Genomic DNA, 72,089 nt, shown 5'->3' on the forward strand with positions numbered 1-72,089 from the left:
TAGGAACTAAATAGACCTAAATAATTCTAGTTATTGCAAATCAAATTAGGAACTAAATAGACCTAAACAATCATAGTTATTGCAAATAAACTTAGGAACTAAATAGACCTAAACAATCCCCAAGATGATAATTTAGGGTTGAAGATATGTTGGACACAATGAAAATTAAGAGTTCAAATCATACCTTTTGTCTTTTTATACCATTATTATATGATTTATCTTTTTTTATACCATTATTATATGATTTATCTTTTTTTACGTTTGATATCAAACCGATCAATAAATGACCTATAATGGTTGAGTTATTTAATTTGTTTATATTAAAAATATGATGAATAACGATATTTTACGCAGTTATATGATGATGAAGTATGTAAAGTTTCATTTATTTACATTTTCTATTAAAATTATCACCACTTGTTGAATATTACATGATTTGGGACATGTAAAATGTTTACGTTATCCATTTTAACCCACATATCATAATTTTTGCTAGCAAATCGTTCCACAATTTTTGGCAAATTTCAATCCATTAATTCACCACCAACTTACTTCCATATTTTTAACAAATTTCAACCCCTTTATTCACTACCAACTTACTTCTAAATATACATACTAGATTGGTGTTTACGCGATACAACAACAAGTTCTAAAATAATTACGGTTAGATGTAATTATAAAGAAGTTAGCGTGATAATTAGTTGAACATTAAATCTAGGCCATATTGTCATTCGTTGAGAACCATATATATCACATATAAAATATGCCACTAATCAATTTATAGAATCTTTGCTGTGAGACCACACTCTAGAAATAGATGATCAATGATAGTATAGTTTTTGCTGTCTAGGTAGGAAATGCTCTCAACATGATGATGCACAACACTAAAAATCCTAAAAGACAGACTTGTTGTCACTTCAGCCTGAATCACTGAGAGCCCGTTCTCTCTAGAAATCCTAATCACGTCAGATAATAGACCAAGCCTGTCTTCACCACATAGTTCAAGGCTTAGGCTTTGTATATCAAAAAAGTAACTTATGAGACACCATTTTAAAGTCAAACATGTTAATAAACTTTAAAGTTATATCACATCTAAAGATGGCATATAGGCAAGTTGAGATAACAAACCAACAAACTAAGTACTGGCTAAAATGGGCCAGTTCACGTTGGCCTGGAACACTTTTTCTCAAAACAATACACTTGGGCACTTTAAAGGTATTGGCCGTTAGCCATTTGACACGTCTAACCCATTATACATGAAATATATATAACCTAAATCGATCCATTAGAATTGCCACCTTGAATCAATTATTTATCGGTTTAATACCTTAGAAACTCGTCTGTCGATAGCTACATCCAAGCAATTATTTATCCGGCTTAGGTTTTCTCTCTCTCTCCCTTTTTTCTTCTTCTAGATCCAAATCTAGACCTGAGATTGAGGTTGAGATAGAGATTGAAAGGTTGAGATTAAGAGTTTGAGATCGAAATTTTTCCCTATTCGGTTTTGGCTTCGCCTGCCGTCGGGTATTTTGCAAAAGTTATAGCCCTGGACAGGAGGTCCCTTCCACTTCGGTGGATCTGGAAGCAGCCTCTCTATCTTTGAGTAGGGATAAGGTCTGCTAACATTTTACCTCCCCATACCTCGGTTTATGCCGGGATTAGATACTGTTGCTGTTGTTGCTTCTGCTGTTGCTGTCTGTATGACGGATGTAAAATTCCTAAACAGATAGAGTAAATAACTCAAGTAAGATATAATATATGCATGTCACATATTTATATTCTTAATATATGCGATAAAACACTAAAAATGTATTAAAACAACCTACCTGAAAAACCTCCATACCTTCAGCGATGATAGTAGCATGAAAAACCCACATTCTGCACATTAGATGACAGGGCAACTCTGTCTTTGGTGCATAGTTCTAGGCTAGCATTACTCCCAAAAGCAAAACAAATATTAATCAATATATATACTCGTATTTATTTGTTTATATGTTAATCTTAAATGAACAACAAATTGACATATAATAATATAAGTATACAGACTTAAAAAATGTTACAAACTTCGGTAAATATTAAAAAAAAAACTGCTTTAGCTACATCAACTTTGACTGCGCATGAAAGAATCAAGTTTCTAAGTCATAGCCTACCAAAAAGTTCAATAAATCATTTTCTTATCAAACATAAATTAGCACCATTCATATTTCCATAAACACCCGTTCGAAAAACTTTATCTCTTGCATACCTTATGAATGTACAAGAAAGAAGAAAACTGTAAAGTACAAGAAAAAAGAAAACTAGTAATATTACTTTGAAAATACACATGGGCTACTACTAATGGCTATAAAAAAAATAGATTAAAACTTAAATTTTACCATTTATAAACCACCCTCCATCAGAACTAATGTAATGTAAGCTTTTGTGACCATTAAATTAAGATGAGTAAGAATTTGTACAACTTCCGAAAGTACTCCACACCATAAACCTATGTACATCAACATAATTTTTTTAGTAAATTAACGATTAACAAAAGCTAATTATCATAAGAATTCTCTATTCAAAAGGGAAAACCCCTAAAGTTTATATTAAGAGTTACTTACAAAAATTGTCCCTGCCGTGGACAGCCACTTGCAGCTTCCGTCCCTAACTTTCAAAAATTACAGTTTTGGTCCAAAAATCTTTGTTCCGTCAACAATTTTGGTCCAAATGACTAACGGACGTTAAAAACCACATCACGTGACTTGCATGTGACGGGTATAATGGTCTTTTCTTTACCACAGGACCAAATGTGTAATTAACTCAAATCTTTAAGAACCAAATGTGTAATCAACTCTAAACTTTACAACCTTTCCACTCTATTCTTGAGTTTAAAATGGATGGGAAAGAAAGGATAGGATTAGATAGGGGAAGAAAGGAAAAAAATATATATACCTGAATAGCATTCTTGAGTTAATAAGAAAGTGAAAGAAAGTAAAAAATAATATATAGATATGTAAAGAAAAAAATTATCATTTTACAAATATATCCTTCTACCTATTCAACAACATATTAATAAGTTACAAGATAAAAACAAATACACATAAAAAGCATATATGATAAGATAAGGCAAAAGGCAGCCAACCATAAAGTCTGATAATATTCTCCGGTACATCACACAATTTTCCTTTATCAATAACAAAGTATATCATTAGATCGACCGACCGATGGATCAATAACAAAACAATATACAAAATAATAAAACTCTTCCAAATTTTTCAATAACAAAGATCATCCGATAGATGAAATTGTTGTTTGTGGGTGAAGAAGGATTAAAAAAACATACACTACATCGTCCTTTCACTATGAACCCTACCTTTAAAATATCCCAACAACAACATAATCCTTCTCCAAACCCTAAAAACCACCCAGCAGCCAAAATGGGTTGAAAAGCAAAAGAAAAACACAGGTTATTGCAAGAGAAAATTGTATTTCTAACAGGTTTCTTGAAAGAAGATTATAGAGGACAGATTGGTCATTTTGCAAGAATGATGAAGTTTTCCTTTGGAATCAGGCCATTTTGGCCAAAAAATTTAACATAAAAAATAAGGTGGGTTTTCTTATCAAATCTTTTTCTTTCTCTTGATAAAAAAAACTCAAGAATAGATTTTTTTGGTTTTTCTTTTCCTTTCTTCCACTTTCTATTAGAAAAAAAACTCAAGAATGCAGTGTTCATCTATCACCATCATCGTAAATATATATTTATACTTACACAACTTCTTTTATATATATATATATATCATATTCTATATCTATATACACATATCTTTAAACAAAATAACACAAACAAATAAGTGTATTAAACTTTACATATGTATTTTTCATCTCTCTAAGTACATACTCCGATCAATATCTATAGATGTATATATAGATCTTACATCCATATTTTTGTTTACTACAGTCTAGTAATGGACTCCATATTTTCGTTTACATCCATATCTATAGATGTATATATAGATCTTACATCATAGTAATGGATTTTTAGACAAGTATTATGAGTTATATCATATAGTTCTATCAAAGTATTATGAGAAAGAATGGAATGAAGATTTGGAAAAACTATTGTTGATTTGATGTTTATAAAGATTTTGGATTAGATTTGTGGTTGGTTTCAAAATATGGAAAAAAAAAGATTGAGATGATGATGATGATGATGATGTTATTACTGCTTTATAAAAATTTTGGACCAAAAGTGTAATTTTTGAAACTAGGGACAAAAGTTGCAAGTGACGGTCCACAATAAGGACGATTTCTGTAATCAACTCTAAGCCAAATTACGAGTTTGCCCATCACGTGCCAGACATGTGACCTCTTTTTTAACGAACATTTATGGGCAGGAACAAAAGTGTTGATAGAGCAAAAAAATTTGGACCAAAATTGTAATTTTTAAAAGTTAAGGACGAAAACTGCAATTGGGGAACCATGACAGGGACGATTTCTGTAATTAACTCTATTAAAAACATTATATACACGAAAAACAAATGAAAACATGAAAAATGAAATATTACCTCAATTCGATCCGAACAAAAGTGTTCAAATAACTCCATATTCATCTGCAAATAACATCAACCGTAAACAATCAGATTTAAAAATAGATATTATTAAACACAAAATTAGATCTTCGCTTTATAGATAAAAAAAAACTAATGGATGAAGAATGGTTATGACATTGCATTGGTGGTGGCATTATCAACCGATCGGAAGCTGATAACCAAAATGGTGGCATTAGATTTTTAGGACGGATAAGATGGCGTGCGGTGGTGGGTTTGGTAGTGATGATGTGCGCCATGGCTGACGGTGGTGATGGCGGTAAGAGATTAAGAATGAGAAGGTTTTGGGTGGAAATTCTGAGCGTAATGGAGATGTACAGATTTTAAGTCAAGGGTATTTTAGACATTTTAAGACCTAAATGTCTTAAAAAGAAAAGAACCCAATTTGAATTGGATTATAAACTAGATGGGTACCCGCGCGATGCAGCGGTACCTTTGAAAAGGTGATGGTTAAATGTAACTGTATTTTTTGCAGTTAAACAGAGAGAGCGAGGGAGAGATGAAAGCAATCTTTTTGTAGGTTGATGTTGATTGCCGTCGAGATTAAACTAATTTTTATATTATGGTTCAGGCGAGAGCAAGAGAGAAGAGAATTAGGGATAGACATTGGGAAATAGATGGAAGGGTAGTACGGAAAAATCACTTAAAAGAGTAGAAGAATATTTGTTTGTAAGAGGGTATAATAGGTATTTCAAAGGTAGAATGGTTGAAAAGAAAATAGGTAGTTTGCTTTAATATGGAGTATAGATATTTGTTATACTATTTTCGATAATTACGACATCAAACATTCTGTCAATGGTATCCGTTACAATATATACGTACCATGCTAGTTTTAAAGATTAAAAAAAACTCACCAGGACAAAACAAGAATTTCGATTAAAAAACATATGGAACAACAATAAAACCCAGGTCTCCCCCATCAAATCGACAAGTCTAGGATATGAGGCAAACAAAAAACAAAAAAAAAAGGAAAACTCAGACAACTAAAGAAAGAAAGAAAAGAGGGAGCAAAGGGAAGTGGATATTTTCCAAGGGTTGTTGACCCCCCTTTCTGTTTCCAATATTGGAGATTGATCCAAACTTCTTTATCATTTGAATTTGAATTTGAATTATTCTAGTTAGTTACTTTATCAAATAAGAGTCCAGACTTAGTCTGGTATATATTTCATAGTTTATTGCTTTGATAGTTATCTTTATTCACCTATATAAGGATGGGGATGTCATCCGATTAGTCTGCAGTTTTTTCAATCAATTCTAGTACAATTCACGTGCAAAACCTTTGTTCTTTATTTACTCTTTTTGGTCCATTAGTGGTATCAGAGCCAGTCTCAACTCTCATCTCTCACCACATCACCCTCTATACTTCTTGAAAAGCACGAACCCCTTTCATGCAGAAGCAACTTTAGGACTGCAGACTCAGCCTACTCCCATCCCAATTTTTAAGGGTGAAGGCTATGAGTATTGGTGTATCCGCATGAAATCGATTATCCGTTCTAGAGACCTATGGGAGACTGTTGAAACCGGGATTAGTGAAAGTGACTCGGACCAGAATCAAGTGAAGGCTATGAAAAAGAAAGATGCGTTAGCTATGGCTATAATACAACAAGCTGTTCATGATCAGCTTTTTTCTCGGATTGCTGCAGCAACCACCACTAAAGAAACCTGGGATATTCTCAGGCTTGAATACCAAGGCCAACAAGTGAAGGCTGTCAAGTTGCAGGGGTTGCGCCGAGACTTTGAAAATCTTATAATGAGAGAAGAAGAAAAAGTGGGAGACTATTTCTCACGCGTGATGGCCATTGTAAGTCAGAAAAGATCATATGGAGAAGAAGTGACTGATCAGTCTATTGTTGAGAAAATACTTAGAAGCCTTTCACCCCGGTATGATTACATTGCGTCTTCCATGGAGGTCACTCTTTATCTGACCAAACTGTCGCCAGTGAAGCTTATGGGATCCTTACAATCGCAAGAAGCAAGATTGGATGGTCAATTAAGTGAAAAAGTCGACAAAACTGAAAAAGGTGAAGAACAGGCGTTTCAAGCATTTAGTGAGCCAAGGAGAGGTTCGTTCGGATCACTGGCAAGAGGAAGGGGTCGTGGTGCTGTGCGAGGTAGAGGGCGAGGACGTGGTTGAGGGCTGCAATGTCATGAATGTGGCAAGTTTGGTCACCTCAAACGTGACTGTTGGTACAATGAAGAAGCACATGCTAATGTTGCTGCAGACCCAATAACAAGTGAAGAAAAGAAGGATGATCAACATTTGCTGCTCACTGCTAATCAGGAAGCACTAACAAATGATGCGTTTCTTCTCATGGCTCACCAAGAAGATTACTCAAACTCGTTGTGGTTCATCGACTCAGGGTGTTCTAACCACATGACGGGTGTAAAGGAGAGCTTTGTCATCCTTGATGACTCATTTAAACTTAATGTTCGATTGGGGAATAGTAAGAAACTTTCTGTAGAAGGTAAGGGTACAGTTAAGATCAACACCCACAATGGCTCACACAAGCTGCTTGATGATGTCTATTATACTCCCAATCTGGAGTATAATTTACTAAGTGTTGGACAACTCATGAAGAAAGGTTATTCACTATTGTTTGATGATGGGAAATGTGAGATTAAAAGTAAAAGTACAGGTGCTACTCTTCTAACAGTTGTGGCTTCTAATAATAATATGTTTTTGTTGGATGCATCCAAAGTTACTAAACCTACAGGAGGACCTGGTCCTAGTGAAGTTGGTGGGTCATCATCATCACAAAATAGGTACCCAAACACTCAAATATGGCATTTTCGTTATGGCCATTTCCATTTAAAAGGACTTAAAAAGTTGTATGAGCAAAATATGGTTGTGGGCCTCCCACCTATTAAGTCAATGGAAACATGTGAAAGTTGTGTTATTGGGAAGCAACATAAGTTACCTTTTCAGTCTGCATCATGGAGAGCTTCAGTGAAATTGGAATTAGTTCATGCAGATATCTGTGGGCCCATGCAGGTTCCTAGCATTGGAGGTAATCTATATTATTTGCTTTTTATTGATGATCTTACACGCATGAGTTGGATTTACTTTCTTACAAATAAATCTCATGCCTTCAATAAGTTTAAGTTGTTTAAACTATTGGTTGAAAATGAAAGTGGTCATCATATTAAAGTCTTAAGGACGGACAGAGGAGGTGAATTTTGTTCACATGAGTTTAATGATTTTTGTTCAGCTCATGGGATTAAAAGGGAACTCACTATTCCTTATACCCCAGAACATAATGCAGTTGTAGAAAGAAAAAATCGTACCATCATGGGTATGGTTCGTAGCATGCTTAAAATGAAAAATTTGCCTAACATTTTTTGGGCAGAGGCTGCTGCTACTGCGATTTATTTACTTAATTATGGCTACACAAAAGCAGTTGAAGGTCAGACACCTTATCAAGCATGGTATGATCGCAAGCCCAATGTGTCTCACCTAAGAGTATTTGGGTGTCCAGCATATGGGTTGATTCCTGCTCAGCAAAGAAAAAAACTTGATAACAGATCAGTTCGTTGCATTTTCAGTGGGTACTCTACTCAAGTAAGGGATATCGATTATATGATCCAGTGACAAAGAAAATTCAAGTCAAAAGAGATGTAACCTTTCTTGAAAATGCTACTTGGGTATGGTCCACTAATAATAGCAATCACGAATTTACCTTTATAAATCCTTTTCCTATTACCCCTTCACATGATCAAAGTATACAAAACATAGCAACCAATGATCCATTTCCATCTAATCTACCCTCTACACCCATCTCACCTGTCACCCATGTGAACTCAAATAATGAACCAAATTTATCAACTCATACTAGCCCATCTACTACAAACTCAAGTAGCTTGACAGTACCTTCACGACGCACTACACGACCGCCAGCATGGATGAATGATTATTCTAGCGGTGAAGGTCTCTCTGATGATGAACATGAGCTTGGATACTGCTCATTTGCTCTTAATGTATCTGATCCAGTCACATATGTTGAAGCCTCAAAGAAAGCTGAATGGCAAACTGCTATGGATGAAGAAATTCGATCCATCGAAAAAAATAATACTTGGGAGCTCGTTGACTTGCCACCTTCTAAAAATGTGGTTGGTCTAAAATGGCTATTCAAAACCAAGCTGGGTCCGAAAGGGGAGATAGTAAAGCATAAAGCTAGACTAGTGGCCAAGGGGTATTCTCAACAACAAGGTGTTGATTTTCAGGAGACATTTGCACCCGTTGGTCGCTTTGAAACTATACGGGTCATTCTTTCAGTGGCAGCACAGTTGGGTTGGGAGGTGCATCAATTAGATGTGAAGTCTGCATTCTTGAATGGCGACTTGACTGAAGAAATATATGTGGAACAACCAGAGGGGTTTGAAGTTAAAGGCATGTCACACAAAGTTTTCAAACTCAAAAAAGCTTTGTACGGGCTTAAACAGGCACCAAGGGCCTGGTATTCCAAGATAGATGGTTATTTTGTAAGTCATGGATACAAAAGGAGTCATAGTGAGCCTACTCTATATGTGAAGCAATGCAACGCAGGTGATATCATCTATGTTTGCTTATATGTAGATGATATTATTTGTACTTCTTCCTCCTTGCAGCTTATTACAAATTTTAAACACGGCATGAAGCAAGTCTTTGAAATGACTGACATGGGTCTTCTAAAGTATTTCTTGGGTCTCGAAGTTAAGCAGACAAGACATGGCATCTTTCTTAACCAAGAAAAGTATGTTGCACAGCTTGTAAGTCGATTTGGAATGAAAGGTTGCAAATTTGAGTTCACGCCTATGAACGTTAATGACAAGTTTAGTCTCGAAGATGGAGCGGATAAGGTAAATGAACAAGTTTACAGAAGCTTGGTTGGTGGGTTAATCTACTTAACTCACACAAGGCCCGACTTGGCCTATGTTGTAAGTTTAATGTCAAGGTTCATGCAACAGCCATCAAAAGTTCATTTTGGAGCAGTTAGAAGGATACTCAAATACATTGCAGGCACTATTTCATTTGGTCTCTGGTATGCAAGGTCTGCTAAATTACAACTGATTGGCTATAGTGATAGTGATTGGGCAAGTTGTGTGGATGATCGGAAGAGTTTATCAGCTTATGTTTTTTCACTTGGTAGTGAAGTTGTGGCATGGAGTTCTAAGAAACAAAATTCTGTAGCTCTCTCAAGCACTGAAGCAGAATATATAGCTGCAACTGGAGCTACATGTTAGGCTATTTGGCTTCGCAGGATTCTTGAAGATTTGAACTTGAAACAAGACATGGCTACTTTAATCTATTGTGACAATCAATCCACCATCAATTTGTCAAAGAACCCGGTAATGCATAGTCGTTCCAAACATATTGAGCTGAAGCATCATTTTGTGCAGGAAATGGTTGAACAAAGGCAAGTATCTCTAGAATTTGCACTACCAAAAATCAGTTAGCTGATGTGCTCACAAAAGCTTTAAGCGGGGAGAAGTTCGTCTATTTTCGTCACCTTTTGGGAGTACAGGAGTTTGAATCACGGGAGGATATTGGAGATTGATCCAAACTTCTTTATGGATATGCACATGATCTCATTTGAATTTGAATTATTCTAGTTAGTTACTTTATCAAATAAGAGTCCAGACTTAGTCTGGTATATATTTCATAGTTTATTGCTTTGATAGTTATCTTTATTCACCTATATAAGGATGGGGATGTCATCCGATTAGTCTGCAGTTTTTTCAATCAATTCTAGTACAATTCACGTGCAAAACCTTTGTTCTTTATTTACTCTTTTTGGTCCATTATCCAATGATTTTCATTTTTGCCCTCTTTCTTCATCTCAACAACCCTTTTTTCGATTGTATGTTGGAACTTCTGTTTTATGATTTTCTTTACATTACATAAAAGAGTTAATTGCACTTTTGGTCCCTTTTATATCAATCAATCAATCGATCGATCGATGGATCTTGGCGTTTATGTATTATCTGAACTACATTCCCCTTTTCCAAACACCCCCTATATAGAGGCAGTGTTGATATATTAAATAAAAAATATTTCTTTGTTGTCTGAGTAAGTTGGGGGAAAGTTTGAGAATTACCGTATCTTGGCGGGGTAATTTTCTGGAGGTTAATTTCTAAAAATGTTACTGTCCATGATGATAATTGCAGCCATGGCGGTTTGTTCCTCTTTGTTCCCGATTATTATTTGACACGTCCCACGGTGTAGCAATATACAAAGTATATTATACATAGAACAGTTGTAGAGGAGGGGGTGAATAGAACTTTACTCGATCTTTTCATCCTTTTATAGATAGTTTAAAGATTTAGTTAATGTAAATATTTAAACTAAATAACATAATCAATGAAACAGTAAAACAGAAAATAAAACATTCTTTGACACATATTGATTTTCAAATGTAATTCTTTATTCAAGATATAATTGTAACACCCCAATATTTTAAGGTAAAAGAAAATTAACCCATTTCATAGTTTTGGCATTAAATTAATTTCCTAGTATTTTGTTTTGAGATAAGGGGTTAATTTAGTTGGAACTTTAGTGGCTAGCGGGTATTTTACCCACAAAAATTAGAATGGGACGTGGCTATCAGGAAATAAGCCAGCCAATTCATCCTTATGACTCATAGTTTCCCACTTCAAAATTCTACTCTTCACCTAACTATCTTATTTTCTCAATTCTTCCAAAGTACATGCAATTGAATCTTCAATCTATAAATTAAAGAACTTTAATCTTTGAACAATAACAACAATCACCAGCAATTGAATAAGAAATTGAAATTTGAGGGTTGTGTGGAGGTGGTAATGGCCGAAATTCTTAAGAAGAAAAGGGGGAAGAATTGTGATTGAAAGCCCTAATCTTTTGTCTCTCACATTGAGGTATTGATTTTCATAACCCTAGTTTTATTTGTTATTAAAAATTTAGGGTTCTTAGCCTTAGAATTGGGGGTTTTTGCTATTGGAGATTTTCAAGTAAAACCCTAACTAAATTTGATTGATAAATGGATAATTGATTGAAAGAATTGTTATTAATGAAAATTCCCCTTGGTAAGAATCTCATGGTGTTTGGCTAGTGATTATGAAATAAAGCTTTATTTTGAGAATTTGGAATTTGTTGGAAAAGTGTTAGTAGCCAAACACCATAATCTTAGAGTTGTTGAATGCAAGTAGATGTTTGTAAGAAGTTGAGTCATGGAACTCATAGATGATATGTGATTATTCTTGTATAGGTGTTGAAGAATAAATTGTTGAACTTGTAGCCTTATAGTGTCAAGTAGCCAAATTGAGGTGAATGTATATGCATATAATCATATTCTTGTTATTTGAGGTCATAGGTGGGTAAATTCCTATGACCCTTAGTTGATTGTTTGTAAGAACTAGTAAGTGGGTAAATTCCTACTAATCATGTTATATGTAAGAGCTAGTAGGTGGGTAAATTCCTACTAGCCAAAATATCCATGGCCATGTTGAAAATGTATGTGTGATGTTTGTTATGAATGATATGGCTAGCTTGCTAGGCTTATTATGGTGATTGATGCACAAAGTTAAATGGCATGATTATGATTATGTGTGTATGCATTCACTAACCGTAGCTTACCTTTTAGTTGTTTAACTCTTTTATAGGAGTTGGTAGTAGCAAGAGCAAAGAAGTGATAGGGTGAAGACCAAGTTGGAAGTTCTTGCCATCTCAAAGGTTGGCATTTGGGTAATTTGGGTAGATAAATCTCTTTTGACCTAATATGGCTCTTGGTACAATCTTGGTATTTTGAATTATGTGTGTAGTATGTCAACTCCTAGTTCGAATTCAGATTTGATGTGTTTTGGAAGTTGTATTGGAATTTGAAAAAGGTTGTAAGTTGATTTTTGGTGTCAAAATGCTCTTACTAGTCCACTTTGATGACTTATATTTTGAAATGGGTCAAACTTTGTTGAAAGCTAATATTTTTATTTGAAAGTAGACATCTTTAGCTTCAAATCGGTATAAGATATGTCTGGTTTTGAAAGAGAGAAAGTCGTTAAAATGGGTGGTCAAAAACTGAGTTTATGCGCAGGAAAAGCGGAAATTTTTGTACTGCATAAACATCATCCGCCGATTCTGCACATCGTCCGCAGTTTCTAAACATTGTTCGCAAATTACTGTACTTGGAGGACCATTCTTATTTGTTTTTCGGGGCTTCGTTAGAGCTTTCCGTGACCTGAAACTTCTATCATAGCTTTATATTATCATATTATGAAGATTGCATTTGCTACTTTTCAAAAATAACAACTTTGGTTTTTGGGTGAAAATTTAACCGAAATTTTTCTAAGTATAATAAAAAAAAAGTTGTTCTATTCTTCTTCTGTTGAGTTTGGGTCCTTACAATAATCTATACAAAGAATTACTGGGTTGTTGCGGAAACAAGATAGCCTACAGATATCTAAACAACCCTTGAAATGACAAACAACAATCAATAAGTTTCTACTCATGAAGACTCAGCCAAAGCTGATCTTCTACAAACTAAGTTGTGTGTAAGAGCAGAGAACTTGTGTGAAGAATGATTCTCAAGAATGTCACACTTATGCTTGTCAAGGAGTGGAGCATTTATAGGCGAAGGCTCTACATCACTTGGTGTCCAACTTAACCACGTAAATCACTCTGGTTGGGTGACAGAGGAATATTTGATCATGCTCTTTCATTGTACTTGTGGTCCCCATGTACCACTGCACATTCTCTCTTCAACCAATCGCTGTATGGACACGCATACGTAAATGCAACCACCAACCTGAATACAAGGAATAATCCTAGTCACATCATTTGTCTTTATCTTCAATTCAAGTTTTTATCTTCACTTGATTGTCACGCACAGATTGGGCCGTTTGTCAAAGCACCAATCTGCACAAGTATCTCCAAGCTGACTGCTAGTCCTAAGCTGTCTTCCACTCTCAGCCTAGTCCTCTATCTTCAATCCTCCTCTTCGACTTGGATTGAATGCTATTACATTTTGATGCAACTTGAATAATACTAGCTTCCATAATATATAACAATTACAACATATGAAGTATGATCTGGGTCAGAGACAGATCGTAAGCTGTGTGAGCTTAGACTGACCCAGATCAGATTACAAGAACTCAAAGATTACTAAGTGTTTATACATCAGATTTGTCATCATTAAATTTACAATTACATTGGGACTCAACAATCTCCCCCTATTTGATGATGACAAAACCTAATACACTTTTTCTAACTATCAGCTTGCAAAGAGTCAAACAAACATAAACAAATAAACTGTGACCCTTTGAATCTTTTGGGTTCTTTTCAATCTGATATGAAACAGAAACTGCTTTTAATTGATAAACATGAAATACATTTGAGAAATTACATTACTTATTGAACTATACATTTAATTTCGCAACATCTCTACAGCTTCATGTTTTACTTCAAAGGATGGGGCAATGGTTACATCTAGTTTTCTATCAAGTCCTTCATCAATCACAAATTGTTCATACCCATTCCCTTTCTCACTAAAAGCTTGACAAAATCTATAAAGAGTAAAAAGATGCATATGAGGTATCTTCTTCAGTTCAGCAGTTCTTTGGAAGACCAGCTTACCTCTTGCATTCACAAAGTACATTCCATGCTCAGGACTTTCAATGAACAAACCACTTCTTGGATTTTCCACACCAACAGGTAGAGACAGATTGAGATGTTCAAGCAGCTTGTCAAGTGTAATCGGTGATAACTGACCAAGAAACTCTGAAGGATTTAGATTCTTGATAAAATCTGCATGATCACCTTCAGGAGCTTTAGGTATAGCAACTCTTCTTCTCTTGTTTCTCAAGGGCTCAACTGTCTCATCTTCTCCAATTACATCATAAGTGTCAGGTCTTGGCAGCCCAGATACATCAATATTGAACTTTCTGATGATGTCAAACTTCTTCTCCAGGGCTTCAAGAGCAGTCTGTTGATGGATTCCTGGTGACCTTATTATGATGTTGTGCAGTTCAACCCATTCAGTGTAACCAAGTTCATACAGCTTACCTAGATCACAAGTTTCACTATTTATTTCAAAACTCAACTCTTTTGATCCTGATACTTGGTTTTGCTTGTCCTCTTTTTCTCTTTAGTTGTACACCAGTGATCTGCTCAGGATATTTTCTTTTATGAATTCTTTCAATAATTTTTGTCTTGTGATGAGCTTCCCACTGGTCATGAGCAATGGCACTTTGCTTTACATCTTTAACTTTCTCTGAAGGCTTGGTATGAACCACCACAGACTTTCTTTTCTTTGAAGTTGGCTTGCCAGAGTCACTTTTTAAATCTTTATCTTCATCAACTTCCTTTTGGTAAGCTTCTTGCATAGCTTGTGCGATCTGTGGGTCATTTTCAGTTTCATTTGCAATTTTAGCCTTCCTTTCCCTTTCCAGTCTATCTTCCACCACCATCTTGTGTGTTTCTTCAACTGTGACACATAATTCAGGAGCTTTTTCTGCAGCCAACTGCCAATCTAATCTATCTTGTTCAGACATCTTCACTCCACTAGGACCTTCTTCTTCATTTGTTCTCTTCTTGAGCATAAATTGGTCCAGAGTGATATTGTCTTCACTTGATAATGAATCTTTAGGTTTTTCTTGGGAAGCTGGGTCAACTTGCAATGACACAGCTTGCACAGGAACAGCTTGGACAGACTTGTCAGATTTGTCAACTTCTTCTTCTTCCACAGATTTCTTCCTTATATCTTCATCACTTTTCTCCCCCCCCCCCCCCAAGTTTGATTCTTCTCTCCTTCATCTGTTTCACCTTTATCAGACCCAGACTCTGATATTTTTATCTTTTCTTTATCTTCTCCTTCACTTGATCTAAACATAACAATTCTTCTATCATTAGCTTCTCTCTTCCTTTTCTCTTTGAGCAGTCTTTCATCCAGCTTCTTTATGTACTCAACAACCTTCTTGTTAGCTTGATCTCTCTCTTTTCTTCTCAGCTTCCTTCTCCAACTCAGTCTTCTCCCCCTTTTTGTCATCATCACCAGGGACAGAGGAGACTGGTGTAGCAAATACACCACTTAACTTGGTAGAAATCAACTCAACATAGAAGTTTGTGATACAATGTGCTCTGTAGAGATCAACGTTGTCATTGTGGAGATTAGCCATGTTTTCTTTCACACTTTTAGCAACATCAACCATTTCCTTCTTAAATTCAGCTTGATTCTTTGTGGAAGTTTTGAGTTCACTGGTGACATCTCTTGTGAATTTAGTTGATGCCTTCTCAATCTGACTCAAAGTACTCTTGTTCACTTCTTGTTCTTTATTAATGGCCTTGGTGAACAGATTCAGAGACTCAGTCAGCTTTCTTTGATTTTCTTACATCAAGTCAACTGCCTTCTTCAAATTTTCTTCTAGTACAGTCTGACCTTGAGACAATTTTGTAACATTTAAGTTCGTCAATTCCTGATCCTTTTGGATCTTGTTCAAGCTTTCAACCAGCTTTGAGTTCTCAATCTTAGAGGCTGATGTGAACACAGTGAGCTGATCTACCACATCTTTTAATGAGATGGTGGCAGCTTGAGAAGAACTTGTAGTTGGCTTAAAAACTACTGACTTTGGAAAGAGCAACCTGCAATCCTTAAAATTAGGGTCATTGGGCTCATATAGAAGGGGGTGGAGTGAAAAAGAGTTTTGGTGAATTTTCTCATGAGAGTGAGTCTCATGAGCAGATCTTTCAGAAATGATGTTGAGCTGTTCAGTCTGAGTAGGATTGTCTTGAAGTTCAGACTGAGGGCCAATGGGAATATGTTGATCATGAGGTTGATCAACTCCTCCAGTGGCATCTTCCATCAGATCATCCCTTGAGGATGGATGGGCAAGCTTTTCATCGAATGAAGAATCACTCCCGGAGTAAGTGATTTTATTCTCACTAGAGTCATGAGGACAACTAGTGGTTTCCAAGGCTGCACTTGGAGCTAAAAAGACATCTTTAAAGATATCAAAATAACCTACAAAATCCCTCTGGCTAAGAACAGATGCAGACACAGATTCTGCAAGTTCAAGTGTAGATGATTGCCCTTCAACAAAGGTGTGTTGTGTCACCAGAGTATCATGAGGGAGAATGGTGGCCTGTACCTCTCCTTATGATCTAGAAGAGGCATTGACAGCCAGTGATGACTCAGAGTGTAAAATAGAGGGAGTCTGATCAGCTTGGTGAATGAGAGCAGTGTCACTTAGGCATTCGATACTAACATCCTTTGGCTGATCATCCTCAGGCAACATGTGCATAGACTCTGACTCTACTTGGATCTGGGCTGGATTCTCTGGGTTCCCTTTAATGATATCATCAACCTTTTGGAAGGCTGGTGATGATGAATCTGGTTTTGACACGGTATGACCTTGGGAGGAGGTTTTTCTTTCAATATCGTCACCCTGTTGGGAGGGTTGGATAGTAGCAGTTGTCCCTTTTATCTCGTCTACACCCTTTTGGGAGGATGCAGATGGGTTTGGTGTAATCGGTGGATCAGCTTGGGTGGCAAAGTCAGCTTCAGAACGTTCCTCAGCGTCCAATGCACCATGGGGGAGTTTAAACTTTAAAATTGGAATTTTCTCAACCCCAGAAGCAGATCTTTTTCTTTTGGATCTTTTCTTTTTAGCATCGGCGTGCACTACGTCCTCAACAATGTGTTTTGGAGAGTTGGATTGTAAAATTTTGGTGGAGGGTGTGGTTAGAGAGGCTGATGATGTGGCCAACTCTTCACCCTCTTTTGGTGGAGAAGAATGAATAGATTTGGAAGAGTTTGAGGGAATAGAAACATGTGTACCTTGGTCCCCCTGATTGGCAGATTGAGTGTTAGACTCAGATCGCGTCGAAGAAGGGACAACTTCCTCGCTTCCTTCTTCCAATTCTCCGTTTCTGCAAAAATCAAGGTAAACTTGCATTGCTTGGGTCAGATCCTGCGCAATTACCTTGGGACTATTGAAAATATTGCTGTTAATGGGCTTGCAGATAACAGTCTGACCAGAAGCCATACTGAAATCGTTTTCAAGGGTAGCCTCAATAATCAATGCAAAAATTCGTCCATAAGGAATGGTGAGTGTCTTTTTACTTACACGATCAGCCATATCCTTAAAGATTGCATCAGCAAAGTCTATTCAATTCATAGTTACCATGGCATGAAAAATTTGAAGTTCAAGAACATTAGGTTGATCAAAGTTGCCTGCCTTCATTTGTAAAGATTTGCAAATTGTACTCAAGAGATAATTCCAAATACCAGTTAAATGTTTCATTTTTATTACAGATGCCATTGGACCAGAGTAATTTGTTAAGGTCAAAGCATTTTTAGCATCTGTATGTGAAGCAATGGTTTCGTAATCATCTTCAAGCATATATGACAGTTCAAAAGCAGACCTAAGTCTTTCACGAGTAAGGAGTACCTTTTTCTTACCATTGAGAATGGTGCCATAGATGGCAGTATGCTTCTTCTTTGTTTGACCAACAAAGCAGCTCGCCCAAAATTCACACAAAAGATCTTTAAACACCATATTTGGCTGTTTAATCAACATCTTACCAAGGTAGTGATACCATACAAATGCTACAATATCATCATAACCTTCTGCCCAAGAAGGAGGATTAACGTTGGCACAGACTAGATTGATGATCTTGATATTGCTTGTATCAAGATCAGCCGGTACAACTGTTACATTGTCACCCACCACATATGGCGACAACTTGTTTGCGCTAACAGGAAAAGGGTGTTGAATCTCAGATTTAGATGAGGAATCTGCATTCGAGTTAGTAGCAGAGGGAATAGAAACAGATGATGAAGCCATATTAATTTATTAAATGAAAATTTTGTTTTGATGAAACAGATATACAGATTTGAGAAACTGAGAGAGAATAGAGATTGATTTGGGAATTAGGTTTCAATTGGGTATTTATAGTTTATTAAACAATTGTTTAAAAGTTACCGTTTGGAGGGAAGAAAGAGACATAATCTCATTGGAGGAGAACAAGTAGTGGGGGTATCTTTTTGCATGAACAAACCGTTATACCCACACGTGTCAGTCACCAAATGAGTGGAAACGGATAAAAGAGTAAATTAAATAATAATAATAATAATAATAATAATAATAATAATAATAATATATAAAGTGCACTGAGATATTTAATAACAAAAATAACCACGAAGCTGGGTCAGACTCAGCTTACTCTAATTTACATGACACAGCTTCCCCTTAAGATGTGAAATATTTACAAGGGTTCAGATTTGTCATTAATTATCTCACTGCCCTTTACATATTTAGCATACCTAACTTACTTATGAGATAATTGAACCGTTTTTCATCCAACGGTTTTGTGAACAGATCAGCTAGTTGATTTTCAGTTGGAATGAAGTAAAGTTCAATATCTTCTTTCATCACATGGTCTCTGATAAAGTGGTATCTTATATCAATGTGCTTTGTCCTTGAATGTAGAACAGGATTATTGGAAATGGCAATGGCACTGGTGTTGTCACAAAAGATTGGAGTCTTTGAGGCAGTAACACCATAGTCTTGAAGCTGATATTGCATTCAAAGGACTTGTGAGCAACAACTTCCTGCAGCTACATACTCAGCTTCTGCAGTTGAAATGGAAACTTAATGCTACTTCATACTAGACCAGCTTACAAGTCTATTACCAAGCATTTGACAAGCACCAGATGTGCTTTTCCTGTCTATCTTACAGCCTGCAAAGTCAGAATCTGAATAGCCAATTAGATCAAATCCTGAGTCTTTGGGATACCAAAGACCAAGATCGAGACTACCTTTAAGGTATCTAAAGATTCTCTTCACAACTTTTAGATGAGATTCTTTTGGACTAGCTTGATATCTTGCACAAAGACATGTAGCAAACATGATATCTGGTCTACTTGCAGTTAAGTAAAGTAAAGATCCTATCATACCCCTATAAGCTGTGATGTCAACAGATTTGCCACTTTTATCTTCACTCAGCTTATCACCAGTTCCCATAGGAGTTTTCATAGGTGAGCAATCACTGAAACCAAATTTCTTTAAGAGATCTTTTACATATTTTCCTTGGTTTATAAAAATTCCATTTTTAGACTGTTTAATTTGTAAACCTAGAAAATAGTTTAGTTCTCCCATCATGCTCATTTCATACCTTTTAGACATTAATTTTGAAAACTTTTCACAAAGTCTTTCACTGCTAGAACCAAATATGATATCATCTACATATATTTGCACAAGTAAGATATCATCCTTATATTTTCTCACAAACAAAGTCTTGTCAACATTACCTCTTTTGAACTTGTTTTCAAGCAAAAATTTAGACAAAGTATCATACCATGCCCTTAGAGCTTGCTTCAACCCATAAAGAGCTTTGTCAAGCTTGAATACATGATCTGGATACTTGGAGCTTTCAAAACCAGGAGGTTGTTCAACATAGACTTCTTCCTCCAATTTCCCATTGAGAAATGCACTCTTCACATCCATTTGATAAACCTTGAAGCCTTTGTGAGCAGAGTAGGCCAAGAACATTCTAATTGCCTCCAATTTGGCCACAGGAGCAAAGGTCTCATCATAATCAATTCCATCTTCTTGTCTGTAACCAAGAGCTACCAGTATTGCCTTGTTTCTAGTTACCACTCCCCTTTCATCCATCTTGTTTCTGTAGACCCACTTGGTGCCAATCACAGTTTTCTGATGAGGTCTTGGAACAAGTTCCCAAACCTTATTTCTTTCAAACTGTGTTAATTCATCTTACATTGCATTCACCCAAGATGGATCTGCCAGAGCTTCATGAATTTCAGTTGGTTCCATCTTACTGATAAAATTAACAAACATGCAAAAATTTCCAGTTGCTTTTCTTCTTGTTTTAACACCAGAAAGAGGATCACCAATGATTTGATTAATAGGATGACATTTTGTCCACTTGGTAACATGAGTTTAATTACCAACTTTAGGAAGTTCAGACTGATTCAGATTTTGTGGTTCAGTATGATCATTTTGAGGAAAAGAATGATCAGCTTGTACAGGAGAGTCTGGGTCAGCTTGAAGTGGGACAAAATTTTCTTCAGGAATTGGAACATCAAGAGCATTTTCAAAGATTGGTACATCTTCATCATCTTCTATAGGTTGCTCCCCCTGAGTTTGAGCATTACCAGAATTAACTGGTGGATTTGATGGAGGCTCATTATCAGGTTATGTAAGTTCTTCAAAATTAATAACATCCACATCTTGAAATTCCTTAGACTTAGAACAACCTTCTTCAATAGTTATATTTACAGAGTTTTCAATTGTTTTTGTTCTCTTATTGTACACTTTGTATGCTTTCATCATTGTTGCATATCCAAGAAGGATACCTTCATCTGCTTTCTCATCAAACTTTCCAAGATGATCTTTCTGATTTAGGATATAGCAAGGACTTCCAAACATTCTTAGGAAACCTATTTCAGGTTTTCTCCCCCTAAGAAGTTCATATGTACTTTTCTGATGTCTTTTTACAATTAGGGATCTGTTTTGGGTAAAGCAAGTTGTGTGAATTGCTTCAGCCCAAAAGTGAGACTTCACATTATTTTGAGCCATCATAGATCTGGCAGCTTCAATGAGAGTTCTGTTTCTTCTTTCTGCAACACCATTTTGTTGAGGAGTTCTTGCTGCTGAGTACACTTGTGAAATTCCTTTTTCAATGTAGAATGTGTAGAGAGTGATGTTTTTGAATTCAGTTCCATTGTCACTCCTCAACCGCCTAACAGGCCTTTTGTAGAGAACTTCAGCTTTTTTAATAAAATGAATAATGACATCAGCAGCTTCACTCTTGTGCTTTAGAAAGAAAACCCATGTATATCTTGAGTATTCATCAACAATGACCAAGGAATACCTCATCCCTGTGAAGGATGGAGTACTAATTGGTCCAAAGAGATCCATATGAAGCAAATCCAAACAATCATTGACTGTGCAACAGGTTTTAAACTTAAATGAAGCCTTGTGTTGTTTGCCTTTTTCACAAGCATCACACAGCTTGTCCTTCTCATAGTTAATCATTGGAAGACCAGACACCAACTCCTTCTTACACAGTTTGTTGATATCTTTGAAATTCATATGAGATAACCTTTTGTGCCACAACCAATTCAACTCATCTTTAGTCTTTGACATGAAACAGACTTCTCTAGTGACAGTTGGTCTTTTCATATCAAAAGAATATAAATTCTCATCCCTTTTAGCAATCAGAACCACATTGCCTTCTAAATCAAGAACAATTCCCTTATCAGCTCGGAATCTTACTTCATAACCAGCATCACACAATTGACTCACACTAATCAGATTGTGTTTCAAGCCATTAACATAAGAAACTCTTTTGAAGGTAAGGGGACCATTAGATAGTATGCCGAAACCTTCAGTCTTTCCTTGAGAATCATCTCAAAAAGTAACACTAGGACCAGCGCGCGTCCTAAAGTTACTGAGCAGGGGCTTACATCCGGTCATATGCTTGGAACACCCACTATCAAAGTGCCATATATCTTCGTTTTGATAGCCCTGCATGCATTGTTAAGAGATTAGCTCATTTTGGGAACCCATCCAGAGATGGGTTCACCAGAGTTGACAGTAGGGTCTGACTCAGATTCCGACACAGAACCAACATTCTTAACAGACTTTGTTACCCATTGTTGCTTTAATTGGCCTTTGCCCGAATTGAAATTCTTTTTAGCAACACTTAAACTTTCCTTTTTAGCAAAACCTTTGCCTATTCCATTTTTCTTACACTCAGCTCTTAATTTACTTTGATCAACAATGTTTGGATCAGAAACATCTTTAAGTAAATTCTCATTTGAAGGACCATCACCAATTCTGGACTCAACATGTTTAGAAATTAGTTGATCTGAGTCAGACTTGGTGGATTTTGAAACAGACACAGACTTGCTTTTGGACATTCTTTCTTGAGAACCAGACTTCTCACTTTTTGACAACTTAGTTTTCTCTTTTGGAACACTATGATCTCTGGCTTTCCTTTTGTTTTTCTTTGAAATGACATTGTTTGTTTTAGATTTAGAATCTGATACAGACTGGGAAATGGTCAGCTTGGACAAATCAAGGCTTTCCTCAGGTTTTAATTCAACAATTTTATCAGCTTCAGACACAACTTCAGCAATAGTTTGACCATTAACTTCAGGATCATTAAAACCTATCCCAGTAATCCTAGCCAACTTAATTGGTTTGGATTTCTTACCCTTGGTTTGGACTTTAGGAGGTGAATGAGGCTGATAACAGGGTTCCATAGCACAGACTTCACTTATAGCTATAGCCCTATCATAGTCACCATCAAACACAACTTGGACTTGATGAGGAACTTGAACATTAACACACTTAGCAACTCTTTTAGAGTTGATACACCAAGATCCAGTGATCTGTTTGACCTTTAAAAACTTTTCTTCTGCAGTTTTAGCTTCTTTTACTAAAATGGAGTTTAATTGTTTTTGAGCTTTAACTTCAGATTCAAGTTTTTCAATAGTGTGACTCTTAGAACTGATATCAAGTTTCAACAAAGAAATTTCCTTTTTAAGTTCTTGATTGAAATGCTTTTGTAAAAGAACCTCATCACCCAATCTGTTAAGTCTAGACAACTTATCATTGTCAGATAGATTTGAAAAAGAAATTACCTCAGGTGAAGTGGTTTGACTGGTTGAGGCATTGTGAGCTGACCCAGATTGCTCTTGAATTTTCTCAAGATCTTCATTAAAATTTTGAGTAGCTTTTTTAGCCATGAGACATGTTTCATTTTCATACATTTCATCATCAGATGAAGTAGCACTTTCTGCCCAATCATTAGCAACAAGACTTTTCTCATTTGATTCAACCATTTTATTCAGCTCATCAACTTGTGCCTTTAAGGCCTTATATTTTCCTTTGAGCTTTGAATACTTTTCACTTCTTCCACCTTTGGATGACCCAGCTTGCTTAGTCTCTTTAGATCTACAATCACCAGCCATATGTCCAGTTTTGCCACATTTGTAACAAGTAACACTGGACATGTCAAATGGCATCTTGGACTTATCAGCTTGGCCACTTTTTCCTTTTCTATTGACTTTATTAAAAGACCTTCTTCTGATTTTATCAGCCAACATAGCAACCTCTTCAGGCAAATCATCACTATCAGATTCTTCACATTAAGAACCGGAACAAACATTGTTAGTGTTAAAAAGAACCGGAATAGCTTCATTGACACTAGGAATGACCTCATTAGACATTGGAGTGGGATGTTCAGCCAATGATGCAACAAGTGCAGTAGCAGTCTGATTGTAGGAATCACCCATAGCAATTAGCTTCTCAGCCTCTGAACATTCTTGGTTATGGAGTAAACCAAAAAGTCCAGGGAGATCAAGATCTTTATACAAAGAACTTAGTTTCACAGAAGAGATATAATTATTCCATTTTGGTGGTAGTAAGTCAAGAAATTTGCTCTTTAAAACTTCATTAGTTTTAGTTATACCAACAGCAGCTAAATCATTAACCAAAGCATTAAAGCGGGTATGTGTATCAGTTAAAGATTCGTTTCTCAAGGAGAAGAATCTTTCATACTTCCTGGTTAAGGTAGTTATAATAGATTCCATGGAAGTAGAGCAACCCTCAAACATGACACACAAAGTACCCCACATTTTCTTAGCAGTTGAGCACATTTTAATAGAATGGTAAATATCTTTGGGCACAGCCTGGACAATGAAATTTTTAGCCTTCACATCCAGATTTGCCAATCTCCTATCCTCATCCCCCCAATCTGCCTTGTCCTTAACAATGGATTTAACTGTGGCAGGTATGGTTGGTTGACCATCTCTAACCACAGCATCAACCACAAGGGTCTGTGTAGGAACATAAGGACCACCCACTGAAATCATCTTTGTCAAACATAGGTGGTCGAGTCGATGAACCATTATCAACATAAGATGACATAATTGCTTTACTAAAAGATAAATGAGTAAGGATCTAGCCAAGTTAATTCTTAACCCCTGCTCTGATACCAATTGACACGTCCCACGGTGTAGCAATATACAGAGTATATTATACACAGAACAGTTGTAGAGGGGGGTGAATACAACTTTACTCGATCTTTTCACCCTTTTATAGATAGTTTAAAGATTCAGTTAATGTAAATATTTAAACTAAACAACATAATCAATGAAACAGTAAAGCAGAAAATAAAACATTCTTTGACACAGATTGGTTTTCAAATGTAATTCTTTATTCAAGATATAATCTATACAAAAAATTACTGGGTTGTTGCGGAAACAAGATAGCCTACAGATATCTAAACAACCCTTGAAATGACAAACAACAATCAATAAGTTTCTACTCACAAAGACTCAGCCAAAGCTGATCTTCTACAGACTAAGCTGTGTGTAAGAGCAGAGAACTTGTGTGAAGAATGATTCTCAGGAATGTCACACTTATGCTTGTCAAGGAGTGGAGCATTTATAGGCGAAGGCTCTACATCACTTGGTGTCCAACTTAACCACGTAAATCACTCTGGTTGGGTGACAGAGGAATATTTGATCATGCTCTTTCATCGTACTTGTGGTCCCCATGTACCATTGCACATTCTCTCTTCAACCAATCGCTGTATGGACACGCATACGTAAATGCAACCACCAACCTGAATACAAGGAATAATCCTAGTCACATCATTTGTCTTTATCTTCAATTCAGGTTGTTATCTTCACTTGATTGTCAGGCACAGATTGGGCCGTTTGTCAAAGCACCAATCTGTACAAGTATCTCCAAGCTAACTGCTAGTCCTAAGCTGTCTTCCACTCTCAGCCTAGTCCTCTATCTTCAATCATTCTCTTCGACTTGGATTGAATGCTATTACATTTTGATGCAGCTTGAATAATACTAGCTTCCATAATATATAGCAATTACAACATATGAAGTATGATCTGGATCAGAGACAGATCGTAAGCTGTATGAGCTTAGACTGACCCAGATCAGATTACAAGAACTCAAAGATTACTAAGGGTTTATACATCAGATTTGTCATCATTAAATTTACAATTACATTGGTACTCAACATTATTATTATTGTTAACACATATGAGCCTCATCACTTTTATTTAAAATGTTTTTATTTTACAATTTTAAGGTTTTTTCTTAGGTCTTAGCGTGGATGCAGTTAACTACATCATTTTATATACTAAAAGACAGTTGCTTTAATGACTTATTGATCAATTACAGCTCTTGATTATATGTATACGGGCCAAAATTCTAGAATATGTTTGAATGTTAGTCTTCTTCTTTGAGCATAATTTTCTGGAGGTTAATTTCTAAAATGTTACTGTCCGTGATGATAATTGCAACCATGGCGGTTTGTTCCCGATTATTAGTATTATTAGTATTATTATATACACATCTAAGCCTCTATCATTTAATTCTCTCTAAAATGTTTTTATTTTACAATCTTAAGGTTTTTTCTTAATGTAAGATAAATTGGATTGAGGTCCTCTAAAATTGAAGTTAATCTTTCTTTTTATATATTAAAAGACTGTTGTTCTATTGACCTATTGACCAATTACAGTTCTCGGTTACATACATACCCCGCCGAAAATCTAGTGACCGCATCTGTATCTTGGCTGGGCAATCCTCCTGATGGCAAACTATATTTTTTTTGTTTTTTTTCAAGATTTTGTTTTAAATTAACCTTGAATTTGACATGCAATTGCAACTGTGATTTGCAGCCATGGCTGATTTAGGCACATAAACTTCTGTTTACAACATACCTGAGCTTTTTATGTATGTGGCCGCTCTCTCTTGAAAGACTTTGTGTAATTCATGACTCCAAGTCTAGTAGTCTACTATTGAATGTCTTGTGGACTCAAGTCAATATCAACCTAAGTATATGTTCATAAAAGATGTTACAGGCATCATAAAAGATGTTAAAGGCATACTGTATTATACGCACCCCATCCCCTGCTTCTGAACTATACAACGTGTACTCTATTTTAATTACTCCAAATGGAAACCACTTTTCTAGTCATTTTTACATTATTGCCTTATTCAACTTGAAGCATTTGGCTGTGATGATCATTTGCATGAATTGAAGTAAAAGTAGAAAGGGATATTGAAGGTCCAACCCGTATCTTGGCGTGGCAAACACCCACAGATGGCATTGTAAGATTTGCTGTGAAACTGTGTGTGTATCTATGTGTTTGCAGCCATGGCAGATTTGGCATCTTTATTCTAAGTATTCAAGGACATAAATTTCGGTGTTTCGGTCACGAACTGGTATACGAAATATTTTTTTTTTCGGTGGTATTTCGGTAATTCTAATATTATATATATATATACATAAATAGGAGTAATAGATAAAACATGGAAGTGCTGAAACAGAATTCACCGAGATTTCGTTCAAATTTTGGAAATTTCGGTCAAATTTCGGTGGTATTCGGTTAAAACCACCGAAAATTTCGGAAACGATATCAAAACCGAAATTCAATACCGAAATTATGTCCCACCACCGAAAACCGGTATACCACTGAAATTTCACCAAAATTGATAATATAGTCTTTATTTCTCCCCGACCCCCAATTCTAGATCTGAGCCTAACCCTTTTTAATTTATCTAAAAAATATGTGTTTCTAATCTTATTTCTTTTATTATCATCTGTTGTCTTTATTGTTAGTATCTTTATGAAGACTGGGATCATAATTTTTGCAACTTGTTATTCTTTATGCTTTTTTTTTCCAAATAAACTTGTGTATCTTATTTGACGGGATTGGTTATGGATGACATTGACATTCGAAAACTTGCGTATTTTTATTAATTGGTTAGTCTTAAGAATTGTATTCAACTAATGTTTGAATACATTGTGTTTTGTAAAAGATAAACTATACTCTAATCAATTGGTTTCTAAAGCTAGCAACTATGTACTCATTATTTCGAATATTAGTTGGAGATAATTGATACGAACCAATGGCTTGTATCAAATGATAAGAACAATAATAAGGATAGGTTGGTATTCGAGAACCAGTAAACTCCCAAATTAACTAAAGAAGAACAATAAACTAATAATAATATTCCACACTTCAGAATTACAGCCTTAATATTCTTTTTATACTAATCCTATAGCTTGATGATCAAGCTAATTAAATAATATAAAAGATATCATAAGATATCTATAGTAAAGACAATACTTTCCTAATCATAATAATAATAAAACTAATATTATATTACTAAATAATATAAACTTCCAGCACATCCATATCATTACCCCCGCCCCCAAAAACACATTGTTCTCAAGGTGTTGCTTTTAATTGTTCCTTCGAGTAATTCCAGGATCCCAAATTCTGACTTGAAACTCCATAGCTTGCTGATCATATCAAAGTTGTTTAACAAACTCAATCATATGTATCAAAGCACAAAAGTTCATAAGCTTTTGCACAATCCCTTCAACCAAAACCTATACCTTTAAGCCCATTCTCTCCATTCCTGTCATATATGGATCGCTTTTCATCGCCTGCCAGAACTTCATAAGCATTGCTTATGTCCTTGAATGTTAGTTCAGCTCCTCATTCTTAGTTCACATCAGGATGATTATTCCTTGCAAGATCTGAAGGTGTATGGGATAACGATCCCCTGCTTGTGAAACCTCCGATTGCTTTAACCCAAACTGATTTGTTTTTGGTGAAGTTGTAGGGACCGTTGGTATGACAACTTCCTGAATCATCGGTTGCTGGGGTAGAGGCTGGTTTGCCACTGCAGCCAATGCATCCAACTTCTGCTGTGTCCCAACTACAACTGGTTCAAGTTTATCCAGCCTAGTTGTAAACCTCAACTGAAATTGTTGAGTGGCCAACTGAGACCGCGCGGTGGCTGCTCGAAAACGATTGATCCGAGCATGCATTCTGTCCACCCAAGCCTCAGTAGATTCACGGTATTGCTGTACATCAGCATCAGCATCAGCATCAGCATCAGCATCAACGATTGTCCTTGATTCCATAGTTGAACAAAAGCACAGGTTGCAAGATCGATGTTTTGATACCAATTGGTATCATTGATATGATCCCATATCGGCCGAGTATGGGATTGGTTGGTGGTTTATAAGCCTAGGTGTCCCCTCCTCCTTTGAGCTAGCTTTTGGGAGTGAGTTCTACACCTAGCTTATGGCATGATGCGAGCCTATTATGGGATGGGTTCGTATCAATAATATCATTAACAATATATAGCAGGACTTGCACTTGTATAGCTAAAACTGTCGATGAAGGCGTTATTGGATTATTTGGCCTCTTCAAGAGAATAGATGGATGAAAAGTCCTGAATTTTAGCCATGCATGCAACAGTGAATACTTACGGTTTGTATATGACTTGATCATGGTATTTGGCTATTTGTCATCAATTTTACACCCTTGCTCTGATTAGTCTATTGAAGCGACAGATCATTGCTCATATCCAGTGGGTAGGATTGTTTAAATAGTGAAATTTGCGTATTGTTGACTTAGTGGATTGATTAATTGTTGTCTTATTATCAGATTTAACTTAAAACAGAGGGACAAAACTAATACAGTATGTTAGAAGTGGGTATTGAACCCACGACCCCTCTCAAAGATGGGAATATGAGTGTGGCGCCTTAGACCACTTGACTCGCTTATCCTGACTTAAAGTGTGTACCTAATTTGTGAAGAGTTTGTGGCAAGGTCCTAGCTTTGTCTCATTTTTTTTTTTAATCTCTTTATATGCAAATGAGGCAATATCTGGCTGGAATAGATGCTGTAGAAGACGATCCATGCGAAAGGTCATGTTTGTGGTTTTCAGTTTTAGTGGTTCAAATTTATGGAACTAATTAAAATTCAAGAAAATATAGGGGCTGTGATGATCGTTGTATGTACTCATCTGACAAAAGGGAAAGGGGTACTGAAAATCCGACCTGTATACTGGCATGAAACACACGGAAGGCATTAGATGATTTTCTCTTCCTGTGCAACTGTATGTGTATTGTGTAGCCACAGCAGAAATTAAAACTTCTGTCTCCCAGTCCCTTGATTTAAGATCTGACCCTAAAAAAATGGCTTGCAGATTTATCTTTGTTTTATGTTCGTTAAAGTTTCATCCGCTGATTGCGTTTTTGAAAATAAATTCCACTATAATTATGTAAAGGTGTAAAGAGATAAATATGTGAGAGCTATTAGGTATTAATGGTATTCTAGAAAGACAACTAAAATAAGCTGAGTGCCTCTTGTATTGTTTATTGAAGTTTGATCTTGTTTCGCTATAGCACACATTAACTGATTTGGTGTCTTCTTGGCGGGTGTTATTCTTTTAATGATAATGTTGGCATTTTGTTTGTCAGGTTTCAAGTGCTGAAGGTTGTATGATTAAGTAAGATCTAGCGGTTCAACTTTAGTGTACAACCCAACTTTTGAACATGTATAGTGCATGATGTATGTGTTAGTCCAGCCCGACTTTTTTGAGTAAGTACAACTTTGTAGATTATATCCTAAATATCAACTTTTCATAGTGAAATTTGCGTATTGTTGACTTTGTGGATTGATTAATTGTTGTCTTATTATTAGATTTAACTTAAAACAAGAGGGACAAAACTAATACAGTATGTTAGAAGTATGCTTTAGAACAAAATGATACGTGCGGGAGGTGATGTTTGTGATTCAGTTTTAGTGGCTCAAACTCATGGGACTAACCTAAGTTTAAGAAAAAAGGGAAAGGGATACTGAAAATCTGGCCTGTATCTTGGCACTGGCAATACCCTGGAAGGTATTAGACATTTTTCTCTTACTGTGCCAACTGTATGTGTGTTGTGCAGCCATGGCAGAAATCACAACTCATGTTTCCCAATCCTTTGATTCAAGATCTGACCCTAAATAATGGCTTCTAGATTTGTCGTTGCTTTATGTTCGTTAAAATTTCATCAAGTGATTGCCATTTCTATAAATAGAGTCGATTTTAATGTGTGATTCGAGGTGGAAGGAGATAAGTATGTGAGAGCCAGTAGGTATGGATGGATGGTATCATAGAAAGAAAAGTAAAATAAGCAGAGTGCCTCTTGTATTGTTGATTAGGGGTTGATCTTGTTTGGATATAGCACAAATTAACTGATTTGGTATCTTCTTGGTGGGTGTTTTTCTTTTAATAATACTGTTTGCATTTTGTTTGTCAGGTTTCAAAGGTTTCAAGTGCTAAATTAAGCGGTTTCAACTTTTGAACAATTATAGTGCAGGATGTCTGTTAGTCCCAACCCAACTCTTTTGAGTAAGTCCAACTCTGTAAATTATATACTTACATATCAACTTTCTTCATACATCTAACTTTTATGATATTCCAAACTTTTGTTATAATCTTAACCAGAATTAGGTGTATAGTGTTTGAATAAGCATGGATGCAGGTCTATGGTGAAACAAATTATGGGCAGGATCATAAGGTTGAAGGTTGCATTAGTGGATACCTGAAATGGGTGCTTCATTGTACTATTTGCGAAGACGATTGTCGATGTATTATGTATATTTAGTCAGCATGTGACTGATATCCTTAACAAACCCTGTTGCCTAAAGAGAAGACAGGGAAATTTTTTTAGCATACGAGTCCTATGCCTGGTTGAGGACCTATATTATATGGATCTGTTGGTTTTTCTAGGTTTTACTCCTTACTCCAGTTTTTTTTTTTTTTTTTTTTTTAAATGTAGCATTCCAAACCATTTCTTGACACTTGGTACTTAAAAAGGTGTCTCGGTTAGTTTCTTGATAGTATTTCCATTCTCATATTGAAGACTTTTGCACTTGACACTTGAAACTTGGTAAGTTTTATCGACTTATTTCAAAGGATAATAATATTCCTTTCTCATGACACTGTATTATTTTACATTTTCTACCAAAGCACTCTATTATGTTTTTTTTTTTAAACTAAAAATGTTGCTGAGGTAATGATCAAAAAATTTTGTTCAATTCGTGCATTATTTAATCAAATGATAAGATCTTTTTTTTTATCCAATCAGTATCTATGAATCATGAATGTGATGATTAAGATGTCTAGCTTACTCAATTAAACGTAAAAGATAGTGCATGATCCAGTTATACTCATTTCATCATTTAAGGCTGCTCCTTTTAGCCGGACGTAGCCCGCTTCGCTTGGTCACTCGAAGATGCAAATAGCATAGCCAACGTCGAAGGTTGCGTCAAGACGGTTTATACCAGAAACGGACGCGCGTCTAATGGCTTGGTGGAACCCGTTTGAGCTTGTATCCGTTGCAAATTAAAAACAAAACCTTTTTTTTTATCTAGCTATTGCATTTAAATTTAAGTGGCGTTCTTGTTTTTGTTTTTAAAACTTTCCTACTAAATCATCATTATTTCATCACATTTTACCATAATTTTATATTTTCACTCAAATTCTATACTCTCTATGCCACACTTCATCCGCAAAAATACCTAGAAAAAACACCAAAAACCTTTCACAACAATCATCACAACTATCGTCATCTCGATTCAATTTCGATGCCGATTTTGAAGCGCTTCTTACCATGGGATCTCTTCCGTCTATGTCGTCTTCAAATGTAATGGAGAATCGAGCATCTATGGTTCGATGAACACATTATATTCGAACTTGTTAAATGAACAATATCAACAACTTAAACAAGCACAACAAGAATGGTTGGAAAAATAACAACTGTTTTAAGAAATTTAAGCGTTGCAACAACAATTCCATAAGCAAGCTAATGATACAAATTCTCAAGGAAGACGAAGACGTTGAAGAAGTCCTTGCACCGCCCAAACGATTGGAAAAAAAGGAAATGAAGCGGCGGAAAAAGAAAAGTGAGGAAATATTCCTTAAAAAACTCAAGGACAAAACAGGAATTTTGATTAAAAACATATATCGAACAACAATAAAACCAGGCCTCCCACATTAATCTAGGAACGAGGGCCAAAACAGAAAAATAACTCAGACAACTAAAGAAAGAAAGAAAAGAGGGAGCAAAGGGAAGTGGATATTTTCCAAGGGTTGTTGACCCCCCTTTCTGTTCCAATGATTTTCATTTTTGCCCTCTTTCTTCTTCTCAACAACCCTTTTTTCGATTGTATGTTGGAACTTCTGTTTTATGATTTTCTTTACATTACATAAAAGAGTTAATTGCACTTTTGGTCCCTTTTATATCAATCAATCAATCGATCGATCGATCGATGGATCTTGGCGTTTCTGTATTATCTGAACTACATTCCCCTTTCCAAACACCCCCTATATAGAGGCAGTGATGATATATTAAATAAAAAATATTTCTTTGTTGTCTGAGTAAGTTGGGGCAAAGTTTGAGAATTACCGTATCTTGGCGAGGTAATTTTCTGGAGGTTTCAAAATAATGTTACTGTCCATGATGATAATTGCAGCCATGGCGGTTTGTTCCTCTTTGTTCCCGATTTTTAGTATTATTATATACATATCTGAGCCTCATCATTTTTATTTAAAATGTTTTTATTTTACAATTTAAAGGTTTTTTCTTAGGGCTTAGCTTGGATGCAGTTAACTGCATCATCATTTTATATACTAAAAGACAATTGCTTTAATGACTTATTGACCAATTCTTGATTATATGTATACGGGCCAAAATTCTAGACTATGTTTGAATGTTAGTCTTCTTCTTTGAGCATAAATAGGAGCTTTGATTATATGTATACGGGCCAATCCTCATGATGGCAATTTATATTCTTTTGTCGTTTTTGAGGTTTTATTATAAATTGATCTTGAATTTGACATGCAATTGCAACTGTGATTTGTAGCCATGGCTGAATTTTGGCACATAAACTTCTGTATACAACATATCTGAGCTTTTTCTGTATGTGGCATTGTGGCCCCTATCTCTTGAAAGACTTTGTGCGATTCATGATTCCGAGTCTACTATCGAATGTCTTGTGGACTCAAATAGATATCAACCTAAGTACACCTTTTGATAAGGTCTGGTACAAATATCATTTCCCTTTTACATTGTTGCTCTTGAAGGTGTAAGTCCTGCCTTACCAAACTTGAAGCTTTTGGCTGTGATGATCATTGGTATGAATTAATCTGAAGTAAAAGTAGATAGGGATATTGAAGGTCCAGCCCGGATCTTGGCGGGGCAAACACCCACAGATGGCATTATAACATTTGCTATGCAACTGTGTGTATTTATGTGTTTGCAGCCATGGTGGATTTCACATCTTCTTTTGTCCCCAACCCTCAATTCCAGATCTGAGCCTAACCCTTTTTATTTTTTATTTTTGAACAGCGAGTTAGCAGTTAGCATTCGAGACACCATAGTGACATCCAATTGGGTAGTATCCGGTGCTCGAACTACGCATGCCTGTGATGAAACCCAGGTTTCTCTAAGAAATACATTTGTTTTTAATTTTATTTCTTTAAATCTAGTAAATGATTCAACGTTAGTCTTTTCTGAGCATAAATAGAAGTTTTGATGACCGGATCTGTATCTTGGCTTGGCTATTCTCCTGATGACAATTTATATTCTTTTGTCTTTTCGAGGTTTTATTATAAATTAATCTTGAATTTGACATGCAATTGCAACTGAGAATTGCAGCCATGGCTGATTTTTGGCACATAAACTTCTGTTCACTACATATCTGAGTTTTTTCCGTATCTGGTCAATTGTGATAAGAGGGAAACCATAGAAACAGAGAGAAGAGAGATTTTGTATCAATTTCAAGTCTGTCCTTCTCATTAATCTGCAAGTATCTTTATACACAGCTTTAACCGACTTACTAACAAGTTGCAATTCACTCCCTTCAATGATTAACTACTAGCTAATATAAGTCTAACTAACTAACAACCACTTAACTACATTTCTTATGTAACAATACTCTCCCCTTATAAGACTTTTGACCTCAAAAGTCAAAATAGTAATAAAAGACCCACTAATCAGAACTATCAAAAATAAAGGCCTGTGCTTTATTACAACAGTGAAGCCCACAACAGTTGGCAGTCTCGCATAGCAACAGTCATCTGCAGCAGTAGTTGCTGCTTCGACGTAAATTTTGAAAGTTGCCCCTCACATTTCCTTCCCGGATCTTGGAATGCTTTTTCAGCTTTTTCTTTCTCAAGTTTAATACACTCCTTCTCCACTTCATAGCTCCTTTGAATATCATGAATTGCCTGGTCATTCACTTGACAGATTTCCAACGGTTTACTTATTAACATCTGATCGTATTGCTTCTTAGCTTTCACGACACTACCTTCAGAATCAACAAGTGACTTCTGAGTCTCTGCATTCTGATCCAACTGTTTCTTTCTTTCCTTCAATTCCAAAACAACTCGTTCCATCACCCGTTGTAGGCCATGAATATGAGTAAGTTTGATAAGATCAAGTATTCAAGCAGGATATTTTTATTTATTTTGAAATAGACAGCCCGATTCGAGAGGGGCAAAGTCTCCAATTACATGATACTTTGTAAATGAAAAACTGGAATACCCAAAATGAAAGAGAACATCCTGCTTATATAGGCCTTAATATTTAATAGTTTCCATTAAAGAGGGCAAAGGGACAGATCCTTAACCCCCAACTTTAACCTTCCAACTTTCTGTTAATAATTAGCTTAGTTAATGCTCCCCACTCTTCCAAATTCCTGCTGGTTTTGTGACCCAATGGATCCAACTCAGACAGTCAGACCCAAATACATAATTCAACTGCCCCATGTTGGCATCTTTGACCTCCTTCCATTTCTTTCTTGAATACACTTTAAGTGGGATCTTATCAAAGTTGTTCTTCCAATTCAGACTTCTTTTAAAGAAGAGCTTCAGCTTCAGACTCTAGTCTCTGAACCTTTTCTTCTGCTAGGTCTATTGAGAAATTTAGATCATTCTGTGGCTCACTGATCTTATTAGTTAAAGCTTGATCGACCAAAAGTGGATCCAAAGTACAATAACCGATAACCATCTGATGATATATCGACCAAACTTCATCACTACTTCCTATATTTAGCCTTTCCCCTTCCAAGATTTTTGTCCTCAAAAGTCCACATACGAATGAAGCGACAGCTGTAGCCTGACCAGTACCCGTAAGAAGGTCGATATACAAATGACTAAACCCTTCCTTTCCCAAAAAGAAATCAATTCTGAAATTTCTCTTTGCAGCCTCAAGCTCAGGGGAAGTAAATATAGGAGCTGTAATCTGATCATCAGTTAAACAAACACCATATATTATGTCATTTTGTTCGTTTCCTGATGCATCATAGCATTCAGAAATTGTAAACAAGTGGAAAGCATGAAGGTGAGCTGACATCATTTCTTCACCTGCTAATGTTCCTTTGGTGATTACCCCACATATTTTATGTTTCACAATCTTGTCTTTAGCATCGTGCAGTTTGTGGCGCTTGTCAAATTGTTTAGCTGTCTCTATCTTCTCTATAACTAGAAGACGATAATCTTTGAAAGATAACGTCTCTACATTTAATTCAAAGTTCTTCTCTGGAACTCCACAATGTGTCTGGTCACCCTTCATAAACTGCAAATCAAGTTCTTTTGCTCCAATATGTGAATCCATTTCCAAGAGCTCGTACAAACCTTTCCATCTTCACACTTCCAGAATTATCCTTATTCTTAGCAGCCTCCGAAACGCACCAGCGTATCAGGGACTCACTCTTGATCTTCTCAACTGAATCTAAATTTACTCTCATTGCCAACCCTTCTTTTTCCTTAGATTCTACCTTCATGACATCTTCCTTATCAATCAAACTCAAATCCTCCATAAAACAAATATCCTTTTCACCATATCATCTTTACTCAATAATCCAATACTTTTAACAATAGAAGCAATATCGTCACCGACTTCCTCTATACCCATGACAATTTCTAATTCATCGACAATTTTTGGAGTAACTTCTACATCATTTGAATAAAGTCGCCACCTTGGCTTCCAACCAAAAGTTCCAATTCCATAATGATTACAAGCTGTTCAGCAAAATCCATGAAATGGGCAGAGTGTTTGGTCTGCAATTTTGCCCAACCACTGACACGTCCATCCGTAACATCACAACCAATAGGTCCATTCCTCACAACCAAACTTAAGACTACTTTTACCTCATTACTATTCCTCTCAAAGCTAATCCAACCCGGTTTCCATCCAAAACTTCCCGTATCCATCCGAATAGTACCTAATGCTCCTTCTTTCAAAGATTTTTGTCCCCAAAAATTACAAACACAAAACTTAATATCACCAAAAGATCCAACTGGACTTACAACTCCAATTTCATTCTTATAAGGGATTAGTTCCCTCGAATGTAAGAAACTTTGAACAAATGTCTATAGTAGGAAATAACTAAAGCTGTGTGTATTGTATGTAAACAACTTTGAAATAATGTTTATTGTAGGTAAGAATTTCGTTTCAACCAATTACAATCTGACAAGTAGCACCTGTATATGGTTGCCACGTATGTTTTCTTACATACAATAAGCATTTTTTCAAGTTGCTTACATACAATACACATAACTTTAGTTTTTTTCTACTATAAACATTCGGTCAAAGATAGTTACATTTCAGGAAATTAATCCCTTCTTATAATGCCAAATATTAAGATCACTACTAGCATTCAAAACCAAATCGTGATTCACCATACCAGTAATATTGCTCAGGCATTTCGCTTAAAATGATCTCACAAAAAGATATAATTTCATCTTTAATTGGCTCAAGTATTTCATCAAACACCTTATATGCACTATTTATATTTTCATATCATAGTTGTCAAAAGCGAAGGCGATTTCAAAGCGCAAAGGCCCCAAATGAGGCGAAGGCGAGAGGCACAAAAAAAAACGCACGCCCAAAGAAAAAAAGGCGCACTTAGTAAAGAAGTATAAAATTTTTATATATAATGAAAAATAATAGTAAAAGAATCAAATATCAATAATAAAACCAAATGTCATTGAGAAACCATAAATCTTTTGGCCAAAAACTACAAATTATGTTGTCTTTTGTTTTTGTTTTTTTAATAGCAGAAAAAACTAAGTTGGTCATGACCAAATTATAACCTATTATAATTTGAATATAAATAAATAAATAATAAATTTTATAAGTTATAACAAATTTATTGATATATAATAAATTTTATAAGTTATAACAAAATTGATTTTAAGAAAAAAAAGAACACTTGCCTGAAGTTGAAGGTAGAATATTGATGAAGGATGGGATGTTCTGATAATCATGATGATATATTCTGATTGATATTGATAATTGGAACAAAATATATAGGCGTGACATGCAATTTAATCTTTTCTAGAATCAAAGGGTTATACTGAAAATATGTGAATAGCCGCCTAAATTGTTGGTGGGCCTGGGCCTAAGTTTTCAGGCGGCAAAGGGTTGCCTCGCCATCGCATTGCGTCTAGGCGGATAAGGCGCACGCCTTTAACAACACTGTTTCATATTCATCTATTGAATCTCTATCATCAATTACCTCATTGATGAAATTTTCTTGAATCATCCCATTCTTAAAAAAACTCATTATTTTTCATCAATTCCTCAAGAGTAATATTAACATCAAACTCCAATCTTTTTTATAAGGGATAAGTATCCTGAAATGTAACAAACTTTGGACTAATGTTATAGTAGGAAATAACTAAAGTTGTGTGTATTGTATGTAAACAACTTTAAAAAATATTTATTGTATGTAAGAAAACATATGTGGCAACCATATAGAGGTGCCACTTGTCTGATTTTAATTGGTTGAACACATTTTCTTACATACAATAAACATTATTTTCAAGTTATTTACATACAATACACATAACTTTAGTTATTTCCTACTATAGACATTCGTTCAAAGTTTGTTACATTTCAAAGTACTTATCCCTTGTTATAAAAGAAGAATTAGAATCAAATGGAGAAAAAGAATCTTGCAAGCCATTAGAATCAATTTTTAAAGCCAATGATATCACATCCTCCACCTTAATGCAGCTATATTGATGCTAATCAACAAATATATCCCTAATTTTAGGTTCAACCCACAGATAAAGAGATAGACACCATTAAAGTCACTAAATCCTTCAAGAATCGGAATCGTTCGAACCAATCTTGAAAAAGATTACAGTAATCAGAAATTGTACCTATTTGTCTCATCGATTCCATCTCTGAATTTCGTGTAGCAGCCATTGATTTGTATACTTTAAGAGGAGAAGAATCAATGATTGCTGCAAGAACTCGGTCAGAATTTCAGAAAAAAAATAGCCAGAAAACAGAATGTTCACCGGAGAAGAAGATCGGAATCACGAGTGGCCGGAGGATCGACTGCTTTGATACCAATTGATAAATGGGAAATCATAGAAACAGAGAGGAGAGATTTTGTATCAATTTCAAGTCTGCCCTTTTCATTAATCTGCGAGTATCTTTATCCACAGCTCTAACCGACTTACTAACAAGTTACAATTCACTCCCTTCAATGATTAACTACTAGCTAATGTAAGTCTAACTAACTAAACCAGTTAACTACATTTCTTATGTAACAAATTGCTTTTATAGTCCTAGCCAGATATTAACAGCATTTTAACAACAATGAAGAAAGTTAAGAAGGAGATGGAGGTTGCTCGTATATCTTGCATTTGCGTTCGTGTTCTAAATCAAGTTAATTTGACCTGATTAATTGAAATAGGGCATTTATGTTTTTTTGGATATGCACGGCATTGGGGCTTTTTGCTCGGAAACGACCAAGAAAATGGGGCTAGTATGCGACATCGAGGGGCTTTTTTCCTTCGGAGTGACTTGGTCATGATCTCAAGCTCAACAACCTCATTACCCCCTATATGGCATTTACGTTTACTCACTTAATGTAATGTTGTTGCGGTCCTTGCTCAAAAGTGAGTGAGGCTCCGGCTAGGGTTTTATCTCTTACCATTTGATCGGAAATAATAATTTCCAAAATCAAGTATGAGCCGATGATTTCTACCCTCTCTCTTTGCATACACACACAAACACATAAATATAATGTGGCAGAGCTTGTTGCCCGCCTGCCTTCCATTTCTATGTATTTACAACACTTCAAATCTTGGTCGTAATCAACCTATGAGACCAAATATCGTTTGAGGCCATTTGCATTGTTTATGCTGCTGCTGCCATTCTTAGATTGTTGCTTTATGTAAATGGAAATACGATGATAGGCTATGATGATGATTAAATGTTGTCTTTTTTGAGCAAAATTATGCTTTGTCGTTGTCCGAGTAAATCGGGGCGAAGTTCGAGACTTACCGTATCTTGGCGGGGTAATTTTCTGGAGGTTTCAATTAATGTTACCATCCGTGATGATGATTGCAGCCATGACGGTTTGTTCCTCTTTGTTCCTAATATTATCATGAGATCTGAGCCTCCATCCTTTCCTCTAAATGTTTCTCTTTCAAATTTTCTAAGGCTTTTTTTGTGGCTTTGATGTAGGAGTCAAAAAGAGAAATCCTAAAATGAAACTCAGATGAGACTTAATGTAACATTACTGGGGTGTTTCCTCAAAAGTGAATGAGGCTCTGGCGGGACAGTTTAATCTCTTGCCACTGGATTTGAACAAGTATTTTTTGTAGTTAAGTATGAGCCCATGATTTCCACCCTTTCTCTGTCTCTCTATACATATATACACATAATGTTATGCTCACTTGATCTTAATCTTATTCATAATCAAGCCATTTGAGGCCATTTGGCTTGTTTATTCTGATACTATCACTGCTACTGCTGCTGCTGCTATTCTTGGATTGTTGTTATATGGAAATGGAATTGGAAATATACGGCTATGATGATGATGATGATTAAATGTTGTCTTCTTTTATAGCATAATTAGGAGTTTGATGACCGGATCTGTATCTTGGCTGGGCAATCCTCATGATGGCAATTTACATTCTTTTGTTTTTTTCGAGATTATATTATAAATTAATCTTGAATTGGACATGCAATTGCAACTGTGAATTGCAGCCATGGCTGATTTTTGGCACATAAACTTTTGTTCACAACATATCTGAGCTTTTTCTGTATGTAGTCACTATCTCTTGAAAGACTTTGTGCCATTCATGACTCCAAGTCTACTATTGAATGTCTTGTGGACTCGAATCGATATCATCCTAAGTATACGTTCATAAAAGTTTTTAAGGCATGCTGTATTATATATGTGCCCCATTTCCCGTGCTTTTGAATTATACAACGTGTAATGTATCTTAATTACACCATAAAGGAAACCACTTTGGCACATTTCTTGTCATTTTTACATTGTTACTGTTAAAGGTAAGGTAAGTCTTTACTTACTCAACATGAAGCATTTGGCTGTGATGATCACTGGTATGAATTAATCTGAAGTAAAAGTAGAAAGGGATGTTAAAGGTTCGACCCGTATCTTGGCGAGGCAAACACCCACAGATGGCATTGTAAGATTTGCTATGCAACTGTGTGTATTTACGTGTTTGCAGCCATTGCGGATTCCGCATCTTCTTTTGTCCCCAACACCCAATTCCAGATCTGAGCCAAACCCTATTTAATCTATCTAAGAAATATATATTTGTTTTTAATCTTATTTTTTCATTTTCATCTGTTTTCTTTATTGTAAATACTTTATGATGATTGGGAACATAGTTTTTGAAATCTGTAATTCTTTATGAATTTTTTTTTTCAAATAAACTTGTGTAACTTTATCTGACGGGATTCGATATGATTGACATTGACATTGAAAAACTTATGTATTTCATTAATTTTTTGGTCTTCAGAAATGGATTCAACTAATGTTTGAATACATTGTGTTTTTGCTGGTTAAAAATAATCTATACTCTAATCAATTGGTTTCTAAAGCTAGCAAATATGTACTCATTATTTTGAATATTATAATGTTATTAACAATATTTAGCAGGACTTGCACTTGTATTGCTAAAAACTGTTGATGAAGCCATTATTGGATTATTTGGCTCTCCTCAAGAGACAAGATGGATGATAGTCCTGCATTTTAGCAGTGAATGCAACAGTGAAGACTAACGGTTTGTGTATGGCTTGATCATGGTATGGATTTGCATTCAATTTTACGCCTTCATTATGATTAGTCTATTGAAACGACTGATCATTGCTCATATCCTGTGGGTAAGATTGTTTAAATAGTGAAATTTGTGTATTGTTGACTTAGTGGATTGATTAATTGTTATCTTATAAATAGATATAACTTAAAACAAGAGGGTCAAAACTAATATAGAAGTAGGCGTTGAACCCACATATGAGTATGGGTGTCTGATACCACTCGGTCATCCTGACTTATTCAAGTGTAACCTAATTTGTGAAGAGTGTGTGACAAGGTCCTAGCTTTATCTCATTTTTGATCTCTTGATAAGTAAATGAGGCAATATCTTGTTGGAATAAATGCTGTAGAACAAAATGCTACGTGAGAAAGGAAATGTTTGTGATTCATTTTGAGTGGCGCACTAACCTAAATTTAAGAAAAAAAGGGATAGGGATACTGAAAATTCAGCCTGTATCTTGGCACTGGCAATACCCTGGAAGGCATTATACATTTTTCTCTTACTGTGCCAACTGTATTTGTGTTGTGCAGCCATGGCAGAAATCACAACTCCTGTTTCCCAAACCTTTGATTTGAGATCTGAGCCTAAAAAAATGGCTTCTAGATTTATCTTTGTTTTATGTGCGTTAAAATTTCATCAACTGATTGCCATTTCTGAAAATAGAGTCGATTTTAAAATGGATTTGAGGTGGAAGGGGATAAGTATGTGAGAGCTTAGTAGGAATGGATGGATGGAATCCTAGAAAGAAAAGTAAAGTAAGCGGAGTGCATCTCGTATAGTTGATTAGGTATTGATCTTGTTTGGATATAGCACACATTAATTGATTTGGTATCTTCTTGGCGGGTGTTTTTCTTTTAATAACTGTTAGGATTCAATGTTTCAAGGGCTGAAGTTGCATGATTCAGTAAGATCAAGCGGTTTCAACAAGTACCACTTTGTAGATTATATCCTAAATAAGTAAATATCAAACTTTTTCATATATCTGACTTTTATGATATTCCTAACTTTTGTTATAATCTTAACCAGAATGAGGGGTGCATAGAGTTTTGAATAAGCATGGTTGCAGGTAAATATATCTATATGGTGAAACAAATTATGGGTAGGATCATAAGGTTAAAGGTTGCATTAATGGATACCTGAAATGGGTGCTTCATTGTACTATTTGCGAAGACAATTCAAATGTATGTTTAGTCAGCATGTGACTAGAATTCTTAATAAACCCTGTTGCTCAAAGAGAAGACACAGATAATTCTTTAGCATACAAGTCATACGCCTCGTTGGGGATATGGGGGAACTAGATTATATGGATCTGTTGGTTTTTCTAGATTTTACACCTTTAGATTTTTTTGAATTGTAGCATACCGAACTATCACTTACACTTAAAAAGGTGTGTCTGTTAGTTTCTTGATAGTTAATTGTTACGTATTATTTTGAGTTTTTTTAAGGATAATAATATTTTCTTTCTCATAACATTGTATTATTTTACATTTTCTACCAAATCATTCTATTATGTTTTGTTTTCATCTTAAAATTTTGCTGAGGTATTGATCCAGAAATTTCGTTCAATCAGGGCATTACATGGGTATGAGATTATTTAATCAAATGATATCTTTTTCCTATCCAATCAGTATCTCTGAATGTGATGATTCAGATGTCTAGCTTACACAATTAAACGTAAAAGATAGTACAAACATGATCAAGTTATACTCGATTCATCTATTAATAACATTTTCCCCATAATACCAAGTAATAGTATCATAGTAGACTCTTTTATCTTTTAAGCATTCAGCAGGGGTGCACCAACTGGCCCATGCACTACAGGCCTCAAAATACTATGAATTATGATCCCACTCTTCTGCATCAAGCTAGTTTGGCCTCGGGCTAAGATGGCAACTTGGTTATGATTCAGCTTTTGAAAGCATTCCAAATTCTTGATATCATTAATCTTACATATCTTATTCTATAGAAGTGCTTTAAAGGTTATTCAAGAACTGATCACCTTTAAAGGATCATCACAACAGCCAAGGTAGTAAAGAGTCGACAAGAAGATTACTATGTCACCCTAACCATTGCCTATCCTTTTATTTGAAGGTGTTGCATACTTGCATTGGTTAAAGTCTTGCCTAAATTGCCCAAGTGGCATACATATGTACTGCCATATTTAGTCCATCCTTTTACAATCAATTGTATAAAATCTTATAACGTACCATTTTGCAACAAATCAATAAACGAACACAGCAGATAAATAATTAGAGATGAATCACCAAACACCTGTAAACAATTGTCATCATCATCACGATGGTAAAGTGGTAATATAATAAAAGTTAACATGGCAATTAAAGGAGGAATACATGGTAAAAATTCAATATTATTAAAAAAAAAACAAAAAAAAAACCCCACATATCCAATTGTTTATCCTTGAGGTGGCTACATCAAAAGTTACATACTCTACAAAAGATCAAGAAGCCTTCCATTTAAACAATGTCCAAGTCTTGGAAATCCGAAAAAGAGAAACAAATAAAAGACCACCCAAATTGTCTCCCCAAGATGGGATCATTATCATCTTTTGCCTGGTTAACCCACAGATGTAAAAATTAATCGTCATGACCGGGCAATAAAGAGGGCAATTCCTAACGATCAAAAAGTAGCCAACAGGAAATGCCAACAGACAACAACGTGTATTGTAATGCATACTACATTGAAATACAGGTGAAAAAAAGAAAAAGAAAAAAAAAGAATCATGTCTTTGAAGAAATTAAATTTTAGTAAAACTGAAACAAGTAGAAACTTATCATCACGTCTCCTATTATAATGTTTTGTGATCATCCATTCAGCAAGTAAAAAATATATGCTCATAACAGGCCCGAGGGGGCAACCACACAAACATCCCTTCGCTCAACTGCTCTCTGGATTGTGCCTGTCCTCCTGTCAAAATATAAAGGAATTCAATTCCACACGTTTGGAGTAACTCCAAAAACACAATAACAAAAAAGGCGAATAGAGCATAACACTGCTAGTGACATCCATCATCTGGTTATCATTAAGGCTGCATTTCCAACAATTTATTAACCCCGGAAAGTGAAGTTTGCTTGACACAGTTAGTGGAGACCGAGTCGGGATATAAAGTAAATCAATGTGCTTCCTGGAGAAAGCCACCTAGAATACTCCAGTTAGTTCATTGGCCTATCTCCATTTATCATCCCAACTCTAAGATGTATTTCTTTAAACATATTAGACAACAGTTGCAGTTCTTCTCTGTTTCAAACGCAAAAACACAAGGAAAAGATGTATCTAACTTTTTACAAAAACGCATTGGAGGTAAAGCTTATTTTACAAAATCTCCTTACGCATTCTTACATCTTTTTTAACGAAAAAGCTTTTGAAAAATGACCATAGGGGATGCCCTAAAAAGACTGTTTGATTTATCAATTTCCAACCCTGCTTCTAAAATGCTAATCCAGGGGCTTGAATCACGAAGGTTATTCCCCTTTTGCCACTACAAAGCTCTAAGGCGATCCATCGATTACTTAAGCCATATATCATAGCCACAAGGCTAATCCCCTGCCTCATACAGAGACAACCAACAAATTCATTATATCATTGATAGTCAAACATGATCAACTTGATTTCTACTCATATAAGTTGTTTCGAGGGGTTATAAAAAAAGAAATGTGTCAAAAAATCACAACGACGGCCACTTTAATCACCAAGACCTATACTCGTATAGTTGTATCTAAAATAAGTAATAAACCTTTGGCCATGCTTTCAAAAAAAAATTAAAATCTTGACAAAAAGAAAATAAAATTACTAACCATTTTAATAAAAATAATAATGAGGGGGCTCAGATCTGTAAAAACAGTGGGTACAAAAACAAGGATAAAACCGCCATGGCTGCAAATGGATGCCCCGCCAAGATACGGCTAAATCTCAATGTTTGACCCCCCAAACACTCAAACGACCAACATATAGAGACACATTTATCATCACTGCCCCTGTCTTGCCTGTTATCAAAATTATACAGTAGAGTGTACAACTATATAATGTATGCATTGTTGTTAATAGCTAATAATTGTGGTAAATATATCACTCCCTTGGGACAAAGAGAAAATTACATAAATCGTCCTGTGACAAATACTATGGCCCGAGTAGTAGTAGTAGAAGAATAGATTTGCCGTTCAATAAAATAAATAAATATTTCGACCCATATAATATAATACGGAGTATACTAGTATAGTCGTATAGATAGAATAAAAAGGGTTGTTGAGAAATTAGGGGAAAGGGGCGCAGAACGAGAAAACCATAAGCGTCAAAGGGGGGTCAACAACCCTTGGAAAAACATCCTCTTCCCTCTGCTCTTGCTTCATTTCATTTCGTTGGTCGTCTGAGTGTTTTTTTTGTCTGCCCCCAAAAGCCTAAATTGAACAAGATGACATATAGAAATGTTATTATAGTGGGCTTTAGAAGGCTAATGTGGTACACTTATTTTAGCGATTTCAGTTTGCTCCATCTAAATATTTTTCTTTTCTAAAATCCAACTGAATTATCCACTACTTCAAAGTTCAAACAATATTTTACTTTTAACAAAGTTAAACACCTTAATATATAAAAGAGAGAATTCCTTCAAAATGTAAGTAAATATGACCAAAAGCGTATAGAGTGAACCAACAACATTGTACGTTTATAGTTTTGTTAAATCGTCCAAAGCAACTATCAATCGGCTAGATATACAAATTGAGAGCACCACGTATGATATCTCGTTGGATATGATGGAGTGATTTTACTTGCCTTTCAATTTAATTGGTTATGTGATAAATTTTATCTTTATTTTGGGTCAAACGATAGATATATATAATAATTTGTGTATATATGGACTCACGCACATTTGGAGTGATTTTACTAGGGTCTTGGAATTTAAATTGTTGTGATTTTTTATGGGTTGTTTTAGCCTTTTTTTTATGGCTTTTTTAGAATAATTTTTGACAAACTTGATGACATTTGAACCGATTGTATATGTCCTTTCGTTCCATTTTAATTGTCCATTTTTCTATTTCTGTTTGTCCCAATTTAGATGTCCATTTCCAAATAAAAAAATGTAATTTCCAATTTTACCCTTAACTATTTGACACAAAAATTAAAGTGTTATGACTAAAAGACAAAAGAAAACTTAATAAACATTCATTTCATTTTCCAAACAAATAAAGATAGTCTTCTAGCCACAAAAGTTTACAAAAGACACAAGATTACAAAAGCTTCAAAAATAAAAGATTACACATACATTTACTGAGTATATGCATCCACAACATTAAAAAAACTTTTTTGTCTTCCTTTTTTTCCCCATAAGAGCATAACACTCTGTTTTTCTTCACTACCTTCAAAGCACAAAAAGAGATGAAGCTTTACTCCTTTACTGAAGTAACAAATGAAATGACTTCATTTACCAAGTTATCGTCACACTCGATTGTTAGTGGTAACTTTCCTTGTCGTTCTAACTTACCTTTACCAATATGCGGTGTTTGATAATTATTGTCACCTCGAATTTTCATGATTTTTTTCATGCATGTTTGTAAAGTTAAAAACACTTTGTTAAGCTCATGCGATGGCATATTGGCATTCTTTCAAAAGATATTTCAACAGCACTAACCAATTAATCGATTGATCCCAAAACCTCTTGTTCTTGAAGAGACTGAACCGCCCTAAAAAACCCGAGGTCCAACACATTTAAATCTGGACTGTTTGGAGGTTGAAAACAAAGTCGGATATCGAACCCATCTTTTGATGCCTCTTGAATAAACGCTGCATCATTCACATCAATATGGGGCTCAGCATTGTCTTGTTGAATGAAAAATTAGACTTGTGTGATCTCGTGGCCATTTAGCTCTAATAGCCAGTAGTACTTTCTCGATTAACGAAGACCTTGTCACTTCTTTAGTCACCGATAAGATAGGTTTTGTTATTAACATTCTAGCAACATGATTCTTACTCAACCGTTTTGCGGGTTCCAAAGTTGTGAATGGGATTATGGGAATATACCAATCTTTCCCGAAAAGACTTCATTACCCGATGCATAAAATCTTGGTCGTGCAACTGCGGCTGGAAACATCACTTTTGTGATAAACTTTTTTGATTTACATGTTCTTAATGGTCATTTTCGTTAGGAACTAGGTAGTAACATTTGGATGGTTTTGACATATAAAACCATTTTTCATCAATGTGAATCACATTAAACATATCATGAAATGTTAGATTAGGACATGATAAAGATCGAGTGACCATTCAGTCCTTGCAAGAGCGGAAATCATCAGGCTCAAACTTAAGAGCCATGGTGATATATCCATGGTCCCTACTCTTTATGAGGACTGGCAAAGAAACTATTTTTTCAAAGATGAAAGTAAAACTTTTAAAAGCTTTTGAACCAAAGTATTTTTGCCACTTAAGGCTCTATACAATTGTAGACCTAGATCGTCTAGTGAACGATTAAGTACGTAACAATGTTAACTAAAGTTAATAACTTAAAGTTTATTTTCTATGGAATTCTTTATTAATGAATAATCAAAGAATTACAACGAATAATGCGACATAAAAGGATTAAAAACAAACTCTAATCTTAAATCACTCGTTACTCAATACAAATTATGTTGGATAAATACAAAATTTATCGAACACTAAGAACAGCTGATGGACAGAGTTCTTGAGAGAAATAATATTTGTAAAACACAAAGTTACAAATATATAATTCTATGTATTAATTGGACGAACAATTTCCTCCGATGGGTTGCTTTCCTTTTATAAACAAAGATTTCTTTGGGATTGATGTATGCCACTTGTCCAACTCTGATTTGACAAGCGTATGTTTTGACACTTTGGACTCATCCCTTTATGTTCTTTTTGTCTTATCTTTCGGACAAGACATCTTTGTCTTTATTTATCAGCCGTTGCTAATTGATTCGTCTCTTAAAATAATGTTGTAACTCCAAATTCTTCTAAGTCTTTTTGTTTATTTGTCATCAATTATCTATAAGAACTGTTGATGACTCTTTTCAAGCATCTTCAAGTGATCATATAGATTTAAAGATTTATTCCACAAATCTATAGTCTATTTTGTCAGCTTCTGTCTTTGACTTCTGCCTGATAATTTCAGCTGATGCTAGATGATGATCAATTCCTATTGATAAAGTGTATTTTAACAAATGTTTTAACTAATTAAATCATAAGTCAATTTTTGAGACTAACATCCTTCATAAAATTATTTACAACATATATCTTTCAACCTTTAAAATAATTAACTATATCACTCTTTTTTACATCAGTCACTTTTACATAAATATACTCCGCTATTACCACTATTGTTGTCATCATACACCACCACCACCGGTTGTTGCTGTTATCACATCGTTATATCGCATAGACATTTTTCTAGTATCAATAGAGAACACAAAATATGGTCAAGTACAAGTTGACTATTCACGCACATATGGAGTGATTTTACTAGTGTCTTGCAATTTCAATGGATATATATTCAACTTTTCTAGTTATTTCTTTTTCTTTTAATGGGTTGTATTATTATTTTCTTTTATGTTTTTTCTTATAGTAATTTTTGATGAACTTTTAAAAAAACATATCTAAGTTAATGATATGATTATGGTATTGATCCATGACATTGACTGAACGTATGGAGCTGAGTATCTATCTATTTCAATACATGATGTATTACAGGGCAACCAAAAATAACTATTTTGCTTGAAAGTATTTGTCCACATCCAACTACAACTTTTTTATTTAAAACACTAAAATTACTTGGTAATTTAACATAAGTTAATGGAGGTACGCTGCAACTTCTTTCTAATAAAATTGTTCAAAGCTAACCAAACAGTTCTAAAACCATACAAATTTCTTCCACACAAGTATATGAAATAATTTGACCAAATCTGCTCAATCTGTTTGAAGCAAGGATTATCAGAACAGAAAAAATGAACTTTTGAAACATTATAATCAACATATATCTAATACTCAAATAATTACTCAACTCGAAATTCTCTGCATTTGATTAGGCTTCAGCAAGCTACTATCAATCCAGTCCAATTTTTCCATTACACCAAGTGTTGCTTCACCTCCAAAATGACTTGCACATAATTGACTTGCCAAAATGACTTCCATTATACTTACTAACTAAAATTGTTAGTCGTATTGTACATTTAGTTAACGGGTCAAAATCACGAATGTTAAAATATCACATAATAATATGGGTAGATTACAAACTAGTACAAATGGTGGAATATTTATGAAAACTTGACATCATTATTTCTATACTACATTTGTTAGGTAGTAAGAATCTCATGACCATTTAAGTAGTTTTATTTGTAGGTGTCCAAGTTAAGATATGGAGCATAACATTTGACCATCTAGGTTTTTTTTTTTTTTTTTTAATGGGTTGTCTTACTTTTTTTTTTCTTTTTTATGTTTTTCTTTTATGTTTTTTTTGACAAATTTTAAACCAAACAGATCTAAAATGATATGATTATGATATTGTCTTTAATAAGTAAAGTAAATATCCATCACAACCTATGGAGTATCTAATAATTTAAATACATAATGATTTTATTCATAATCTGTATGATAGAGCAACCAAAGATAACTATTTTGCTTGAAAATATGTTGTCTACACATTTAACTACAATTTTTTTTATTTAAAACACTAAAATTACTAGGTAATTTAACCAAAGTTAATTGAGGGTAGGCTGCAACTTCTTTATTCTAAAATTGTTCAAAGCTCACCAAACAGTCCTAAAAAACCATATAAATTTCTTCCACAAAACTACAAGTATATGAAATTTGAATATATATGCCCAATCTGTTTCACAGAACCAAGTATTATCAGGAAAAACTGAAAAACACCAAACTTATGAATCATTATATTATATAATCAACATATATCTAACACTCAAATAATTGCAGCATACTAATTAAAATATATATCACTCAACTCGAAATTCTCTGCATTTGACCAGGCATCAGCAACCTACTATCTATCCAGTCCAATCTTTCTACAGCACCAAGTGTTGCTTCACCTCCAAGGCAAAACGGTTGTTTTCCATCCCAAAAATTCCCCATGTCGAACAATTCAAGGCTTTCGGGACACATTTCCATGTCTTCTATATGACAAGAACCATAGAACACAATTTTAGATTGCACTTGTGTCCGAGGATTATAAACATGATGCCACATATAGAACTCGCAATTAGAAGAATGATGAAACGTGTTGAACAAGATATCACCATTTGTCAGTTGCAAAACTTTCCCAACTTCAGAATCCCTGTCGGTTTCCAACTTAAAATCCACAAACCAAGAAGTAGGTTTATTGTACTCTTTCATTAACCCGAATCAGATTTAACTCATTTTGCGTAGAAATCACAGCCAGAGAACCATTGATGATTGCTAGATGCCTTGTCTCATAATTCGGCTCAGGCAACAAAATCTTTCCAAAAACACGAGTACTCAAATCGAATGTCAATATAAAAAGATGGCCCGTTTTATCTGATTGGTCTTGATAATGTTTTACCACCCAATGCAACGCTCCATGGATGAAACACGCTCGTGAAATCACATGTGTAAAACAAGTTCTAGGAGGAGCAATCTCATTCCAAGAACCTAAATTCGTAGAGTAAACTAAAATTGAATGACGACTTTGTGTATCTTGTCGAGATACAGGGGATGTTATAGTCAGAACCTTGTAATCATGAGTGATTTGTTCATAACCAAAACCAACCGCAGTTTTACAGCTTTTGTTAGTGTCTAACCAAGAAGGGTAGTAAGGCAACGTCAGTTTGCGTTTAATTGAAGGGTTCCATAGACTAATACCCGTTCTACTGCCAAACAAACATAGAATTCCATTACACGAACCAACAATATCAATATCAAAACCACTAACAGGAAACTTCAGTACTGGTATCCCAGTGTATTTGCTTAAGGAACCATCCAATGGCAATTCGTCTTCCGAATGTGATGTAAAAAAGTCTTCAAAGTCTTTTTCTACCAATTCATCTAAATGCCTATGTCTAAATATTACTCTTTTCCGAGATTGGAAAGTATGCATTCGGATGAAATTAGGGTTCTCGATCATATGATATATCGATTTGGAGATTGATCTAAATCGAAGGAGGGATTTAACGGGTAGTCTTAAGAAGATTTGAGAGATCAAATCCTCATATAGATAATCATCCGACCTTGTGAAAACACGTTTTTTATTAGTATGTTGACACATTGTAACTATTTTGTATTGTAGATTAATAACTTGTACAATAAATATATCCAATATTTGTGTTTGTGATGGCAGATAATAGAAAAAAAAAAAAAAAAAAAAAAAAAGGAAAAAGAGAAAAAGAAAAAAATAATAGCAGCTTACAGAAAATTAATCGATCGGAAACCCCACCATGACCTTTCGTGGAGAGACTATGAGAGAAGAGATACCGGATAACTTGACTTAAATAAAGTATATATAGGCATCTTTAGTAAGTTTATGGCAAGGTCGGCCAAATTTAGGTGGGGCCCGGATTCGCCTTCTTTTTACGGAAAATATATGATTAGTAACAGTTAGACAATCAAATCTCGTCGTTAACTATTGGTGTGGTAAATTAATTCATTAAAAATACTACTCCCCGTGTTTGTTTAAGTTTTTTCTTCCGATTTTAACTGTAAATATCTTTGTTTTTATGTAAGTTATATCAACAGAAAGTACATTTAAAACTCAATCAATTCATACATATTATATCAAGCAGGAGTAGTTCTCTTTTAAGGCCCGGGGTGGCCAGGGCCACCACCGTTTTTTCGCTTAATAGTATTAATATATCCATATTTCGTCTAAAATTTTTTTTATATCTATTAAGTCGGCCCTCAGGAATTACTTTTTAAAAAACTTTTGATATGTTTAATAAATTTAATAGTCAATAAAATTTACATTTTTAATTTTTATAACCCACAATTCAATTAATCCACTCATAATTTTTTGTTTTAGCCCACAATTCACAATTCACGTAACAAGGTTTTCCTCCATTTTTTGAGTTTTAGGCTCCAACAAAAAATAAAATTTACCTTTATAGACTTATAGTTTTATAACCCACAATTCACTTCATTCATAATTTTATGTTTTAGCCCACAATCCATGTAACAAGGTCTTTCTCCCACAATTCACGTCTTTTCTCTTGGTATTTTCATAAGTCTTTATAGCTTTTTGTTGGTTAAAAATTATGTATTGGTAATTTGAATGGAAAACTTAGATTATTAGTGTTATTTTTGTTTGACCCGACCCGATTTGGTGTACTACATAACCATAATATAATACCCGGAACATAACAATGACATAACAAAAATTTTCGGCCTCCACCGCTAAAACTTTGAAGATCCGCCACTGATATCAAGTGTTATATAACAGAAGCAAAATTATTTACGGTTAAAAACGAAATAAAAAGACTCAAGAAGTCAAATTAGGACACTTAATATGGGGATGTAATTTCCCGTATATTACGCAATTTAAACATATTAAGTTGCCATTATGACTTATAATATAATTAATAGTTTTAAATAAACCTGTGAAATTTGATTATATTATTATTTTAAAAAATACGAGGGCTTAAAAGCCCGTGCTACGCACGTCGAGTTTTAAACTCGTTGTTTGCATGCATTTGTTGCTGGTTTTTATATATGTAATGAAAGTTATGCTTATGGTTCCAAAAAGTAAAAACAATCGTAGTTAAGACGCCATTTTTGGTAGTTTTAAAGAGTAATTTGTATAAAATCATATATTTATCGTTCATGTTAATTTAAGAAATTTATTTAGTCAATGATGAAATTTCGCTAATAAATATAGTTATACAGCAGATGGGAAGACTGTATATTCATGTAAAATGATTATTAAATGTATTTTTTTTATGTACATAAATATTGGTAGTGGTTTATAGTATTTTCATAGAACGATTGCAATCTTCAATGTTTTGTGTTGATTAATATGTGTAAGCGTAAAGTAGAGATTGCAAGTGTCAAAAAAAAAACAAACAAAGCTGTAATAAATACTTAAAAGATATATGTGTGTGTGTGTGTGTGTGTGTATCAAATAATATTTTTAACATACTAAGGTCGTTTAATTGTCGCATAAAGTTTCGTAACGTTTCCATTTTTGTAACAACATTGAGTCATTATTAAGATGTTTTGATAAGGTGTTTTATTTAGAATTGTTATAATGTAACGTGTTAGTTGTTCCCTATAATAATTTGTACATTTATGTTTAATGTTATGTAAATCCATTAATTGTGAGATATATCTGTCGATTTTGGCCTGCCTGAGCCCCACCAAAAAATAACAGTTTCAAGCTGCATCCGTTTGACCCATTGCCCAGGTTGCCCAACCCGCCCACATTACCAACTCCATCAAAAAGTAACAAAAATGATAAATTTATAAGCTTACCATTCTCTTGCTTATATAAGGTTGTAACTACAATGATGAATCGGGTACATGGACAGGTCAGATTCACTCACAAACATATTTTGCCTGTTTCTAGAAAATATCGAATCTGCAGAATAGAAGTAACAAACTATATCAGCAGAAAAAATAAATTTTACTTCTGAAATAAAAATGATTTGAGAGTCGCGGGTATTAGAACTTAGATATATTCTTTGGGCTACTCCCAATACCTACATTTGACTGGTTAGGGTCAACTATAAACCAAGCAGACCATTAGTATAGAACTATAAATGGGTCAAAATTGACGACTACGAATAATAACATACATCAGTATATGTCTTACACAAACATGACGCTTTACCTCTAAAACAATATGTTAATCAAATTCATGTTTCAGTATATATATTCATTCACTTTTTTCAACTACTGGTCAAAAACCAGATACTCATCTATAAGCCAACCCATCCACATTTCTTTTTCCTACTCAACCATAGGAACCAACGTACAGTTTCAAATTTTCTATGTTGTTTTTCCGAGTGCGGTAGCATGGTCAACTTGCAAAGTTGAAAAATATAACTTAATACAAACAATCGTTGTATGGAGACTATATATTCTGAATGACATTTTCATTTGTATATAGATCTGTCCATGTTTAGTGATGGGGTTAAAAAATCTAGCATACATATTCAGTCACTTTTGTCAACTATAAAACAAAAATAAGGCCATAAACCAGATACTTAGTTATAATAGAATCACCGATACTTCATCTTAGGTGACAAGTGCATAATATTAAACTGAAACACGTAGAGCAATGATAAATTTATTTCAAAATGACTGAAAAGATATGTACTAACGTGCTGGAGTTCACTTCAAACTTAAAAAGGTTCATAAAGTAGCAAAAACAAGTAATAATAGAACCACCGATACTTCATCTTAGGTGACATCCTCTCACTTGACAGCTTTCTTGCCATCCCCGACAACATTTGTTTCTTGAAATTGCCTTTCAAAATTATGTTCCTTCATCAGCCAACTCAAAATAGAAAAATATGGAGATTTATTTAAAACTTATGTACCTCTTTTTCCCACGAACCACATCAGTTGCAACATTATCTCCAACCCCTTTATCGTCATTCATAACCACAGCTCCAGCCTCGGCAATGTGACTAAATTATTACATACTATTAGATCATGTTACTTTATATACAAGGAATAAATCGTTACATATATGCAAAAGTTGGTATGAAGAAATATGGGGCTGAATTACCTATGTTTTAAACATCAATACAGTTATATATAAAAGGTTGATACATACTACTTTCTAAGCTTGGTACTGTTTCTATCTTTGTGTCATGTTTCATTCTTAATCCCTACTTTCTTTCTCATCTACTGGCATTATACCATCAATCAGCCATAATGTAAAGTTTTCCAAACCCCCACCGAAAGGTATATATGGTCTTATACTTGGAGCATGGGGTAGTAGTTTCGATATAAAAATTGATCTTAATTCAGATTGTTACTTGTGAACAGGGTGGTTAAGGCTATGTTTTAGGTAATCAACTTAATTTTCGTTAAGTAAATCGTTAATCCACAACAGTTTATTGTGGAAAAAGCAACCGACATTTTTGGCCGTGCAAACAAACTTCATATTGGATTAAACTATTTCTGAACTCTCCGAGTCTTTCTATGAGTTCCACTAAGACTGAATACTACAGCTAAAAGAAACAGGTGTGTCAATGGGTTGGGTAATGGGTTCTGGTCAAGCAGGCAATAGTTCAATGAGAGTCAAAAGAAGTCGGTCCGTGCCGAAATGACACATCGATACCTTTATATATATACATATAAGACACACACACACCCATGTATATAAGACACAACAATTAATACCTTATTTCAAGCGGGTTTTCAGTTACATTCGAGATTGCTAATGAGGATCCTCGTGACTCATTACCAAATGAAATTGATTTCATATCCTCCTTCTTGAATTCTGGGTCAGACAACTCAGTAACAACAACTTTTGAACAGTTGAAACTCTCATAATCGGCAACTTGATAATACGTGTGACTTTTGGTTTCAAATATATGAGACGTTCCAATAAGTTGTTGTAAAATAGGAGGCATGAGATAGGTGTCGCCGATGTCATTCTGAGTTGATACAAACAAAAAAACATTTAAATTACAGCGGGAAACAAACAACTTGTATGTAAGGATTCCAATTTTAGTTGCATACCTGTTCAACATCAGCTAAGAGGCAGAATACCAATGAAGTTATTAATCTGACATTTTAAGAATCGAGATGGCATTTCAACACATTATTGATTTGGCTGTGTTTTATCCCGAATGATAACATATAAGAATTAAGGAAGCTCAAATGCATTGAACATGCCAGAAGTCACCCAAACTGCATCAGGGAGTGGATGCTCTTTTTTTGGATTGGTTATATAAGGTTCATAATGAGGACCAACAGGGGTTTGGTATTTATGTCCATCTCCTCTAAGCCCATAATTTTTATAATCTTGTTCATCCTTTTAAAGTGGATATGGAGCCATGACTGGGTTAGAAAACTGGATGCTTCCTTGTGCAGGTGGTCCAGTAAGAAAACCCGTGTCAGGGCATGGACTTTCTTGATTGGTTATAGTGGTCATAAGAATGCGGATTTGAATCCAATAATGGAGCCGGCTTGAATAAGTTTGCCAGTCTATCTACCTAAAAATGGGTAGAAAGTAATAGGGTTTTAGAGATGGTAAATTGGGCAGGTTGGGTAATGAGACAAGGCAGGTTTGGGTCAACAAAAGGACACTTATTAATCCTTAAACACGTTTTTTCTGGTTAAAATTATATACTTTATAAATAATAATGTAACAATAATATAGATGAGAATAGTTTGCACAAAAGATGATTGCTGATATAATATGATATACACTGGCAGTCAAGTTTTCAATATAGTGATTAGTAGTAGGTTGTACGAAATAAAAGGTCACTTGAGGCTAGTTTTTATCTCTTGTTTCAGCTAATTATAATTATAACCATTTGACCAGTTAAAGACAAACCGTGACCCGAATTGACCCTTTCGTTGTCAGTTTGCCACTACTCACCACGTTTATTTGCCCTCCAATTTTAATAAAGCTTAGTTGTTCGACTTTGCTCTAAAAATAAGAAAACAGCATAATTGAAATAGAGATAATAATAAAAAAAAATAAAAATGGAAAGAGACTCACTTGATCAAAAGTTAAGTCAAAACTTGCAAGTTCTTTGATCATAAATCTCCTATATAGCCTTCGTAAATACACTCCTGGATACGTTGGACATGTTCAACCCATTGTCCGGCTTCTTTAAAGAAAAATGCTCAATTGAGCAAACTTCACCTTTGAGGGGCTTCTTATCATCAAAAAGTTGAGTTACAATGTAGATAACAGTTGAAGCGATAAAAATTGGACTTCTCCTGGAAAAAAGAAAAAAATACACATTAAAGAACCAGCAAAAAGAGATCCAAATGAAAGCAATTAAGTTGGAAGGTTCATGAATTAAGACTTGGAGTTGATGGTACAAAAAGCAACACATATATCTTCTTGAATAATTTCAATTGATACGAAACAGACCTAAGATAGCAAAGTATATATGCTTCAAGGTTAAATAATCAGTTCCATAAAAGTTGCAATGAAACCAATCATCTAAGGGTGTATTTATCGATTTAGCCCGTCTTATAGCATAACTTCAAAGAAAGTCTACTCCCGTGTGACCACATAACAAAACCTTTACTTAACCGTGAAGATGTCTTTTTGGATTGTTATTAAAGTCCTCTGCAGAATTTTAAAAAATATATTGTATCAAAAAATATTAATAAGATATGTATGTTATTATATCTTTTGTTACAATATAAAATTAATTTTAAATATTACTTGTTAAAGTTTTTATATATTAAAGATACTTAATAAAATGCTAAATTTTATAATAGTGTAATTCAACAAACATACAATATTGTCATTTTTATAATCTTTAATTTTTTGAATTATTTTAGACACCGTATACATATTAATAATATCTTTTATTTAAATATCATAACAATGTAAAATTAAATATTTACAACCAATATTTACATTATATGTTAAAGCTCCGATATAAACTCACAATTTGACTCCAAAACGACGTGGTCAAGAAGTGGACAACACTGAGCAACCGGGTATAGTTGGGCTTGACGCCAACCACCATATTGACCATTACTTATCCTCTTATATGGTGTTACATTGGTTGAAGTCTAAGTCTACTTTTTTTTGGTATATATACTCCCAAATTAAGCCCCTCCTTTTACAATAATCAGTATAAAAATCTTACACCATTTGGCAACAAATAAATCTCCAATATACAGTAATAGTTTAACCAAACAAAAGAACACAACAGATCAATAATTAGAAATGGACCACTGAACTAATATTGGTAAAAAAACATATATCCAAATGTTGAACCTTGAGCTGGCTACATCACAAGTAATATGCTCTACAAAAGATCAAGAAACCTTCCATTTGAACGATGTTAAGTCTCGGAAAGCAAAGAAAAGAAAAATCATGGCTACAAAATCTCATCTTTTGCCCAAAAAAGCCACAGATTTAGAAATTAATTGTCATAGCCAGGCTAAAGAGGGCAATTCCTAATGATCAGACAGTAACCAAAAGAAAATGACGACAGACAACATGTATTCTAATGCATAATACATCGAAAAAACAGGTGGAAAAAAAAAAAGATCCTGCCCTTGAAAAACTAAAATTTATTAATACTGAATGATTAAAGCAAGATGATGTTAAACGATTCACTCAAACAAGTAGAAACTTATCATCGCATCACCTATTATAATGTTTTGCGCTTACAAATCATCTCTATTTAGCACCTAAAAAAATACTCGTATGTTAATAAGTCTATGGGCGAGCAACATCCGTTTACTCGACTGCTCTCTGGATTGTGCTGTCCTCCCCTCAATATTAAGGAATTCCATTCCACACATTTGCAAAAACACACACACAGAAAAGGCAAATAGAGCATAGCACTGTAGTGATATCCATCATCTAGTTATCATTAAGGCTGCATTTCCAACAACTTATTAACCAGGAAAAGTGAAGTTTGCTTGACTCACAGTTAGGCTGAGTCGGGAAGTAAAGTGAATCAATTTGCTTCCTGGAGAAAGCCACCGAGAATACTCCAGTTAGGTCATCGCCCTATCTCCATTTATCATCCCCGACCCTTGGATGTATTTCTTTGATCATAGCAGACAACGGTTGCGGTTCTATCTTCTTCTCCTCAACCCCCAATTCTCTTCTCCAGTGCCATGTCAATTCGCCTGATATGGAAAGATGTTCACAGACCATCACATGCTTACAAGTTTCAAACACAAAAAGAAAAGGAAAAGATTCATCAAACCTTTTACAAAAATGCATTGGAGGTAAAGCCTTTTTTTACAAAAACTCCTTACGCATTCTTAAACCTATTTTAAAGAAAAAGCTTTTCAAAAATCACCACAGGGGATGCCCTAAAGAGACTGTTTGATTTATCAATTTCCAACCCTGCTTCTAGAATGCTAATCCATGGGATTGAATCACCAAGGTTACTCCACATACTATTAAACTAACAAGATATATATACATCATCTATACCAACATAATGCATTCCTATGCATCTGCATTCATACCTCCCCCTTTGCCACTACAAAGCTCTCAGGTAATCCATCGATTATTCAAGCAAGCCATATATCATAGCCACAAGGATAACCCCCTGCCTCATAACATTGACAACCAACAAATTCAGTATATCATTGATAGTCAAAACATTGATCAACTCGATATCTACTCAAGACGACTCGATAAAAAAGATGGCAATTTCAAAACGATTGCTCAAATACGAGTAGTCGTTTCGGGTGGCTATAAAAAGAAAAGTACCAAAAAGTCACAAAGACAACCACTTTAATTAACACCTCTGCACTTATCTGATAAACCTTTTGCCATGCTTTAAAAAAAAACTTAAATCTTGACAACAAAAAAAAAAGAAAAAAAAAAGTTGAAAACCATTTTAATAAAAATAATAATACGGAGGGCTCAGATCTGTAAGACAGTGGGTACAAAAACAAGGATAAACCGCCATGGCTGCAAATGAATGCCCCGCCAAGATACGGCTAAATCTCAATGTTTGACCCCCCAAACACTCAGACGACCAACATATAGAGACACATTTATCATCACTGCCCCTGTTATCAAATTAATACTATACAGCGTACAGCTATATAATGCTAGCATTGCCTAATAATTGTTGTAGATATATCACTTCACTTGAGATAAAGAGTTAATTACACAAATCGTCCCTGTGACAGACACTATGTACGAGTAGTAGTAATAGTAGAATAGATTTGCTGTTTAAATAAATAAATAAATAAACATCTCCACCCATATAATATAATACGGAGTATAGATATAGAATAGAAATAAAAGGGTTGTTGAGAAATTAGGGGAAAGGGGCGCAGAAGGAGAAAATCATAAGCGGCAAAGGGGGGTCAACAACCCTGGAAAAACATCCTCTTCCCTCTGCTCTTGCTTCATTTCATTTTGTTGGTCGTCTGAGTGATCTTTTTTGGTCCGTCCCCAAAAGCCTAAATTGAACAAAGATGAGATATATTATTATAGTGGGCTTAAGTGGGCTTTGAAAAAGGCTAATGTGGTACACTTACTTTAGCGATTTCATAAAGAAACCGCTCAGTGTCGTCTTTGGTGGGTTTTTAGGTTCAATATTTCGACGGTGTATGAGAGAGGTTAAGATGTAGGTAAACGTTACCTCTACCTAAGTAGAGAGGCTACTTCCAATTTCTACCTAAATGTTACCCTCCAACTTTTGCATGAGATGAGAATTGAACTCATGACCTTTGTTTTCAAAAGTTCAGTTAAGATGTAGGCAACCTTTTTTTTCTTTTAGTTTGCTCCATCTAATTATTTTTCTTGTATAAAATCCAACTGAGTTATCCACTACTTGAAGCGGTATTTTTCTTTCGATGAACATTACTTTTAACAAAGTTAAACACAATAATATATATATATAGGGTAATTTTTCGGTGAGAACAGATTTAAAAAATAAGAACGGTAAGAACAAGGGATAAAATAGGAATTTTAGTATTTACATGGAGGTTTTTTTTATATCTTTTTATTATTAATTTTGAATGTAACTGTCATACAAACAAAAACACAAATATCATTGCATCCCTATCCACTTTTAAGGAGTTTTATAATGATCTGTACGTTTTTTTTTATCAAAAATAATTATATATACATTTGCAACTTTTTAATACATATACAGAAACTTTAATCTTTAACCATTTATATATTATGCATCCATTAATAAAATTTTAATCCTTATTAATTTTTGATATCACTTTTACTAAATCTTCACAAAAATCGAGATGGATGCACAAATTTGTATATTATGCATCCATTAATAAGATTTTGGTCTTCTTTAATTTGATATCACTTTTGCTAAATTTTAACAAAACTCGAGATGGATGCACAAATTTTTATATTATGCATCCATTAATATTGTTGTAGTTCTGTTCATCTAATACATATTCAACGAGAATTAATGACTTATGCACAATCTTTTCTTTATCATTCTCATAAAATGAAAAATACCCATGGATGCACCATAGAATTGTTCATCCCATAAAAAAAACTAGATCCATTCTCAGAAAGTAAAAATAAAATAGATGCATTCAATAATGTACCAAACTTATGCAGCTAACCTGGGAAGATGAAGAAAAACAAGATGTAGAGTCTGAATAATACAAATAAAAAATTGATGCACATAAATAGAACAACCTAAAATATCATAATATGTAAACCATGTATATTCGATCGATATGCTTTGAAAGTTGAGCAGATATCACATAATACACCCAATTAAAGGAATGATATTTCATCAATTGTAATAATAAATAAACAAAGAAAGAGGGAAATAGAAATACAATTCTGGTGATGTGTTTTTTAAAAATAAAGAAGATGGTGGAATAATAGGAAGGAGGTGGGTTAGGTTTGGTGGGGTTTGCAAAAGTGGGGTAGTGGCAATAAATTAATTTGGTTTTTTAATTCCAAGTGTACCCTTTTCTATTTTAATATAATATTGAAATCCGTCAAAGTCCGTCAAAGTTACCTGACCGTTGATCTAAATTGTGGACCGTCGAGTTATGTTATTTTTTGTTAGCATTCTAATTTCGTTCGCATTAGATCCCCCCCCCCCCCCCCCCATATATATATATATATGGAAAAGTGAGTATGAAGCTGTTATGCACCCAACTTGGGTGAAAAACCCCTCACATACTAATATTTTAATATTTTAAATAAATACATGACCCCCTATGATTTTTACCTTTTAAAAAAAGGTATATTCTCTTCCCCCATATATATATAATGTCTATAATTCCTTCAAAATGTAAGTAAATATGACCAAAAAAGTAATAGAGTGAACCTACAACATTGTATGTTTATTGTTTTGTTAACAAGAATTTTAACTCGGACGTTGTCATGCAAACATAAATCTAGCATTAACCAGAAGTTTGGATACCTAAATTTTATTATAAGAAGTAGAAAACAATCGATAGATAAAGTTGAAAAAACCGAGAATTCGATGATAGAAGTTAGAAACCTTATAATAAGAGATAAAAAGTAAAAAATAAAATTTGATGATTAAAGTTAAAACCCAATAGTCAATTGGTAAAAATTAAAAAGTTTGTTACTTAAATTTATATAAAAATGTTAGACTAAAGTTAAAAAACTTAAAAGTTAAGTAGTAAAAATAAGAAACTTTAAAAGTATAGTATTGTAAATAAAAAAAATTAAAAAAAATTGCAACAGTACTGAGTTGCTACAGTGACTGAGTCGCTACAATACTTAGCTACAGTATTTCTACTCACATGGTTGGCTTTTGGGAATCTCTCTATATAACTAAGAGAGGATAATTTTTTGATTAGTTGACAATTATAAAAGAATGTCATGTAGGATTTTTTATTATGTGTCATACTTACATTAATTTCCTAATTTTAAGCATTTTTTAAAAATTATTCTTTATCTTAATAATCATTAATTAATAATAAAAAAAAATAAAAAAGTTAAATAAAAAAACCATGATAACCAGTCGGACCAACTTTAAATAATGAGTTTTCACATTAAAACTTAATTTTAAAAAATAGTTATATTGCTATAATTTAGGAATATATTTATGTGCAAGTTCTATCTTAATTTACTTTAATCGTTGTTTAAATATTTTAGAGATAAACTAATAGACTTTTATTTCTACTTCTTAATAAAACAAATCTCCCTCGTCCCTTTAAATATTTTTGTCTTTAAAATACTTTATTTGCCCTTAGACTTTTTTGTTTTTTTTTTTTTTACGTAATTACCCAAAACTTTTATTTTAATAATTAATACTTTAAGCCTTTATTTTTTAAAAAATTCTACTATCGCAATTATATTAACCTACACCACTTGACACCGTTAGTACCATCACCGACACCCAATGGCGGAGCCACTTTAGGAAGAAAGGATGCCATGGCCCATCCCAACCATGCTAGTGACTTTGATTATTATACATGGACTTGTGTAAATTTACTCTATCTATATCTTGGCCCATCCCATTTAATAATTTTAAAAGCTGAAACGGTCAAAATGTTTAAATAAGTTAAGGTAAAAGAAATTAACCCCTTTATATAGTTTTGGCTTTAAATTAATTTCCTAGTATTTTATTTTTAGATTTGGGGTTAATTTAGTTGGAACTTTAGCGGATAGCGGGTAAAATACCCACAAAAAGGTGGGATGGGTCGTGGCATCTCCTAAAAGTGCCAGCCATCCATATGACTTATGAATCATATTCCACTTCTCTTCTTCTCTACATCTTCATGCAATTCCATCTCTTCTCTTCAAAATCAAACGCTTAATTCTTCCAATTCAAAAGAGAAATCATTGTATTAAACATCACCATCTTATAATCTCCATTCAAGAATCAAAAGTTAGGGTTGTGGGTTTTGGTGGTGGCCGAAAATTTGGAGAAAAGAGGAAGGAATTGTGAATTAAAAACCCTAAGTAATTGTCTTCCTTGTTGAGGTAAGGAATTTCCCCAAATTTAGCTTTATCTTTTCTTTTGAAATTAAGGTTCATGGATGAACCAAATTGGGGGCTTTTACTAGAAATGATTTATGGTTAATTTTTCCCAATTCCTTAGTTAACCTAGTTGTCATTGAGTTATATAATGTGTTTGATTATGAAATTGATAAACTCTTGTGATAAATTGAAGTTATGAGAAAAGATGAATTTTTGCTAGTTATTGAAAAGATGATGAAAAGGGTAGAACGAGCTACCTAGTGTTATTATAAGAATGAAAGTAACTCAATGACAAATGGGTTGGGTTTTGGGTTTAGAAAAGGCTAGTAATTGAGTATGACTATGTTAAGCTAGTCAAATTGTGAATGAAAGCTTATGCATTTTATGATATGATCATAGGTTGAGCTTGTTGTGTAACAACCGCTTTACGAATATTCTAATTAAGTTCTTAGATCATACTTTCGCCATCTGAACGGCTAGACGGTCCAATCTATTTAAGTTCTTGACGTACTTTAAACTTAAAATATGTGCTTATTTGAAGGTCAATTTGATCTTAAATCTTGATTTATGTGACAGATTATGAATTAATTCGATAAAATATGAAAGTTCGGTTCGTAAATGTTCATGTCCATAATTGTTCCAGTGCAAAATGTTCACAAATAGTCCCTTGGAAAATACCTAGTGCATCTAATTGGAAAAGGTATAAATAGAAAATTGTAGTGTGAGAAACCACACTATTCATTCATCACCTCCAAACACCTTTCTCTCACTAAAAAACACATAGTCAGGCATATAAACACACACAAAATCACCACCTTGATCTTGGGTTGTTTGAGTGAAATCACTTGTACTTTTGAGTTCCTTGTGACGATCAAAACACGTTCCTAAAATCAAATCACAGGTAATAACAACATCTTTTTGAGGATTTGATCAAAATAAAAGTGTACTTTTTATGTTCTTGTTCTTGATGATTTGGTCCGATTTTTGTTAAAGAATCATGTTTATAAGCAATGGGTTTGTGTCTAAATGTGTTTAACATCATTTTAGTGAACAAGTTTGGGTCATAACGTGATTAAATTGCAAAACCCATTTTTCAAATATGAACATAACTAGTTCTTGAAGTTCAAAGTGTTCATGTGTTAGTTTGATTCTGAAATCTGAAAATATGTTAAGAAAATGGTGTTATTATGATAATATATACTGATAAAAGGTTCTAACACGTTCCAAGATCGACTTAGACCTCTATAGACTTGATTTCTTGGTTGATTGGGCTCGTGTTCATGTTCTTGAGCTGCTACTGCTGCTACTCGTTGTTGTTATGGTTGAAGTGTGGTTCGGTCTTGATTCACATTCTGGGCAACTGATCATACGATCGGTTTCACTCAATCTAATGTGGATTCGACTTTAGACATGATTATGGAATGCTAGAATGATCAGAATGATGGAACGATCTAAATGATGAAGCAGCTAAAACGATCTAAACTTGTGAGCATGAAACGATCTAAACTTGTGAGCATGAAACGATCTAAACTTGTGAGCATGAAACGATCTTATTGACCAGAACCAAAACGATCTTAATGTCACAATGATGAAACGACCTAAATGCTTGGGTTGGAACGATCTATACAACCACAACCAGAAATAACCTCTTTTAGCTATGAACAAGAAACGACCTCTTTTGGCTATGTATATGAAACGATCTCTTTGGACATGAACCTAAAACGACCTAAAGTTGTGCAACAGTGGGGACGATCTAAATAACAAATGTGAGACGATTTTGTGCATTGGACTTGAATTAATTTGCTTACATAAAACACTAGTCGATATTGTTCCCAATCTCTCTAAAATGATCTTAGTTCTTAAACCCTAATTCAATCAAGATGCACACTTGATTAAGTATATTCAAGGCTACAACTTGACAACAAAGCTAGTTCATAAATCGAGCTAAACAACGTTCAATGTACAAACCCTATTTAAGTGCACCAAAAACATAAGTTGTTCTCGATTATTAAAGTACGAGTGCTATGAACCAATAACTGAGTTCTTAAGACTAAAAGTTCATTATTTAAGACTTGTTCAACTCATTAACACAATAAGTACTTAATTGTGAGTTCTAAAACGCTCAGTTCGAGTCCAGTACATGTACTTAAAGTTCATTTAAACCCTTTTTGAGTCAAAACGTTCAAAGATCTTCAAAGGACCCAAATCATCGGATCATCAAGGACATTTGTGATTAAGTAATCACCAAGACTAATATATGTGCATATTATGTGACCAACAACGTGTACTTAGGTTTCTGTCAAGGTGTGCTTGGATTTTGATAGATATAATCTATCTACCTCTGTGCGTGCTCTTTGTGAACACGATAACTGTGCGGGTACCAGATCACTGTGAGTTCACCTATTCCCCTTTTTACATCTTGTTCAGAGTTCTTTATCGGGGACTGAAAAGCATAAAAACTATTTTGTACGCATATATATATACAGACTTATATATATATATATGTTCTTGGACTGTTCTACGTACTATTTTTATGAACGTACAAACTATTTATGAAATGATTCTGGATTATCTTCAAAGGTGTATTTTAGATCTTGAATGGGCAGGATCTTGAATACATTCACATCATTTATATGTACTTATCGTTCTATGTATGAGACCTATATTTTACTGCTATCAATTCATCTCCCATCAGTTCTGGGAATGGACCGTAGGTAATCATGGACAGCGCTGTTAGGGTATGCCCACCCTCATTCTCCACGGTACAGGAGGATGCATATTATCTGTACTTATACTGATCATTTGTTCTGATCATCTGTTCTGATCTAGATCATACTTATAACTTACTTGATTATGTGAGCTCACTGGTTCATTATGGTTCATTTTTGGCCAAGCGGATTAGCAGTAATTATAGACACACATATTAAGTACAATACTGGTTCTTAAACTATTGTTATTACAACAAGGTATTTTGACAGACGTACAGATCTTATGACATGTTCTTATTATACATACAGAACTATGTATAACTATAAAGTACTTTATGTGAATCTCACCAACTACTTTTGTAGTTGACCCTTTTGAACTCACATGCTTTTCAGGCTAGACTATTAGATCTTTAGCATAGGAGTCTTCGTTCTCTCAGCTCATTCCTTTGGGATTGTTCGTACGTACAAGATCAGTAGCTGTGAAGACTTCCTTTTGCTTGGTTCAGTTCAAGACTTGGTGCTGTAAAGACAATTGTTCTGTCTTTCTTGATAATGACTATTTTGGGTTTATCCCATGTGTGCTGTAATAACTTATAACACTACTTATCTTTTAATGTTAATGGCTGTGTTTGAACTTGTACTGTGTGTGCTTGTGCTTATCTGTGCATCCCGTATATTCCGCTTTAGCGGGGTGTTACATGTTGAGCATTATTGTTTAGCATTGTTGTCTTTGTTGCGGAGGAGGTGAGTATATTTGCATACCTTTATGTATACGTTGGGTCAATTACCATGAGATGTGAATGTTCCAAGCATGGTAATTGATTTGGCGTTTAGCCCATGTGGGGCATAGTTTATGAGGCCTAAGAACCTCCGGGGCCTAAGAACCCTGATAGTTGATCGATTGAGGCCTAAGAACCTCCGGTGGCCTAAGAACCCCAATAGATTATCATGATTATGTTGTTTAGCTTATATGGATCCATATATGTATTTGATAGGGTGCAAAGTGAGCATGTAAATGTGACACGACGGTGTCATAGGTTACATGTAAAAGTCTTTGCACTTGCCTTCCTTCGTATTCGTAAATGTATGCAAGCATATTCACTAAGCCTTTGCTTATATTTTAGTTGTTTACACTTTTATAGGTAGCTCCGGAAAAAGGAACTAGTGTTGTTGATTTGAAGAAATTTGAATTAGAGCTTGAAGTAATTTTGGAAGTTCTTGAAGGTATATAGGTCATCCTTGGATGGATGACGATCTTTTGGTGTAGATACCTAGTTGTCCCTCTCCTTTGGCTCTTGGTACATTTTGATGTGATTGTTATATTCCTTGTTAAATTATGTAAATGAGAAGGTGTAAAGTTGTTAGAAAGTTGTGAAGTTGCAATTTGGACGAAAATTGTGTCAATTTGGGTAAATGACCCGTTTGGTGGTGTTCATGGGTTTTGAAACTAAATATTGTTGTGTGAAAGTCAAAATGTGTTTATAATGTTGTTAGAAACTTTCGGAATGTAGCTTTGAAGTTCATTGTGTCATGGTAAGGATTGCAAGATGGTTTAAGTATCAAAAATGGAATTGGTTTGCTGATCAGGTATCCCACTGCGGCGCAGTGAGGGTGGTTTCACCCACTACGGCGTAGTGGTATTCCTCGTCCTTATTTTCAGTTCCTCCCACTACGGCGCAGTGGGAGAGTGTCAAACCCACTACGGCGCAGTGGGACTTCTTCCCATTTTGTTCCGAGGATTTCCACTGCGGCGCAGTGGGTTATTAAAAATAAAAAAAAAATCTTGAATTTTTGGCTTATCGAGTCGGGTCCTTTCACACTATGAGCTAGATATTCCCTATCATCCGAAGCTGAAAAATGCTCGTTCACTTTCAAAGTTGTGTAGGGGTTTGCAAGAAACGCGGAAGTATGAAAATTATGAATTGGTGGACAGATTGATTCGTCTTATATTAACTCTTCAGGTTTCAACTGTGATGTGACCAATTTATACCCATCGCCCACATCATTATTGGCCTATTTCTTATGTGTTTTAAGTCATTTTCGTATGCATTTGGCACGTTTATGGTGTTTGTTAGTGTTTACAGGCTCTAAACAGGGTACGCGTTCATTTGGTGCATTTTTGGAAGATTTATTGGCCTAGAAGTTGAGTTGAATTATCAAGAGTTGATTTAAGTGAAAAGACGGCGGAGCTCGGGAAGTAATCGAGATCAAAAGAAGTTGTTCTACACAAAGTTTGTGACTGCGCCGCAGTGGAGGATGCCATGTCCACTGCGCCGCAGCCAAATCCCACGAAAATAATTTGATTAAACCCCACTGCGCCGCAGTGGGGATTGTAAGGGGAAGACTGCGCCGCAGTCTCCAATAGGAAAAGGAAGCCGTGGATTCACGCTGCGCCGTAGTGGTGGCCTTCACAAGCCACTGCGCCGCAGTCAGCTAGAAGTCAAAGTCAAAGATCCCCCACTGCGCCGCAGTGAGGGAAGGCACATCCCACTGCGCCGCAATGGGAGCACGGGATCTGAAGTCCTGGAGCGTTTCTGCATTAGATATGGGGGAAGTATAAATTAAAACCAAAACCCTAATTATCATTTTATCCAAAGTCTTTCTAGGAGCTGCTCTACAAGGGGTTCTATCAGGTGTCCAAGCAAGAGGTTTTTCTTAGGCAGATCCACTAAAGATTCACGAGCACCACCCATCTAGATCGTATTAATATTCTGTCTTGCAATTTTCTACTTTTGTCACACCCAACCTTAGGCGGAATCGTAGGATATGACGAAAAGATATAGCAATAGCACATGGACTTTATAATAGAGTCATACTAAATGAAATCCAAATCATTGTGATTTCCACAAGCGGGATAAGTCTAGGCAACACGCCTCAAATAGCAAAAGAAATGTAAGAAATAACAAAGAGCATTCAATGTTCAAATGCAAACTAAGAATCCATGAAGGATCTCTTTATTGGTCTTCCTAAAGCCCATATGCTCAGTCTCCTTAAGCATTATTATTACCTGAAAATGAATGCTCGAAAATGTCAACATAATGTTGGTGAGTTCTTAGGTTTAAAGGAATACAAATGAGTTTGTTGTGCATGATATATGAGGTTTGGACAATAGTGTAAATAGAAACATGTAGTAGCGTACTAAATACTGATCAGTGCCATCATAGTTATCCAACAACACAATCCCCATCACTCCTGTTAACAACTCAATCATGCTTTAAATACCAACAACTACCAGCTAGAGTATAAAGTTGGTCAATAGATTTCAAATAGTCTTCAATAGATATCAACAGACATCTATTGCATCATGGAGTCAACACAAACAAGCTAGCATACACATTTCATAATTACACGTATATGTCCAAGAAAACAAACAAATTTTGGCACAACTAGTAAAGAAATGAAAAATATTTTGAGCATCATTTTCCCCAAATAAATAAAATAAAAAGGGGCCACGAAAGTCACCTCAATCAGCAAGCAGTTGTGCAAAGTCCAACAAGGTCGCTAGAATCTACACAACGTATATATGAACAAGTTACAATTATGGACATGGTCAATAACCATCCATTGTAACCCGTATTTGATGATATATATATATGTGGCTACTTTGAAAATATTCCCAACTGATTTGTCATATATTATTAAGTTACAAGTCACATAACTTAATATAGAGTATTTGTTTTAATGATTTATGATTTAATTCTACAAGCTCTTATTCACTAAAAATTTTGGTAACTTTATCTATTTTTTATTAGGATGAGACGAACAATTCAAGTTTTCAAATCTTAACTACTGTAACCTTAGAGTGTTATAAACTTACATGAATTTTTACTTAATTTATTTCGCACGTTAACTATTTTTAAAAAATTCCATAATCATAGACTAGTTAGAAAATTCACTGTTTGCGCACAGAAAAGTTTTATAAATGTTAAGGGCCTTCGAAGCTTCAAAAAAAATCCAAATTTTTACTGTATACTCTTAACATCTTAAAAATGTTTCTTGAAAATAATAAACTTCCAGTTCATAAAATCGACCAAGATATGACTATTTGAAGTCGACTCAAATCTGTTCGGAAAACTCAGATTTGCGCAGTTTTCTTGTAAAATTTGTTTGACAAATTTAAACTTCATATTTTGATACGAAACTACTTCCACCAGAAAGTAGACTTTCTGAACTTAATTTTAGACACCAAAAACATGACTTAACCATCTTTCATGACCAAGATACAACCTGTCAAAGTTAACAAACCGAATCTGTCCAGATTCTGAAATAACTCAAACTTACTGTTTTAAAGACTACTACAACTAATATACATATATAAACTTTCAAATCTTTCCAACACCTATTTACATCTGTTATTATGATTTTCATGCCTTCATAATTGGATTTCTTTAATTACATTAATTATTATGATACAATAAATACGTAGAGTTTTAATATTAATATGATTTATACTTCAAACTTTTGATTTAACCCTAAAAAAAACCCTTTCATTCATTATTATAAATTTGCCATAATATATATTCATCAAATAGGCTACTTATAATAAAAGATCAATAAAATAAAAAAAATATATATATATATAAAAAGAAAAGATAAGTAATTTACCCCAAGATTGATGATCATTCCTTAGATACCAATACTTAGCTTTGACAATAATGATTAAGATTTGTTCTTGTGGTGTTGTTTGGTTCCACGGTAGGAAAAAAAAAAAAAAAAAACAAAGGATGGGCTATAATTTTGTTTAGGGTAATTAATTTATACTCATGGATAAGTGTTTAAGTGTTTTGAAGATAGTTTTGTTTAGTATAATTTAGCTAACAGTTCTAATGGGATTTAAATTCCCTTTTTTTTTTTGCTTCTAGTCGAACCTCTAACCAGGAGGTTATTCTCCTACCTATTTCGATGTATATAAATCTTAGATAAGATTTAGTTTTGATGTTGTAGTTTAATATCTATTAATATTATTATCATTATTATTATTATTATTAGTTCGCTACATATAATTATTGAAATTTACTTTAATGATTATAGACTTTAGCTCACTAAGTAAAGTATAGAGATTGATCAATGTCTCGAAATGAAAATGACATATAACTATATGTCTAGATATCAACGGGAATAACTATATCCGTCTATGTTTAAACTATTGGAATTCAAGTAATAGGAGTCACATATTAAAATTATCACAACGTCTCTACGTTTTTTTTTTTTACTATATAGGCACATTGACTAGTCAAGAAATTAGGAATGTAAGTTAGAGACTATAATAAATCACCAGTTTTG

At 34.5% G+C, this 72,089-nt stretch overlaps 2 protein-coding genes and 1 long non-coding RNA gene across 11 annotated transcripts; all 3 read right to left on the reverse strand.

Annotated features, from left to right (window-relative positions):
- Positions 1–43,873: 43,873 nt before the first annotated feature.
- LOC122593710 lies at positions 43,874–45,936 on the reverse strand. The gene is made up of 2 exons (XR_006322855.1): positions 45,350–45,936; positions 43,874–44,462 (listed from the first exon to the last, which is right to left on the reverse strand). It is a non-coding gene; the product is annotated as an uncharacterized LOC122593710 (long non-coding RNA).
- Positions 45,937–50,434: 4,498 nt separating this feature from the next.
- Positions 50,435–52,584, reverse strand: LOC122591627 (F-box protein CPR1-like). The gene is made up of 3 exons (XM_043763886.1): positions 52,570–52,584; positions 51,937–51,983; positions 50,435–51,757 (listed from the first exon to the last, which is right to left on the reverse strand). Exons 1-3 carry the CDS (start codon positions 52,582–52,584, stop codon positions 50,890–50,892), a joined length of 930 nt encoding a protein of 309 aa, XP_043619821.1. The 3' UTR covers positions 50,435–50,889.
- A 2,162-nt stretch (positions 52,585–54,746) lies between these two features.
- On the reverse strand, positions 54,747–60,597 carry LOC122592449. 9 transcript variants are annotated; one of them, XM_043764681.1, is made up of 7 exons: positions 59,661–60,597; positions 59,393–59,456; positions 59,109–59,312; positions 57,202–57,425; positions 55,872–56,128; positions 55,061–55,150; positions 54,747–54,987 (listed from the first exon to the last, which is right to left on the reverse strand). In XM_043764681.1, the coding sequence occupies exons 4-7, from the start codon at positions 57,241–57,243 to the stop codon at positions 54,936–54,938; spliced, it is 441 nt and encodes a 146-aa protein (XP_043620616.1). In that variant the 5' UTR covers positions 57,244–57,425; positions 59,109–59,312; positions 59,393–59,456; positions 59,661–60,597; the 3' UTR covers positions 54,747–54,935. The 9 variants fall into 9 exon arrangements, 5 of the variants coding, with proteins under 5 accessions (XP_043620616.1, XP_043620615.1, XP_043620614.1 ...); XR_006322718.1 differs by adding an exon at positions 56,214–56,259 and having other exon boundaries at positions 59,109–60,597; XR_006322717.1 differs by adding an exon at positions 56,214–56,689 and having other exon boundaries at positions 59,109–60,597.
- Positions 60,598–72,089: the final 11,492 nt, after the last annotated feature.

This window comes from Erigeron canadensis, chromosome 3 (assembly GCF_010389155.1).
Source record: "Erigeron canadensis isolate Cc75 chromosome 3, C_canadensis_v1, whole genome shotgun sequence".
In the NCBI taxonomy this organism is placed as follows: Eukaryota; Viridiplantae; Streptophyta; class Magnoliopsida; order Asterales; family Asteraceae; genus Erigeron; species Erigeron canadensis.

What these genes read in the sequence shown, in the direction of transcription:
- LOC122591627 (XM_043763886.1), bottom strand. An exon ending in TTCCGATCGATTAATTTTCT is followed by an intron (nt 51,758 to 51,936) that starts GTAAGCTGCTAT and finishes TGTTTTCACAAG; the next exon opens with GTCGGATGATTATCTATATG.
- LOC122592449 (XM_043764680.1), bottom strand. Translation starts at nt 57,243, where the DNA reads ATGATCAAAGAACTTGCAAGTTTTGACTTAACTTTTGATCAA. An exon ending in TTGACTTAACTTTTGATCAA is followed by an intron (nt 56,129 to 57,201) that starts GTGAGTCTCTTT and finishes GTATCAACTCAG; the next exon opens with AATGACATCGGCGACACCTA. An exon ending in GAAAACCCGCTTGAAATAAG is followed by an intron (nt 55,151 to 55,871) that starts GTATTAATTGTT and finishes GTAATAATTTAG; the next exon opens with TCACATTGCCGAGGCTGGAG.